Source organism: Hypanus sabinus, chromosome 6 (assembly GCF_030144855.1).
Source record: "Hypanus sabinus isolate sHypSab1 chromosome 6, sHypSab1.hap1, whole genome shotgun sequence".
Taxonomy (NCBI): Eukaryota; Metazoa; Chordata; class Chondrichthyes; order Myliobatiformes; family Dasyatidae; genus Hypanus; species Hypanus sabinus.
The window spans coordinates 168,029,903-168,081,721 of record NC_082711.1 but is presented as its reverse complement, the minus strand read 5'-3'; the positions used below and the strand labels follow the sequence as shown (position 1 = coordinate 168,081,721).

The window sequence follows — 51,819 nt, the reverse complement described above, 5'->3', positions numbered from 1 at the left end:
GGGGAAGGGGAGTGGAGGGGGGGATGAGAGGAGAGGGAGAGGGGGAGAGAGAGAGAGAGAGAGAGAGAGAGGGAGAGGAGAGGGGGGAAGGGGAGTGGAGAGGGGGGAGAGGAGAGGAGAGGGAGAGAGAGAGAGAGGGAGAGGAGAGGGGAGATGGGGGATGGGGAGAGGAGAGGGGAGGAGAGGGAGGACAGGGAGAGGAGAGAGAGGAGAGAGAGAGAGAGGGGGAGGAGAGGGGAGATGGGGGATGGGGAGAGGGGAGGAGAGGACAGAGAGAGAGAGAGAGAGAGGGGGAGAGGAGAGGGGGGAAGGGGAGCGGAGAGGGGGGAGAGGAGAGGAGAGGGAGAGGAGAGGGAGAGGAGGGGGGGAGAGAGAGAGAGAGAGAGAGGGAGAGGAGAGGGGAGATGGGGGATGGGGAGAGGGGAGGAGAGGACAGAGAGAGAGAGAGAGAGAGAGAGAGAGAGAGGGAGAGGAGAGGGGAGATGGGGGATGGGGAGAGGGGAGGAGAGGACAGAGAGAGAGAGAGAGAGAGAGAGAGAGGGGGAGAGGAGAGGGGGGAGAGGAGAGGAGAGGGAGAGGAGAGGGAGAGGGGAGATGGGGGATGGGGAGAGGGGAGGAGAGGACAGAGAGAGAGAGAGAGAGAGAGAGAGAGAGGGGGAGAGGAGAGGGGGGAGAGGAGAGGAGAGGACAGAGAGAGAGAGAGAGAGAGAGAGAGGGGGAGAGGAGAGGGGGGAGAGGAGAGGAGAGGACAGAGAGAGAGAGAGAGAGAGAGAGAGAGAGAGGGAGAGGAGAGGGGAGATGGGGGATGGGGAGAGGGGAGGAGAGGACAGAGAGAGAGAGAGAGAGAGAGAGAGAGGGGGAGAGGAGAGGGGGGAGAGGAGAGGAGAGGGAGAGGAGAGGGAGAGGGGAGATGGGGGATGGGGAGAGGGGAGGAGAGGGAGAGGAGAGAGAGAGAGAGAGAGAGAGAGAGGGGGAGAGGAGAGGGGGGAGAGGAGAGGAGAGGGAGAGGAGAGGGAGAGGGGAGATGGGGGATGGGGAGAGGGGAGGAGAGGACAGAGAGAGAGAGAGAGAGAGAGAGAGAGGGGGAGAGGAGAGGGGGGAGAGGAGAGAGGGAGAGGAGAGGGAGAGGGGAGATGGGGGATGGGGAGAGGGGAGGAGAGGGAGAGGAGAGAGAGAGAGAGAGAGAGAGAGAGGGGGAGAGGAGAGGGGGGAGAGGAGAGGAGAGCGAGAGGAGAGGGAGAGGGGAGATGGGGGATGGGGAGAGGGGAGGAGAGGGAGAGGAGAGAGAGAGAGAGAGAGAGAGAGAGAGGGGGAGAGGAGAGGGGGGAGAGGAGAGGAGAGGGAGAGGAGAGGGAGAGGGGAGATGGGGGATGGGGAGAGGAGAGGAGAGGGGAGGAGAGGAGAGGAGAGGGAGAGGAGAGGGAGAGGGGAGATGGGGGATGGGGAGAGGAGAGGAGAGGGGAGGAGAGGGAGAGGAGAGAGAGAGAGAGAGAGAGAGAGAGGGGGAGAGGAGAGGGGGGAGAGGAGAGGAGAGGGAGAGGAGAGGGAGAGGGGAGATGGGGGATGGGGAGAGGAGAGGAGAGGGAGAGGAGAGGGAGAGGGGAGATGGGGGATGGGGAGAGGGGAGGAGAGGGGAGGAGAGGGAGAGGAGAGGAGAGAGAGAGAGAGAGAGAGAGAGAGAGGGAGAGGAGAGGGGAGATGGGGGATGGGGAGAGGGGAGGAGAGGGAGAGGAGAGAGAGAGAGAGAGAGAGAGAGAGAGAGAGAGAGAGAGGGGGAGAGGAGAGGGGGGAGAGGAGAGGAGAGGGAGAGGAGAGGGAGAGGGGAGATGGGGGATGGGGAGAGGGGAGGAGAGGGAGAGGAGAGAGAGAGAGAGAGAGAGGGGGAGAGGAGAGGGGGGAGAGGAGAGGAGAGGGAGAGGAGAGGGAGAGGGGAGATGGGGGATGGGGAGAGGGGAGGAGAGGGAGAGGAGAGAGAGAGAGAGAGAGAATGAACAGTAACATAGTAGTTAACGTTAGTACATTTGGGCATTCCGGAGTTCGGAGTCCAATGTTGGTGCCGCCTGTGAGGGCCTTGTACGCTCTCCCCGTGACTGCATGGATTTCCTCCGGGTGCTCCGGTTTCCTCTCACAGTCCAAAGACGTAGCTGTTTGTAGGTTAATTGGTCGTAGTAAATTGTCCTGTGATTAGGCTAGGGTTAAATAGGTGAGGTGCTGGGCGGTGTGGCTCATTGGGCCAAAAGGGCCTGGCCTGGGCTGTATCTCCGAATAAAATAAAGAAAGTTCAAATTCTTTCTTTGACTGTTCACTTGGATGTTAAAGGAAGCCAGTGGGTTTGGAAGTTGTTTGTTTGTTTGGCTTGACCTGGTTTCAGACTCAAAGCCTGTTACGAATGAGGAACAACTCTGATGGGCAGAAGGGTACAGAATCGCCAATGCCCCCCCACCTTTTGGAGAATCGCAAATCGCTACTGTTCCGATGCTGTTATCAAAGGAAATGAGAGAGATAAACAACTCATACAAATTTATGAGAGAGAGGCACAGCACAGGTTGGAACGTCTCCTATTGACAAAGAGAGAGATTACTGCTATTTTCTCTTGGAGAAGGAATAGTGTATTGAGTACTGGTCTATTCATTGTAACCCCTCAGGGGGCAACCAGAGTGGTCTGGTTGAGGGATTGCATCATCCCAACCTGATTGACATCTGAGACCCTGTGAGTGGGGATAAAAGTAGGGTCTGGGGAACACCCCTCAGACACACCAGGAGAGACGCTACGAGACCGGTGGGGACTTGTGTGTGTGTCCACCTTTGCCTGGGTGACGAGTCCTCCATGGAACGGTCTAGCTCAAGGACGGAGGGGTCATACGTAAATGACCACAACAGTAATGCATCGAAGGATCAAGATCGTAAAAGGAAAGTCGGCAAGTTAATAGCTGTTACTGCTTTCTCTCTCTCTCTCTCTCTCCAACAATTGCAACACAGTGATCAACAACTATCGCAGCCTGCATGAACTGAACTGAACTTTATATATCCATCGGACAATTCATTATCCCCTAGACAACGACAGAGCTAATTTCTTATTGATTATTATTATACCCGCACTTTTAGGTTTAGTATTGATGATGTATATTATCTGTATATTTGCATTGATATTATTTTTGTGTATTTTTACTAATAAATACTGTTAAAAATAGTATCATCAGACTTCAACGGCTACTCCTATCTTTGCTGGTAAGATACCCAGTTACGGGGTTCGTAACAAGCCAAATTTGGAAGTTCTTAGTTTCAGCTATGTCCCCAGATCCTCGACTGCTGCCAAGGTGCAACAGCAGTGGGCAAGGGAGCTGTCTTTCCTTTGGAAATTCCAAGTTTATGTTTTGGGAGAATTGATAGATCACCTGGATTTTCATGACTCTAATTAGTGGCACTGACAGCATTCCTTCCACCTGTTATAACCAACGAAACAGATCATTTGCAATCTCCTTTTATTGCTGCAGCTTTCTGTGAAACACACGCTGCTCTCTTCAAGTTTAGGTTCATAGCTGGGAACAAGGCCATTGTATCCAACTTATTCAGATTTATTTGTACATCAAAACATCAAGTGAATTGCATCATTTGTGTTAACAACCTAAGGATGTGCCAGAGACTGTCTGTAAGTGTTGCTACCCATTCCTGTGCCAACATACATGCCCACAATGCTTGGCATAGCAACAGTAACACAACTACAGCAAAGCAAGCCCTTTTTCTCCCTCCCACACCAACTGCCCTACACGTGTGCACACACACACACACACACTCACTGTCCTCCAACCCTAGGGCAGGCCACCTCCAGGACCCCAGCCTTCACTGGACTTGTGGACTCACAGATTTCCCCAGTGGACGTCAAGACTCTCAGATCCAGGGTTTCAGACATCGGGACTCAATTTTTGGACTTCTGATTGAGCTTTGGGCTTCATTCTTTGGTGTCAACCCCAGGACTCCCTAGGGATGGGATCACAAATTCCGGACTCGTCGACTTGAGAACCAAGGGGGGATCATCGGCCTTTGTACCTCCTGCTTGCATCAACCTCCGATCCTGTTGATCTCACGGAGGACTCACTGATCTGCGGAGGAGCACCAACCCCATCCTCACTGATCTTTATACACAGCGCTTGCTGGCCCAACATCTATCCTTTGTCCTTGATATCACTGGCCTTTGAATGCCGAGCAGAGGCCTAGACTCCGGAGCCTAACCTTTAACTCCCCACATTCCTTTACACCCACTTGAACACGCTTACCACACAATATGGCTGCACCTTGATCATCTGCTGACTTACTTTCCTGTGACGCGTGCTGTGATCGGTTTCTTTGTTGAGACATCCATTCGCAAAAAATCAGAAGTAGGTCATAAGATCATAAGGCCATAAGATATAGGAGCAGAAGTAGGTCATATGGCCTATCGAATCTGCTCCACCATTCAATCGTGGGCTGATCCAATTCTTCCAGTCATCCTCACTCCCCTATAAAAGTAGTTTTACAATAATTTATTAGGCCAAGTAGAAAGCTAGGAGGCATGAGATGAATGTTAAAAGGTACTAGTGGCAGAAAAGCTCATCTTTTTGAAACACAATGAGGTATTAAAGAAGTCCATTTTATCCATTTAGTTGATTGCGTGAACCTCCAAACTGAGCCTGCAATAGGGAGACAATGTCTTGGCTAATCCTGTATCTGTTTGTTCACAGTGAGATCAGTTTCTCTAAACCCTACAAAGGGGAAAGATCAACGATGTTGACGTCAGAGGGAAAACGAGCTGAAAATGATTTGAGATGCTGGAACTCCCAGCATTGAAAAGGGACAACACCCAGAGGCATGGAATGTTTTATAGGATGTAGAAAATGAATTAAAAAATACAATTTCAGACCAGGTGATGCTCACGTCAGTAGGGTTAATTGTAAGTTTATAACAGGCTTCACAGACAGAAACATGGGCTTTTGAAGTCAAGGCTAGCTGAGGCCCATAAGTTAAACTTTTGATTAGAAGATGATAAATCTGACATTCTGACTGGAATCAAATGACCCAAGGAACTTTCATCTTTTGAATTAAATGGACAGATGGGCTGATTGGAGATGCTTAGAATCATCTTAAAATGAGAATTTAAAGATTTGCAACAAGTACATCAAATCAAATCGGCAAGGATTGTGCAAGTGTCACCATGTTTCCAGTTGCCGACATAGCATGCCACGACTCACTAACACTACTCTGTATGCCCTTGGAATTTGGAGCACCCAGAGGAACCTACACGGTCGCAGGAGGGATACCCAAACTCCTTACAGGCAGCCGCAGGAACTGAACCCCGATCTTACTGCTGGCACTGTGAAACTGAGTTCACATGCAAGTGGAATTCGGGTTCAGTCTATTTAAATTGAGTGTATGGGAGTAGATGATTGCATCAATTTTGCTACAGAATTAAGACACTTCCCACAGCTTGCAGGCTTGACAAACCAGTGAACGATTCACAAAACGTGGATATCTCTTACTGAATTTATGTATGGCAGCTGGTTACTTAAAGGTAACTGAGCAATTAGCGTTAGGTGTATTCCTCTTCCATCACCTCTGAGTCATGTTCATTTGCTTCATCTGGGCCAGTGATTCTCAACTGTTTTTTGGCCACGGCCCCCTTAGGAGCTCTTCTCAGGTTCCAGGGCCTCCCTTTCAAACAGGGATACAACACTAACAGATAGACAGAAAATTATTTGAATACCAAGGAAACTTGAACATTCTGACATACTTAAAAAAAGTGTCCAAACTTAAAAAAAAGACTGTATGAAGTTAAACATCTATCAGGCCTAATGCGATCCTTGAGCTTGGTGCTTTTCAGCAAGTTTCATGATATCAGGCTCCAAATTAGACAATGACAGTCGGAGGTCACCTCTTGTTGTGCTATCAATTCTGTTCCTGGATTTTGTCAAGGAACCTTGCAGAATCTGCTCTCAACCAAATATGTTGAGGGAAAGGCAATAAAAAATCTTTGGGCTTTTTCTCCACAGATCACTCTTGATCCAAAACACTTTTTGAAACTGACTGAACTGACGACGTGCAGCTATATTACTCTGAAGATCAATCAGACTCTCTTGAATTGCTGCCTCAACTTGGGTGGGTTGTACTTCAAATGGATTCAAAAGCAATGAATTTACCAGGTGTGCCAAATTTAAACGGTGTGTTGGAAAGATATTGTAAATAGGAGGGAAACGAATGACTCCAATGAAGGTTGCTGCTTGTGTGTTTCATCGGTTCAGTTACCAGGGCCCCCATAAACACTTGGGGCTCCCCGTCTCACAGTTTTCAGTCAGTGGCCCCCATCAAATGTACCAGGGCCCCCATTGAGAATGGCTGATCTAGGCCTATGATATTTGGAGGCTCTGGGGTCTGAATTCAAAGGCAAAATTATTCCAACCTAGCACATTTTCTTTTAAATCAAATAACTTACTTATTTTCCCCCAGCGATGTTGCTGAAAGGTTAATATGTTAAACAGTCAAATTCATTAAAAATTTTTGGGGATTTCAGATAAACTATTATTATGAACACAAGAGGTTCTATAGATGCTGGAAATCCAGAGCAATGCACACAAAATGTTGGAGGAGCTCCACATGTCAGGTAGCATCCATGGAAATGAATAAATAGCCGACATTTCAGCCTGAGGTTCTTTATCAGGATTGGAAAGGACGAGGGAACAAATCAGAATAAGAGGCTGGTGGGAAGGAGAGGAAGGAGTACAAGGTAAGAGGTGATAGGTGAGAGGGAAGATAGGTGAGGGGGGGTGAAGTGAGAAGCTGGGAGGTATAGGTTGGATAGGAAGCCGAAAGGAGGGGAGAGTGGACCATGTGAGAAAGGGAAGGAGGATGGGCGTCAGAGGGAGGTGATGGGCATGGGAAGAGAAGGAATAAGAATGGCAAAAGGAGAAAGAGAGCAGGGGGAAGGGAGGAGAAGATTAAATCTGTCCCTTTGTATTGCAGGATTTAACAAAATCATGGCAATACAGGAAGTATAACTATACACTCAGTGTCCACTTTATTAGGAGCACCTGCTCATTAAAGCAAATATCTAATCCACCAGTCCTGTGGTGGCAACTCAATGCAGACATGGTCAAGAGGTTCAGTTGTGGTACAGGCCCCAAACATCAGAATGGGGAAGAAATGTGATCTAAGTGACTTTGACTGTGGTATGATTGTTGGTGCCAGGCAGGGTGACTTGATGATCTCAGAAACTGCTGACCTTCTGGGATTTTCACTCAGAACAGTTTCTGGAGTTTTCAGACAACAGTGAGAAAAACAAAAAGCATCCAATGAGGAGCAGTTCTGTGGGCGAAAGCGCCTCGTTAATGAGAGGGAAGATGAGAAAGGCCGGACTGGTTCAAGCTGACAGGAAGGCATCAGCAACTCAAGTAACCATGCATTATAACAGTGATGCGCAGAAGAGCATCTCTGAATATACAGCACATTGAACCTTGAAGTATATGGGCTACAGCATGCTGTGTACTCAATGGCTATTTTATTAGGTAAAGAAAGTATCTAATAAAGTAGCCACTGAGTGCATTTCATTGATTAAAATAAAACAAAAACAAAGCAATAAAATTTAAGATAATCATTTTATTTCAGCTTTATTTTTAAACTTTAAAAATATACTTTAATACTGACCAGAGAAACGCATTGATGGTTCAAAACAAAATCTATCAAAAATGAAGAAATTGTTAAGCAAAAGAAATACTTCTGCCTACACAATATTATAATTGCTATTTTTCGGAAAGAAAGTAAACATTCAACATATGGATGTCACATACAGTATGCCTGGGAAGGCTCCCTGACAAGGTTAGGTTTTGTTTAATTAACCATGATACATACCACTAAACTTCAAAACCAAAAACACTATTAAAGTAGATCTAACTTTCTACAAATTCTACTGAATTTGTAGACATTTCTAATGATTAACATGCTTGAAATAAAGAGTAAAATTAGCAAATCGAGAAAAAAAATCAAACTTGGATAACAAGAAAAAATACCACTGAAAATTAGTCTGCAGTCAGCTAGAGAGTTTTATATTAATTTTTGCCCTGAGATTGGTTAAAATATGAATTTTATAATCCTCTCATTTATAAAATAAATATTGCATAACTGTGGCATTTTCTGAAATTATTACATCTGAAGAACCTATGAGTTAGAATTAAGTAAAGAGTTACTTGATAGTTTAGCTATTAGGTGGAGGAAAAACACATACCTTCAAAAATTAACTTAAAAAAATAATTATTTTTCAGGTTACGAATGGAAAACATTGTTAGATCAAAGTTCAGAACTGCAGTTTGACTGTAGAAGGGTTCTTTGCAGGTTATGAACATGTGACTTGCGTCCAGCTGTGCATAATAATAAGTGCTTGGGAATCCGGTGCCATGCTTTAGCTGGCTGCAGGTAACTCCTATCGTGTGAGAACCCGGTTCGTGGCTGCATTTCGAATGGGTCGGAGTTACGAACAGGTCAGAAGAATGGAATCCTGCCTGGGGAGGACCTGTAACCGGGTATTTCTCCTCTGCTCCAAGGATAAAACTTTGTGCTTCTATATTGATTGATCTCAATTCTCATTCCTAGTCTCAAGGACTGGTTATCCTTAGCTCAGACCAATATGACATTCTTATAACAGGAAGTTACTTCCCCCCCCAACATCTCCACTGAAATACAACTTTTAGTAGCATTGATGCTGAGCCACACACACGTCTGCAGCAGTCAGATGAAGCTAGAATGTAGGGATCTAATGAGAGGATGTAAATAACTTCATGATAACGAGACATCAGTTTCACAGCACACCATGGCCAGGATGTGGGCTTTCCTATTCTATCTCGACTAAAGTTTCTCAAGTCAAGTTTAAAGAGCTTTAGCAGATCACAGATTCATCTCTCATCCACAGGCTTCATCTACCTTCAAGAACAGGATTCATGAGAGATAAATTCAACAGGACAAGGTTTGTAATGATTTCATGAAGATTAATATAAACTATAAGACTGAGTGTAATGCATAGCTCAACCTCACTACTGGTTTCCTTTGGGGAAAAATAAAGACCTCGCTGAACAATACTTCGCTTTTGGACTTGTTGGAAATGAGAAAGCTACTATTGACGCACTAGAGACCTACCTCCTGGTCTCTACAGTAATTGTAGTAGCTTTCCCATTTCCACCCTGGTTTTCTGTGTCCAGTGATGTACTGGATATTTTAGCTAAGTTACACCTCACCTACCAGAGAAAATCTGCAGATGCTGGAAATCAAACAACACACAGAAAATGCTGGAGGAACTTAGCAGGCTAGGCAGCATCTCTGGAAAAAGAGCAAACAGTTGATGCTTTGGGCTGAAGAAGGGTCTCAACCTGTATTATCAACTGTCTGCTCTTTTCCACTGATGCTGCCTGGCCTGTTTGGTTTTGTGTGTGTTGCCTGCACCTCACCTCAGTTCCACACTCACTGGCATTGTCATGAAAGGCTTGTTATATGTTATGTTATATGTTATGTTATTTATGGACCTTCCAACATAGGAAACATCCTCTCCACATCCAAAGGCTTATCATAAGGGGGGCGTTTGATGGCTCTGTGCCTGTACTCACTGGAATTCAGAAGAATGAGGGGGAATCTCATTGAAGCCTATCAAATGTTGAAAGGCCTCGATGGAGTGGATGTAGAGAAGATGTTTCCTGTGGTTGGAGAGTCTAAGGGCTGAGGGTACAGCCTCAGAATAGAGAGATATCCATTTACAACAGAGATGAGGAGGAATTTCTTCAGTCAGAGAGTGGTGAACCTGTGGAATTCGTTGCCACAGGCAGCTGTGGAGGCAAAATCATTGGGTACATTTAAGGCAGAGGTTGACAGAATCTTGATTACTCAGGGCATGAAGGGATACAGGGAGAAGGCAAAAGTTTGGGACTGAGAAGGAAATGTATCAGCCATGATGAAATGGCAGAGCAGACTCGATGGGCCAAATGGCCTAATCCTGCTCCTCTACCTTATGATTCTTAACAAGGTGTCTTATTTGCAGTTTACAAAGAATTTTAACCTTTTTTTAAAAAAAAGATACTTTACCTTTCTGTAACTGTTTATCAGAGTGAAGCATCAGAGATCACAGCAACATGAAAACTTGTACTGTTGTAAATTTAAATTGCGATGTCCTAACAGTGTCTGAAATGAAGCTACATTTCAGCGCCCTGTGTATAAAGGGGAAATTAACTGAAATTTAATCAACGATAATTCCTCAATGAGTCAGCGCTCTTCCAATGCTGCTGGCCATGAGTCCAGGAAAGTTAGGGTTAACAGCTCAAAGTTCAAGATTTTCAAACTGTTTTCAGTTGAGTGGACATAGTACAACTCCGCTATGGACGGTGCCAAGCCTGGCTGTGGAAGAAAGAGAGTTGGGCATGGGGTTAGCATCCTGTAAAATCTCAGTGCTACAGAAATGCTCTCACCCCCAGGAGAGGAAGGATCTTTGAAGATGGGCTTCACCTGGGGGCAACTTGAAGGACTGGTCCAGGACAGAGGACTCGGGTGAGCTGCTGTTGACGGCCTATGCCCCTGCAGGTGTGATGGGCTACAGAAGAAGATGACAGACGTACTTAATATCCCACTTCAGCCAAGTTCTCCCTTTCCCACCAGGTTTGGGGAAAAGAAACCCAAACTTGCGTCACCTTGCAGCGCCTGCTTTTCCTCAGCCGACTGCTCAAAAGAGATTGGAAGCACCTTTACCCTCCTCTTTGTTTTTTTTTTAAAAAAAGAGAATAATCAAAAGCAGCAACACTTTTTTCCACTTATTGCGCACAGAATTGATGGCATTAGTCTTTGGTCTGGTTTACTGCTCTTAAGACCTCCAGAGGAATTGTTTGAGTTAATTTTTAGAAACCTTCACACTGTTTGCCTTTAGAGTAACTTTCTGAGTTAACAGAAAGGCCAGCTCCTTCTCATAATAAGCGGCTTCATTCACAAACACTGGATACGCAGCTCTGCTCCCATTGTAAGGAATGGTCTTTCCATCCAAGGTCAGGAATGAGGGGTCACCTGGATTCAGTGGATTCCAGTCATTATCCTGGAAAACAAAAGACCTTATTTATTCAACCATGCACAGAACACAGACGCCAAGTGGCAACGTTAACATTTATTGACCATCCTCACTTACCCCTGAGCAAAGGAAGCAATTCAGAATCACTAATAGCAGTAACCAGTAAAGAACATAGAAGTTAATCCCTCAACAACAAACTCCAGAACATAACAGCACAGTAGTGACCCTTCAGCCTACGACGTTGTGCCAATCTTTTAACCTCTCTTAAGATCAGTCTAACCCTTCCCTCCTAAGGGGGCCTCTTCCCCCTTCCTTTCTAGTCCTGATGAAGGTTCTCACCCAAAAGATTGACTCTTTATTCATTTCCACAGATGCTGCCTGGCCTGCTGAGTTCCTCCAGCATTTTGTGTGTGTTGCTACAGAACTGTGACAAATTGCCAGAAAAACTGAAACTTTCAAGATAAATACTTTGATTGGGGTTATTTTTCAGTCCTGTTAATATTTCTCAGTATTTGAATGGAAGAAGTAGGGCTAGTAATTGTCCTGTTGTTAAGCTTCAGTTTGATGAGGATAGACTGAACTGCCGAGGTCTTTTCTCCTTGAAGCAAAGAAGGAGAAGAGGTGATTGGATAAAAACAGGCATTGATAGAATGGGACAGCGACTGCCTGTTTCCCAAAGCAGAAATGGCTTATACAAGAGGGCAAATTTTAAGGTGATTGGAGGAAAGTATAGGGGGGGACATCAGAGATAGTTTTTCCCCACTAGAGAGTGGTGCATCCATGGGTGTTGGTAGAGGCAGATACATTAGGGACATTTAAGAGACTCTTAGTTAGGAACACTGATGAAAGAAAAAGTGGAGCATTGTGTGGGAGGGTTAGATTGATCTTGGAGCAGGTTAAAAATTCAGCAAACATTATGTACCAAAGGGCCTGTACTGTGTTATATTTCAAATTTTTCGCAACAATAGCTTTTTTATTTATTTAAAAGCTTTTACTGCTCTCTAGCTTCCTAAAATACAATGAATGCTTATTTATCTATTCACCGGCTGTGGACATCATTGGCACTGCCAGCCTTTATTATTCATCCCTAAGGAAACATAGATAATTCCATTGTCACACTTAGGCCAGACTGGGTAAGGAAGGCAGATTTTCTTCCTTGAGAGACAATGGTGAATGAGATGACTTCTTAAAAAAATTAACATGGTCATCATTAATGAGACAAACTTTCTATTCTTAAATATCCATGTTTTTTAAAGTTCAATTTAAATTCCCCAGATACCAGAGTGGGATTTAAACTTGAAACAATGGCCCCAAAAAATGTCTGCTAGTATAGGGATTTTACTGCGATGCTTCAGTACCCTTAAATAGATAACAAATGTGGCATAAATAGGGATGGAACACAGGACCTTTTGTACCCTCAGACGTATAATTGAACGGGCTATGATTGCCAAATTTATACATAAGTTGCTCCAACATGGCAATTTATTAACTGGTCTGGCTCAAATGCCATTCAATGAGTCACTGAAAAATTTGATATTCTTGTCTTGACGTAGTTATTCTGCAAGGTCACCCAAACAGCTGGGTTACTATATCAGCTATGAAGAGGCCCTGTACATTAATCAAACCCGACACTCAAAAGATCAGTCCTCCTTTACCCATCAGTGAGTTTATGCAACGAGTGGTAGAACCGCGAAAATTCAATAGTTGCTGAAAATGGTCAGCAAGTCAGGCAGCATCTGTGGGGAGAGAAACTATTTCTCTGAGAGTGTACTCTACCGAGTACTTTTGCAATGCTTTATTTCAGATTTTCAGCATCTGCACTGTTTTAAATGGGAATGAAAAAAACTCCTTTTATTTTCCAACCTATGGTTATTAATGAGTTGGTTGATTTCAGGCCGAGAATCAATACAGCTTCTGCATTTTCAGTTCAGTTCATTTTATTGTCATTCAATCATATGCATGTATACGACCAAATGAAACAAGGTATACAATATAGTACACACAACTCACACACTCACAACACTTAAGATAATATTATCACAAATAAATTAACAAATAATAAGGTGCATTTACAACACAAGTTAAAAATTAAATAGTATACACTACTGCTGCAGGCTGGCTGGTGGAGTAGTGGAGCAGTAAAAGGTCCCGAGTTCGAATCCAGCCGGCTCCCATGAATGCTTTCCATCCATGCTGGGTTGAGTGCCAAGCTAGCAACTTGACCTCGTTAAAAAAAAATTGCCTGCTACAGAAACAGCAACAGCAAAAAAGTTGATGGCCTATGCTCTTGCGAGAGTTAAAAGGCAAGTTCTCTCTTCTTTCTCACTACTAGTGATGAAACCCGGGTGGTGGGAAGAAGTTGTTTCCCACCCTAACAGTTCTTGTCCTAAGGTAGTTGTCCTCCTGCCTGTTGGTTGCTGGGCAAATGGGAGGAGTCCTTGACAATGGTATGGGGCCCGCGTACACAGCGCTCCTGATAAATATCTCTGATGGCTGGAAGACGGACCTCTCAGCAGGACTCACAATCCTTCGTAGGGACTTGTGGTCAGAATGGGTTAGAGAAGAAATATTGACCTGGTTACTGCCCCCAATGACCTCTCAGGAGACTCTGTTGGGTCATGTTGCATGTACGCAAAGAATGATGGACTCCGAAGGTAACTCAGATAACCGCACGTTACAACAGTGGTGTGCAGAAGAGCATCTCTGAACACATAACACATCCAACCACAAACATACAGCCAGTGGCCACTTTATTAGGTACAGGAGGCATCTAATAAAGTGGCCACTGAATGTATGTCGATGATAAAAAAACTGAATTCTAATCCTGATGTTTTCACAGCCTTTAATGGGTGATTGCAGCCCATAGCCCATAGAACCCATAGCCCTGAGATATCTCGGGAGGAAGGCAAAGATGGCAGTAAAGAAAAGGGCCATCTTCCATTATATAAAATCACACTTACCTGCAGCTGAGGATGAATGATGCCTATAATCTGTCCTTCTGAATCCCTTGGGTAGTTGACTTTCTCAAAAGCTTTGTAAACATCAATGGTACACGGGGGGAATTCCTTGCCTACATGGAAATAAAAATCATTCTAGTGAGCATGAAATGCATAAACAATCAGGAAGCCCATATCCAGCAGGGAAGTTAAATGTGTGGATAAAGGATACGGACTCCGACCTGCACGCTACTGTCTAATACATAGGAAATTATCACCCCTTCTGGATGAAAGGCAAACTGATATAGACCTTTGTCTGGAAGAATGAAGCCTATTATGAAGCCGTGGCCTACCAGACCACTGTTTTGAATGACTGAATGTGGAGTATATAGAGAGTGCCATAGAAAGTGTCATAGAGAGTACATTGAAGCCGTGGTACAGCAGACCACAGTTTAGAATGAATGAATGTAGAGTATATTGGGCATCTTTGCAGGCTCCTTTGATCTAAAGGAAAAACAAGTTTAAAAAGAGGAGAAGCATGCATTTGCAGTGTTGCATAGATAGAAACATACAAATATAGAAAATAGGTGCAGGAGTAGGCCATTCGGCCCTTCGAGCCTGCACCGCCATTCAGTATGATCATGGCTGATCATCCAACTCAGAACCCTGTACCTGCGGCCCTTCAAGGCTCTGAAATTCGGCACTCCGCGGTGGACAAAGAAGCCCAGGCCATAGTGGAAGCTATTAGGCACTGGAGGCACTATCTCGCCGGCAAAAGGTTCACCTTGCTGACCGACCAGTGCTCGGTTGCGTTCATGTTCAGCAACCAACAGCGGGGCAAAATCAAAAATGATAAAATTTTGCGGTGGAGAATAGAACTCTCCACCTACAACTTTGACATCCTGTATCGGCCTGGCAGACTCAATGAGCCCCCTGATGCCCTATCCCGGGGAGCGCTTGACCAGCTATATGCCCTTCATGCTCATCTTTGCCGGTCTCTCGATGGCAGGAGGTCCTCCCTGAGGCACTCCACTCTATCCGCTCCCTGTTATGTACGTCCACCAATGCCACCCCTCACAAGCGCCTATTCTCTTTTCCCAGGAAGTCTTACCAGTTTGGCTGACGTCCCCAGGGCCAGTGCTGCTCCGGAAACATGTGAGGAGTAATAAATACTCCTCGCTGGTCGAGAGGGTTCACCTTCTACATGCGAACCCCCAGTATGCCTACGTGGTCTTACCTGATGGGCGGGAGGACACGGTCTCCGTCCGCGACCTGGCGCCCGCAGGAGCAGCAGACCACTACCCCGAACACTCCACGGTAACTATGAACCCTGTACCCGAGGTGACACCGCGCACATCAAGCCCTACACAGACTCCTCACGACACTCATATACCGGGCGTCTCGTACGTGTATATACCAGGTGCCTCGCACATGCGTGAGGGATCACTGACGTCTAGCGGGCTGACACCTTCTGTTAGGCCGGAACCAGCACAACCTCCGTCTCCGGTGCAAGCACCACCGGCACCTGTACAATCACAGCCGGTGCTACGTAGATCGCAGCGACAGATTCGACCACCTGATAGACTTAACCTGTAAGAAACTTCGCCCCCTGGGGACTCTTTTTAAAACAAAGGGGGGGTGAATGTGGTGAACTACATATACTTGTCTGGACACGCCCCCTGCTGACTGCTCCTGTGGCTCCTCCCACAGACCCCTGTATAAAGGCGATTTGAGGACTGAGTCCAGCCTCTCAGTCTCCAGGATGTAGTATGGTGGTCAACCACTGCTTGTTCCTTCTTCCAGTCAATAAAAGCCGATATCTCGCCTTTACATCTCAGAGTGAGTTATTGATGGTGCATCACTCTCCATACCCCCTGATCCCTTTAGCCACAAGGGCCATATCTAAGTTCCTCTTAAATATAGCCAATGAACCGGCCTCAACTGTTTCCTGTGGCAGAGAATTCCACAGATTCATCACTCTCTGTGTGAAGAAGTTTTTCCTCAGATGTTAAGAGTCAGGAGATTCCCTAACATTTACAGCATGAAGGGCACGTTTAGTTTACAGATTAGTTCAGAGGCATGAATTGCAGATCAGGGTAAAAATTGATTATTGATGTCACAGCACTGGTTACACGGCAAAGAAATTCATTGGCTGCAAAGCTCTTTGGGATTTCTTGAGGCCATGAACTGCACTCCATGTGTGAGACTTTGCTATCTGAGCCAAGCCCTGCAGGAGAATTCCCAACTGCTATGCGTGCAAATCAGAAATCGATGAACTACATCTTGTAGTTTTATACTGGGGACCTGCAGCAGATCAGACACCCATCCATAGTGGCCCTCACGTACAGCAGAGAGGTGGTAACATGGAAGATGAAGGTACTCTGACAGTAGTTAGACACGGACAGTCATGTGCCTGCAAAGCAACTGCCTCATTGCTATGGCCTTGCATTCTTTCCCAACAATGACTTGTAGCACCTTCATAAATCAGTCTGCCCCTAGTATACAAAATCAAGCTCTACTTATTTAAATATCGAATATTTTAGAATGTGGGTATCATTGGAGAGAGGAGAGTATTTATCCCTAATTGTCTCTGAAGCTGGGATTCCCAACCTTTTTTGTGCCGCGTTCCCCTACCATTAACTGAAGGGTCCATGGGCCCCAGGGTGGGAGGCCTGCACCAAAGGGTGGCTTGCCGAGGCATTGCCGAGCGAACCACTTCACTGTCGGTTTGCAGTCAGATTTCCTCTCCTGAAGATTACCAGTGATTAAGATGGGGCACCTCCACCCAGGAACCCCATCATGACTAAATGCTTACCAGCCACTTCTCTCCACATACCCTTAGGACCCTTCACAAACCCCCTCCCACCACCTCATGCACTGCCACTTTATGCTTACACTCCACATCTTGTACAGTACGTGCACTGACAGTCACCATCCCCCTGTGCTCCTTGAAGCGTCACTTTACTAACAGTACCATCAGTGTATGAATATAAACAATTTTATGTATATATGGCCACACTGAAACAGTCACTGGTACTTTGTGTTTGGCTTTTATATATAGAGATAGAGATAGAGATAGAGATAGAGATAGAGATAGAGAGACTGTGTCTTATCCTGTGTCTGTGTCTGTGTCTAGGAACAGCTTCTTCCCCTCTGCCATCTGATTTCTGAATGGACATTGAACACATGAACACTACACTACCCCTCTACTTTTTTTATTTCCTATTTTTTGAACTATATATTTCAATTCAGTTTTCTTTTATCTCTCTATTACCCTATATTGCATCGTACTGTTGCCACAAAAGATAACAAATTTCACAATACATGCCAGAGATATTAAACCCAATTCCAATTTATTCTGCACTGGATCCGGAGTAACAATAATTTTGCTCTCCTTTACAGCCGTGTAAGGAAGAATGACCAGAAACTATCCTGAACCTCGAACAATCCAGTAATTTTGTGGTCATTACTGTTCCCTTTTTAAATTATTCCATGTGATGAACTAGATTCAAATTCCACAGGTTGACATGCTGTAAGAACTTTGGTCCAGGCTAAAAGAAAAGTTGGAACTTGACCCAGAGAGAGTGCAATGTTCAGGCTGGTGTTACAAAGAACCTGTTGGAGAGGTGGAGCAAAGTGTGCAAGATTTTCATGATGTTTGTAATCTTCATTTTATAACAAGTCATTAGCCTGAATTAACAGCTATTTAAAGCAGACAGTTAATCTAATCAACTTTGCAGTAAACCCTCATCCCCATCTATAACCTCAGCCACTGCACTGTAAAAAATTTTAAAACACTTTTTATAATGTTGTTTACATTGTAAATAAATGCTGGTCTTTATGTGTGTATGCACATTTTTTTCTGTATCTGTACTTCTACCTTTATTTTTAAAACATTTTTTATTCTGTATAATTGTTGAAGGTTGTTGTTTTTCTGTTGCATGTTGCACCCTGACCAGCACACCACAGCAAATTCCTAACACATGTAAATGTATATGGCGAATAAAGTTGATCCTTGATCCCTAACTACACCAAACCTGGACCACTGTGAGCTGTTCCAAGCACCATGACTCAGGAAGGGGAGACTGGATTTGGAGAGACTACACCATAGGTTCACCATACCAATCTTGGAGTTAGGAGGCAACTCGATCCTGCTTTACCAATTAACTAAATCACGGCTGATCTGATTGTAACCTCAACTCTGCACTTAATACTTTTAAAAGTCGATTTTAAAAGTCAACTTTTAAGTTAAAAATACTCAAACTCTCTACTTCTATTGTTCTGCAAGAATTGAGCTCAAAGACCTCAGCTTTGTCTTAAATAGGGCAACTTCTTATTTTTAAACAGCAGCTCCAGATCTCCATCCTCTCCACGTTCCCCTTTCAAGACCCTTCAGGATCTTGCATGCTTCAGTGAAAGCATAAGCTGTCTTTTGAACTCTAGCAAATGAGCTTCCCTTGTCCAATCCCTTCTTAGAAGGCAACCTACACAGCCTGTGCTTTAGCTCAACTGACTTTTCTTAATTGCTTCCAATGCATTTGCATCCTTTTTCTTAAAAAAAAGGAGACCAAGTACTGTATACATTACTCAAGATGTGGTCTTCTGTGCCTGATCTCCCTAATGACCTTCAACCAATTTTCCTAATTACTTGATATGCCTACAGAGTAGCGTTTTGAAAAATACCTACTAATATCTCTCTGCACCTCAGGACCATGGAATGTCCCAATATTTAAACACGCCTTTTTAAACAAAAATCTAGTTAATTTCACATTTTCCACTTTATATTTATTTTGTTCAATGCTGCCCATTCCCTATCAACCCCACAGCTCACATTCCTGCCTCTCTCTTTGTTGTTGCCAGCAAATTCAGCATCTCGGTCTTGTCTCTTCATTTAGGACTTGCATTGGTGCATACTCAAAACATCTTGCCATCCAGTTTATGTTTGCTCGCCGTTTCCTATTCGTCAGTCCACCTTCTGTCAGTGCCAATGTTTTATAAGAGTGATATCTGGATTCAAAGGGTTAAGAGGAGGGATTACTGAAACTAGGTTTGCATTTTTCTGGAGTTTAGAAGGGTAAAGGTTGATTTATTTGAGGTTTTCAAGATATGAAGGAGAACTGTTCAGGGAAATCAATGACTAAGGGACAGAGTCTAAAAATTCATGCCAAGCCTTTTGTGAGTGAAGTTACAAAACACTTTTCCAAGCAGACAGTGGAGAATAGATAATAAACTGCAATAGATAATAGGTTAATTATTAATTTTAAATCTGATGCTGATATCATACTGCTAAGCAAAATTATTAAAAAGGGAAAGAAGGAGAAGGTAAATTTTTGTCGTCAGTTCACAAATCAGCCATGACCTTATACTTGCTGTCATCATGCTACTAGTGTTTAGGGCAGCAATGGAGGCCCTCCATCTTGGTCTAGAAGGATTTTTCAGTGCTGTTTCTGGGACATTTGTTTTTCAACCAGTCAGGGTTGTTAGCCCGAGCCTAACCCCTGAACCTGGAGAACCAGTGGGCTACTCTCAGCCTGGCCTCTACCCTTTGACCGGTTTGGCATGGGTGACCCTACAAAGCCCTGACTCCAGCTCCCCGGGTTATTGAGGCACACAGGCTTCCAAACCCTACAACAAGGTTGTGGTCCTCTTGGAGGCCTTGATCCTATGGAATGACAAAACAGACTCAAGGATTTAAAGGGCCACCTCTTGTTCTGTGACTGGAAAATGAAAATGCTATGGAATTCAATAGTACAAGGGGCTCAGAGAATCTCACCTTCATTGTAGAAATGTGTGAAATCCAAAGCACTATTCACCAGCTTCCTCATGTTTTCCAAAATGTTTGCCCTGACCACTCCTTGAGGCTGAGGGCCTACTTCGAGACCTGTGGAAGGGAGAGGAAAAAGAAGTTAGGCCAAGGACCTTTTTTAGGCCTGTTGGCTGGAGCCTTGGGTCAGCAAGTCTCTGTGAATCCACAGGGGTAGTTGAAGTCCCAGTGTCTGTGTGTCAGTGTCCACTGTTGGTAGGAGGCCGAAGGCAACGGCCTGACTTGAGTTTAGAGGACTGTTTATGTGCATAGGATGGGGCTTGTTTTGCTGTTGTCAGTTTGTTGCTTGTTGTGCTCTGTGTTGTTCTGCTTAGCATGAGAGCATGGTAACGTTGGCACCAGATTGCATGGTGACTCTTGCCGCCTATCAGCAGCACGACCTGGGTGTGTTCGCTGCTAATGCAAATGCACATTTCACTGTATGCCTTGTTGAACACATGATAAATAATTTGAATCTTGAATCTTGAGATCTGCAGAACTTCCAAAGTGGAAAAGCTGTATTTTATTTTGATGGTTTAAGGCAGGTCCTGGAGAAACGAGAGTAATGAATGTGGTAGGCATTGTTCTAGGTTTTCAAATCTTGCTGCTGTATTAGGGCTCCTGACTGGAAGTGACAGCAGACATTAAGTGTGAAACTGTTTGGGGACACAGACTCAAATTCCACCATTTTCAGGGTGGAAATCAATTTCATTTGGCAAAGTAGAATTTGGAAAATTGGCAATTAGCTTAAATAATGATAATCATGAAATGTTCTCCAGTGGAAGACAACAGTAATCCTTGCCAAGCCTGGCCTGTGTGTGACTCTAGACTTCACCCCACAGAGTTCATTCTGAAATGGCCTCAGGTGCACAATTACCACTCCATAAGATCATCAGGCATCGGAGTAGAATTAAGACATTCAGACCATCAAAGTCTGCTCCACTATTCCATCATAGCTGATTTATTTTTCCTTTCAACCTCATTCTCCCACCTTCTCCCCATAATCTTTGACACCCTTACTAATCAGGAGCTTATCAACCTCTTCTTTAAATATACCCAGTGACTCGGCCTCCACAGCTGTCTGCGGCAATGAATTCCACAGATTCACCACGCACATCTCTGTTCCAAATGGAAGTCCTTGTATTCTGAGGCTATGCTCTCTGGTTCTAGACACCCCCATAATAGGAAACTGTGGTAAACTATGTATACCTGTCTGGACACGCCCCCTGCTGACTGCTCCTGTGGCTCCTCCCACAGACCCCTCTATAAAGGCGATTGGAGGCACTGCTCCCCACCTCAGTCTCCGAGATGCCGTGCTCTGTTTTGCTGCTAAAAAAAAAAGCCTATCGTTCACCACCCGTCTCTGAGAGTTATTGATGGTGCATCAGAAACATCCTCTCCAAGTGCACTCTAGCAAGGCCTTTCAACATTTGATAGTTTTCATATCGAATTCTTATAAGATCCAGTGAGTACAGACCCGGAGCTATCAACCACTCTTCATACCCTTTCATCCTTGGGATGATTCTAGTGAACCTCCTCTGGACCTGTTTGCAGAGGGCAAGGACAGAAACAACAGGAGTAGGCAAAGCCTAGGGTGTGAGAAACTTTAAAAATTCAGCTACCCAATTTATCATAAAGTCTACTGATGTGGAGTTTTCACAAAGGAGCGTGTCAGATCACAGAGCTGGCCTGGCAAAGTGCGTCTAACATACAACTGCACAGAAACCCATGTAGCAAAGAACCGAGTTCCAAGTGCCAGTGCAACTGCAATGAACTTTGTTCTGACATCAACCAAGGACATTACTCTGCTCCAGCTAAACCTCCATTCTTACTATTTCTGCTCCTACGGACTTCAACCCTCAATACTGCAAGGAGGCATACTGGAAAAAAAAGGGAAACACATTTCAATCCTGAAAGGGAAGAACCTCTTTTCTGGTTCATTGTTTGATCTGCTTTCATCTCCTCTTTGCAGAGCAATCTGCACAGTGCTTTAATCGGCATGTGTTGTGTATTATTGAGAGGAGCCCTGTCTGGTTTTCCCATTGATCCATTACAAGCTTCATCTGTTTTGGCTCCAATACACAGTGCTTCTCTTTGAGCTGGCACGCATCTTGCCCCATTTCTACTGTGTCTGTGCAGCTCAATTTCCACTCCTTCCTAATATCGTGAAAGAGTCCACTTTTGACCCAAAGCAGAGTTTCCACATATCTTCTTCCTCCTCTCTCCCACCTTCTTACTCTGACATCTCATCTTTTTTTTCCAGTCCTGATGAAGGGTCTTGACGCGAAACACCAACTCTCTATCTCTTCCCATAGATGCTGCCGAGCCTGCCAAGTTCCAGCAACATTTTGTGTCTGTTCCAATGGATTTCCAGAGTTTCTCATGTTTATGATTCCTCACATTTTAACTGGATAGCCCAGCTATCCTGCACTGTTCATCTTTTGCTTAATCCCTTATGTGATAGCTGGTGTATGTCTGAGGTGGTTTGATTTGAAGCAGATGCAACCACAGCAGGACTACGCCTTGGCAAATCTCCCAACCCATTAAAGCTGATGTGATTCTCCTGCAAAATGAGTGTGTGTGTGAGAGGGCAAGAATGCGCGGGGGGGGGCAGAGAGAGAGAGGGAGGAAAGGGGCAGAGAGAGAGAGGGAGGAAAGGGGCAGAGAGAGAGAGGGAGGAAAGGGGCAGAGAGAGAGAGGGAGGAAAGGGGCAGAGAGAAAGAGAGGGAGAGAGAAAGGGGGAGGGGAGAGAGAGAGAAAGGGGGAGGGGAGAGAGAGAGAAAGGGGGAGGGGAGAGAGAGAGAAAGGGGAGGGGAGAGAGAGAAAGGGGGAGGGGAGAGAGAGAAAGGGGAGGGGAGAGAGAGAAAGGGGGAGGGGAGAGAGAGAAAGGGGGAGGGGAGAGAGAGAAAGGGGGAGGGGAGAGAGAAAGGGGAGAGAGAGAGAAAGGGGAGAGAGAGAGAAAGGGGAGAGAGAGAGAAAGGAGAGGGGAGAGAGAAAGGAGGGGGAGAAAGAAAGGGGGAGGGGAGAGAGGGAGAGAGAAAGGGGGAGGGGAGAGAGGGAGAGAGAAAGGGGGAGAGGAGAGAGGGAGAGAGAAAGGGGGAGGGGAGAGAGGGAGAGAGAAAGGGGGAGGGGAGAGAGGGAGAGAGAAAGGGGGAGGGGAGAGAGGGAGAGAGAAAGGGGGAGGGGAGAGAGAGAAAGGGGGAGGGGAGAGAGAGAGAAAGGGGGAGGGGAGAGAGAAAGGGGAGAGAGAGAGAGAAAGGAGAGGGGAGAAAGAAAGGGGAGGGGAGAGAGGGAGAGAGAAAGGGGGAGGGGAGAGAGGGAGAGAGAAAGGGGGAGGGGAGAGAGGGAGAGAGAAAGGGGGAGGAGGAGACTGAGAGCGAACACACGCAAGAGGGAGGGGTCAGACAGACTGCGTAACAGCTTCTTCCCTCAGGCTGTGAGACCGATGGATACTCTGCCACCACCGAGATCTTGTCACTAGGACAGAGAGCCACACTACAGGCAGTATGAATTATATTTTATTAACTTAGTTGTGATAATATTTTATTTTCTGTTCTGTGTGTGATAAGTGTTTTGTGGGTACAACATGGTGTGGAGGAATATTGTTTTGTTTGGTGTGTGTGTGTGTATATGTACGTATATGTGTATGTATATATATATATATATACACACACACACGTACAGTCAAATGACAATAAACTTGAACTTGATGACCAATGAAATGATTAGTATAGAAATTCATCTCCTGTAAGTAGCACTAAGTGCATTACAATTTTTATTAGTGCTTCAATGGAATTAATTTGGAAGGTAGGGTGCGGTGTACAGAAGTTTCTAATTTGTCAAAGTGCTTTTGGAGTATGTTCACAGTTGTCACCTTGGACAAATATAGTTAGCAAGGATGCTAACTCCTGCATTGTACAGCACCACCCAGCACTCCCCCACCAGCCCCAGACAAGAGATGAACTTCTAGGTGATTTAATTTCCATTCTTAGACGAAAACAGTTTTCCCCACCAGTAATCATTATCTTTCTTGCCGAGATGTTCACACACTTTGGAATTCAGAGCTTACCTACAGAGTGCTTTGCAACCATTCGTATTGCACCATATTGAACGGCAGGGTTATCGAGCAGAAGCACATGACAGTTACTAAATGCCAGCGTATTCTAGACAGGAGAGATCATATTGTTTAGATGTTAAATTTGCTCCACGTGCCCATGGAAAAGTATATCTGGAAGTAAATGGTCTTATTGTATAGTTTAACTTAGTTCCATTTTCAAAGAATGTCTGTTTTATGTGCAAGTCCTTTCTGAGAGGATTGTCCTACAATTCAAGGAGCTTTCCAGTTTTTGTATTCTCCTGACTTATTTCCTTTCATCGGACAAACTTGGACTGATTTCTCAGCAGCACTGGAGACTGAGGGGAGATCTGATAGAAGGTTATTGAATTATGAGAGGCAGAGATGCGCTCATGTAAAGGGCATACAAATTTCTTATAGACAGAGTCAGAATTGAACTCTGAACTCTGAAGGTCTGAGCTGTAGTAGCACTGCACTAACCACTATGCTCCTGTGGCTCCCCAGTGCAGACATCCCACCTCTCCCAGAAGTTCCGGGAGTCTCCCACATATTAATAGCGGCTCCCTGATGCTCACAGATTATATACAACATACCAGAAATCGATTTTTTTTTGAGAGCGAGAGAGAGCATCCTGATTGGTCTCTCTTCGTGCTAAGTAGACCTATCAGTTTTCTCTGTGGGCGGGCTTTACAGTCGACATCGCTCTCTCTTTCATTGTCCATCAGTTCAGTTTAGTGTCCTGCAGCGCCATGGCGGAGTGTTCCAAAAAAAATATAAAATGCCCTTCACCCCAGACCCCTGTCTAATAGGGGTCAAAATTAATGACAGTGTGCTCGCTGCACTGTTTGCAACAGTGACTTTTCTACTGCCCATGGTGGGTTAAATGTTGAGGTGAGTTTAACAGGTGTCATTCGTTCATTAGCATAGCTAACGTTATTTAAATTAGCTGGCTAGCCGCTAAGGAGCTACTCTACTGATGTCCTATGTGATGAGGCCAAACTCCCTGTAGACTTGCTTAAAGTTGCAATAGAATAAAAAAGCAACTCCATGATAATATAAGTACATAATTTAATGTCACATTAATATTACATACACCTTTGGAGGTCGACCGGTGGGGGGGGGGGGGGTGGTAATATGGGGTTGTGGGGGGCAGGGGTGCTACCTCCCTGAAATGAGTTTTTGCAGAGTGGGATGGCTGCCAATGAACCTGACCTGACACTGTTAAGTCAAGTGGAGTTCATTATCACATGCAGAGATATGGCAAGGTAGAGATACAAAGCAAATCTTATCTACAGCAGCATCAGGGTTTTCATTGTTCCAGCCCCTCACCATACTTTTACCATTTACTTATTTAACCTATCGGCACTTCTGACTGAAGAAATGAAAAGCAAAGGTGCACAGCACAAGCATCGGGAGCATGGAGCGGTTAACATAATGTCCAGGCAATGACTGATTGCAGAGAGCCCAGGCAAGAAAGGTTTATGAAGAGCAAAGCTTCCCTTTACATAGCAGGCTGCTGGAGACACGATAAGAATGTAACAGAAGCAAAATGCAACAGCAGGTCAGGCAGCATCAATGGGAAAAAGTAAACAGTTGACGTTTTGGGCCGATACCTTTCGTCAGGACTGGAAAGGAGGAAGAGGAGTCGGAATAAGAGGGTGGGGGGAAGGAGGAAGTAGTACAAGGTGGCAGGTGGTAGATAGACAGCGGGAGGGGGGAAGGGGTGAATTAAAGAGCTGGGAAGTTGATTGGTGGGAGAGATGAAGGGCTGGAGAAGGGGCAATCTGATAGGAGAGGACAGAAGGCCATGGAAGGAAGGGAAGGGAGACGAGCACCAGAGAGAAGTGATGGCAGGTAAGGAGAAAAGGTGTGGGAGGGAAACAAGAATGGGGAATGGTGAAGGAGGGGTGGGAAAATTTCTGGAAGTTACAGAAGAATGAAAAACACACGCCAACTAAGAGACAATTACTTTAACTTATCATCAGTTTCTATTTTGTAATTTCTATTGACTTTTAACACTGGTATTGTGAATGACAATTGATCTTGCAAGTAAGGAATTCAAACGTACACTGTTTACCGAATGGTCAATATCTGCAACTGCTCGTCAACTCTGTATAAAGCTGGCATTTCTCTGTTCAGCATTCAGAACAGGGAGGGTGACAGGGCCACACTGTTCTCCTCGTGCACAAGTAAATAAAGTGTGGTTGAGGTGAGTATGAGTCCAGTTAAACAGTGACAACAGGAGCACCTACCTTGATGTAATTAATCAGCTGAATGGTAAAATCATCATTGGAGGTCTTCAGGATCAGACAGTTCCCCATGTTGGCTGTTGTGTTGTGAAGATCTAAAGCAAGGTCATAGGCGTTTTCACTTCCTTTTGGTCCAAACGTCTGATTTATTTGCTGTGCTAACTTAACTTCATGAGGCATGGAGTCACACGGCAGCATGCTGTTGAGTACAAAGACTTTTCACTTATCAGCAAAGAATATTTTTGCTAAAACTGTAATGATCAAAATTACCTGGCTGGTTTTTGTCAAGGCCAGTAGACTTATCTTCTGTCTTGCAATGAAAAGAAATCCACACAAAGTATACAAATTAGGCCCCTGCTATTTCCTGCGCTCTATCCAAAGTTCAAAGTCAGAGTAAATTTTATTATCAAAGTACATATATGTTGCCATATACAAACCTGATGTTCATTTTCTTGCGGGCATACTCAACAAATCCATAGAATTGTAATCTTAACAGAATCAGTGAAAGACCACCCAACTAAAGCGATCTAATGGAGTGCAGAAGACAACAAATTGTACGTGCAGATTTATGAGGGGTGATTAATAAGTTTGTGGACTAAGGTAGAAGGAGATGAGTTATTAACTTCAAACTTTCTGCATAATCACTCAAAGAGTTGACCTGCATGTGCATGTGCATGTGCTGTATAACTCATCTCCTTCTACCTTAGGCCACGGACGTATCAATCACCCATCTGTGGACACTTTCTGGAGGTCCAAGATCCCTATGCTCCACGACCACTGGACTAAGTGTGTAAATGTAGGAGGGGACTATGTTGAAAAATAAATGTGCTAGGTTTTCTAACATTGATAAGTTTGTGGCCTAAGGTAGAAGGAGTCAATCACCCCTCATAAATAGATTGCAATAATCATCGAGAACGTGAGATGAAGAGTCCTTGAAATGAGTCCTTTGGTTGTGGGAACATTTCAATGATGGGGCAAGTGAAGCTGAATGAAGTTATCCCCTTCGGTTCAAGAGCCTGATGATTGACGGGTGGTAACTAAGCTCAAGTAGAGATAGGTACATCATTGTGCCCTATTGCATAATACAGTCTTCTCAGAACTCTTTCTTCTTATTGCTTGCACTGTTTGAACAACGATAGAGAATAAGAAATCATTCGATGCATTTTCTGTTTTTTTTTAATTTTACAATAATCTGGTAGGTTCATATTGATACCAGCATTTTATTTCCATTTGTGTTTAATTTCTTGAACTTCATTTTGCCAGCAACCATGCTGGGATTCAGAATGAAGTCTCCAGTTCATTTGCAGGGTCTCTGGATAATTGTTGCAGTAAGCTCACCACAGTGCTAATGCAGTGACATGGATGGACAGGAAAATCTTCTTTGTATCAGCAATGCCAAAATTATAACTGACTAAAGAAAAAGCACGACGTTCTCGTGTGACCATGTCACATCTAATAAAACAAGAATTGTTGGAAATATTGATTTGATGTTTTTGTTTGTGTGTGTCATCTTTCATCGATTCTACTGTGTTTTGTATCTACCATGAATGCCCGCAAGAAAAATAACCCCTGGGTAATACATGGTGACATACACTTAGTTAGCACTTTATCAGTCACATGCAGTACCTAAGTAACGTGGCCACTGAGTGAATGTTCATGGTCTTCTGCTGCTGTAGCCCATCCTCTTCAAGGTTCGACGTATTGTGCATTCAGAGATGCTCTTCTGCACACTACTACTGTAACGTGTGGTTATTTGAGTTGCTGTCACCTTCCTGTCAGCTTGAACCAGTCCGGCCATTCTCCTCTGACCTCTCTCATTGTCAAAGCAGTTACACCTACAGAACTGCTGCTCACTGGATGCTTTTTGTTGTTAAGACCATTCACTGTAAACTCTGTGCATGAAAATCTTAGCAGATCAGCAGATTCTCAAACCACTCCGTCCGGCACCAACAATCATTCCACAGTAAAGGTCACTTAGATCACATCTCTTTCCCATTCTGATGCTTGGTCTAAACAACACCTGAACCTCTTGACCCTTGCTTTTATGCATGGAATTGCTGCCACATGGTTGGTTGATTAGATATTTGTATTAGCGGGCAAATATACCTAATAAAATGGCCATTGAGTGTATATGCACTTTAATAATAAATTTACTTTGAACTTCTGAATATCTGTGGAGATTGGAGTCTGTTATGGGGTGGGGGGGCTACTGCACAGGACCGAAAGAAGCTGCAGAGGGTTGTAAATTTAGTTGGCTCCATCTTGGGTACTAGCCTACAAAGTATCAAAGACCTCTTCAGGGAGTGGTGTCTCAGAAAGGCAGCGTCCATTATTAAGGACCTTCAGCACCCAGGGCATGTCCTTTTCTCACTGTTACCAACAGGTAGGAGGTACAGAAGCCTGAAGGCACACACTCAGCGATTCAGGAACAGCTTCTTCCCCTCTGCCATCCGATTCCTAAATGGACATTGAACCCTTGAACATTGTCTCACTTTTTTAATATACATATTATTTCTGTGAATTTGCACTATTTTAAATCTATTCACTATATATATACTGTAATTGACTTACTTTTGTTCCTCCTTCTTCTATATTATATATTGCGCTGAACTGCTGCTGCTAAGTTAACAAATTTCATGACACATGCCAGTGATAATAAACCTGATTCTGATTCAGAGCTTTCATGTTTCAATTCAATGACTTTTAATAATTGCGATTCGGTATCCGGAGATGCCATCTGGCTCCGTTCCTGGATCACTGGCATCCCTCTCAGTTGCTGCTGGTGTTTTCTGTGCACATAATCTTAAACCCCAGCATGTTCTGCAGCAGACCCTGCGATCCAAGGTAATTCCATCCCTGGACCAGAGCAACGAATTGCGGGGAACTAGGGGAAGTGTACTGAACAAAAGCAATATTTACAAAGGTAAAATACTTAGAGACAATTTATTTTCTTTAAAAAATTTATTAATTGAATTTTCATATGGTTATAGAAAGAAAAAAAATTATCAACCCTTCCCCCCTCCCCCGAACATATCCCCATAGAAAAAAAAGAGAAGAAAAAAGAAAGAAAGAATGCCTGGATATTGGAAGATCCCCACATGCTCCATGGAGTTCATAATAGCTTTAATATGTATATTTATTTCTTTCCCCAGATAACCAATAATTTTATCTTCGGAGCACCTATATATTTAATCCTATTTTTTGTAAATAAGGGTGCCAAATTTTCAGAAATATTTCATATTTATCTCTTAAATTATAAGTAATTTTTTCAAGTGGAATGCATTCTTCCAACGATCTATACTTAAATATGAATCCGATTTCCAAGTAACTGCCAAGGCAATTTTTATGAATTCTTTCTGATATTTATTCAATTTGGATTTCGATTTTATCCCTTCAATATCACCTAGTAAAAATAATGTTGGATTATGTGGAAGTTGTATTCCAATAATTTGTTCCAGTAAAACTCTTAAATTTGTTGAATTTTAAAACAAGATCACGTAGAGTGTAAAAAAGTACCAATTTCTTGATTACATCGAAAACATTGATCAGATAAATTTGAGTTTAATCTATTTATTTTTTGTGGTGTAATATATATTTGACGTAAAAAGTTATATCATACTAATCTTAGTTGAACATTTATTGTATTTGTCATACTGTCAAGACATTAATCTTGACCAACTTTTCATCAATTTTAATATTCAAATCAGTTTCCCATTTTTGTCTTGACTTATGAATTCCTTATTTAATTGCCTGTTTTTGAATCAAATTATACATACCAGAAATAAATGTTTTAATTTTTCCTTTATGAATTAAAGTTTCTATTTCATTAGGTTTTGGCAATAGCATTGTTTGACCCAATTTATCTCTTAAATAAGCCCTTAATTGGAAATAACAGAAAAGAGTGTTGTTTGATATTTTATATTTATTCTTCAATTGGTCAAATGACATTAATATACCTCCTTCAAAACAGTCTCCTATATATCTAATCCCTTTGTGAAACCAGTTATATAAAAGCTGATTGTCCATTGTAAAAGGGATAAGTTTATTTTGAATTAAAGGTCTCTTTGCTAATAAAGATTTCTTTATCTCATCATCAACACTTATCTTACTCCATAAATCAATCAAATGTTTTCGTATAGGAGATTCTTTCTTTTTCCATATCCATTTAGATTCCCATTTATATATAACATCTTCTGGTATATTTTCTCCTATTTTGTCTAATTCTATTCTAATCCATGCCGGTTTATCTTCATCAAAAAAAGATGCAATAAATCTAAGTTGATTTGCTTCGTAATAATTCTTAAAATTTGGTAATCGTAACCTCCTAGGTCAAATTTCCATGTCAATTTTTCCAACGATATTCTTGACATCTTACCTTTCCAAAGGAATTTCCTCACTCATTTATTTAACTCTTGAAAAAATTCTGTGGTAATTGTATTGGTAGTGTTTGGAATAAATATTGTAATCTAGGGAATATATTCAGTTTTACAGCATTGACTCTACCCATTAATGTTATTGGTAACATCATCCATTTATCAAGATCCTCTTGAATTTTTTTCAATAATGGCAAATAATTTAATTTATATAAATTCTTTATATCATTATCAACTCTCATACCTAAATACTTTATACCATTTATTGGCCATCTAAATTGAGTTATTAATCGACATTGACTATAATCTCCTTTAGTAAGGGGTAGAATTTCACTTTTATCCCAATTTATTTTGTACCCTGATATTTTCCCATATTCTTCCAATCTAGAAGATAATTTACGCAGCGAATGCAATGGATTAGTTAGATAAATCAGAACACCATCAGCAAATAAGTTAATCTTATATTCCTCCTGATCAACTCTGAAACCCATAATATCCGAGTCAGTTCTAATTAATTCAGCTAATGGTTCTATTGCCAACACAAATAAAGCAAGTGATAATGGACAACCTTGTCTAGTTGACCTTGTTAACTTAAATGATGTTGAAAGACAATTTATTTTCATGATGTAAACATGTAGCTTTCCCATTCCAGAACTAATATGCCAACTAACATTTGCAAATAGTAAATAGTTTTTGACAATTTATTCTGAAGACAGTCCTAAAATTTTAGGTATAATTATTGATTCTTCAACAAACCCAACACTGCAGAATGGATGCAGAATGCAGAGCAAGGGTGCCTAAGACTTTTGCACAGTACTGTATTTGTCAACATGGAGCAGAGGGCGGGTTTGTAAATCTGGTGGGAGCAAAGGATGTTGGGAATGGCGAGGGTGGAGTGCCGCGGGAGGGGTGTGGGTCAGGTGGCAGAGGAGCAGTGCCAGGGGTGGGGGGAGGTGGGTGGGTGCAGATACTCCTAGCCCTGAGACACCAGGCAAGAACATTTGATGCCAAGCAATTGGTCTATTGAACATTGCAGGATGTCTCTCTGTTGCTTCCCACTCCCTCCCCTCTTCCCTTCCCCTTTTCCCAACCATAATTCCCCTCTCCCTGTCCCCTTCCCACTCTCAGTCCACAATAGAGACCCATAGCAGAATCAGGTTTATCATCACTCAGGTCATGAAATTTGTTTCTTTTTTGTGGCAGCAGTACAGTGCAATACTTAAAATTACTACAACACTGTGCAAAAGCTTTAGGCACCCTAGCGCGCGTGCTCTCTCTCTCTCTCTCTCTCTCTCTCTATTTTACATATATATATCTCTCTAAGACTTTTATACAGTACAGTTAATTTCTATTCTGGTCAAATATACACTCAACTACTTTGCAGCAATTTGACCTCCAAGCTAGGTATCGGAACTCCCGGGTTCCCCAGGGCCATCCTGATCATTTACACCAGCTTGCAAGAAATGGCTGAGCTGCCACGTTAAGTTAATATCAGCAGCTGTGTTCGAAACCTCACTGCATGCTCCGTGTCTGCGACTCGAAGAGCAGTAATAAGCTGATACGTTTGCGTTGTGCTTTGCTTGGGAGTGGAGATGTTAGGGACTGCAGCGGCAGGAACAACGTGCTGTAGACACAAGAGATTCTGCCGGGAATCCAGAGCAACCCACACAAAATGCTGGAGGAATTCAGCAGGCCAGGCAAGGAAAGGAAGTTGTGAGGATGGGTCTTAGCCTGAAATATTGACCCTTTAATCTTTTCCACAGCAACGTGCTATAGATTGACTCAAATACTTTTTGCCATAAAGCTTGAATTCCTCAAATATATGTAACTCAGCTTTAATTACACTCAAACTTTTGAGAGAAGAAATTCATCCCCCTTCCCAGTCTTAAATAGGCTTCTTCCGATTCTAAGACCAAACTCACTGGCCCAGGGAACATATTGTTACAGCATTTACCCTCTCCATGTTTCAATGCAATTTCTTTCTTCTAACCTCCAGCGAGTTGAGTCCCAATCTTAAAAGAGCATGGGAGGTGGGATTATTATGGAAGAGCGCTCACTGGCAAGTGGGGCCGAATGGCCTGTTTCCCTATGGTACGATTTATGGTTCTTTAATCTGATTGATCTTTCCATAGCTGGGGTCACCCTAGTATTAGTTCTCAGAACTGCCCCTACCAGTCTGTGAACTGCTTCCTTGGACATTTAGTCTTGCTAGTTGCAGGAGAACTTCTGCCGGAAAGAGCCTGGCCTTCAGGGAATGCGTTGTGGGGGGAGGTTGAGCAGAGATTGTGGGGCAGCAGGGTAGAGTAGCAGTTAGCAATACCCTATTATGGTGCCGGCAACATGAGTTCAATTCCGCCGTAATCTGTAGGCAGTTTGCATGTTCTCCCCTTGACCACGTGCTCCAGTTTCCTCCGACATTCCAGAGGCATTGGGTTAGTAGGTTAATCGGTCAAATGAGTGTAATTGGACAGCATGGCTCTTTGGGTTAAAAGGGTCTGTGACCATGTCGTATCTCCAAATGGAATAAAAATCTCACAATACTCTCCTTCAGTGCCAATACAAATATACTAATTGACAATCTAATATTAACATTAAACAGAATATGCAGATGCTTCATGGCCCCACTGTTCGGTGGGAGAGTCGATATACAGAGCACAAAGATTCAGTAATTTCTCCTGAGGTTTAATCTTAGAATTGTAATGGAACAGAAGAAGGTCTTTTGGCATAAAGTGCACTACTTCCCCTACAACAGTCTGATTAATCTTTTTTCCCTGATCTTTGCCCTCTCCACTGCAAATTATACTAAGTGCCTTTCCTGACTGATGTGACCCCCTTTGAAGGCCCTGACTGATCCATCATTCCAGGAGGTGAATTTCAACTCCAATTGTTCTCTGAGTAAAAGGGTTTTCCCCTCACATTCTGCTTGGTATTTCCAGCCCAAGATTTCATATTAGAGCTCCTTGGTCCTTGAGCTATCTGGTAATGAGACACTGTAAACTCTGCCCTTACAATACCTCTATTTAGCCAATTAAAAGTTGAGGTCCTGTACATCACAAGAGCTTTAGGAACAGAACAATCAACTTCCTAGCTCTTTATTTCACCCCTCCCTCTCTCCCGAAATCACCCATCATCTGCCACCTTCCTCCCCTCCCTCCCCCAAACCTTCCTATTCTGACTTCTCCCCTTTCTTTCCAGTCCTGGAGAAGCAATTCGGGCTGAAATGTCGACTGTTTACTCTTTTCCATCAATGCTGCCTGGTCTGCTGCGTCCCTCCAGCATTTTGTGTGTGTTGTTCGGATCTCCAGCATCTGCAGATTTTCTTGTGTCAGAAGTAAGTCAGTGGGCTTTTGTGCCTAATCTCAAAGTTCAAAGTAAACTCATTATTGAAGTATGTTTGTCACTGTATACTACTCTGAGATTTATATTCTTGCATTCACAGTAAAACAAATACAATAGAATCAATGAAAAACTATAGACAAAGACTGACAAACAATTAATGTGCAAATACAAGTACATAAATAATACTGAGAACTTGATCTGCAGAGTCCTTGGAAGTGAGTCCGTAGGTTGTGGAATCAGTTTATTGTTGACCTGAGCAAAGTTCACTCACCTCAACAATGAACTCTCTTTCAACAAGATCACAGTTGATGCTTTATTTCAACAACCCCTTCCTGCTGTAAGCCCTATCCACTGATTTTCTGTGTCCAAAAAGCGAATGGCCTCCATCTTGAATATACTCACACGCTGAGACTTCACGATACTCCTGAGTAGTGAGTTCCATACATCCACTCCCTTCCGAGCAAAGAAGCTTCTTTTCATTGCTGACCTGAGTAGCTAGTCCCTTATTTCAGAAAATAATTCTTAAAAGTGCCACTTAAACTTCCTCTCTGATCCAAGTTCAAAGTACATTTATTATCAAAATATGTATACAATCTTGAGAGTTGTATCCTTACAGGCAGCCACAAAACAAAGAAACCCAATACCACCCATTAAAACAAAGGAGGACCATCAAACACCCAACAAATCACAGCTAGAATACCAAAGGCCCTCAGGATGGCGAAGGCAAGCACTCCCTCTGCTGATTAGCAGATGTGGAGAGTGAGTGAATGAAGGATCTGACCTTGGACACTGGTTTCAGCTCAGGGACCCTTTGTCAGAAGGAATCAAGTTTGTTTTAAGTTGTTTAATGGGTGGGAAACGGAATACTTCTCATGGAGGGGGGCAAAGCCGAGGTTGTGTATGAAGACGTTGGCTGATAGGGAAATTAGAGGGAGAACACAAGAAATGTAAAAGCTAGGGGCTGCTGTACCCTCCAAAATACTCTGCAGTTCATGTTAGAGGGGGAGGGGGAGGGGGAGAGGGAGGGGGAGAGGGAGGGGGAGAGGGAGGGGGAGAGGGAGGGGGAGAGGGAGGGGGAGAGGGAGGGGGAGAGGGAGGGGGAGAGGGAGGGGGAGAGGGAGGGGGAGAGGGAGGGGGAGAGGGAGGGGGAGAGGGAGGGGGAGAGACAGTCAATATTTCAGGTGGATAATGGCAACAGAACTGACCTGTTTCAATACAAGCAAGAAAGATGTTAACGCGAAGCTGCTGAATTCCTGAAGCTGGTGAATGAAAGATGTATCAGAAAAGAGGGTCCTTGCGCTGGAGAGAATGAGGAAATCCACCAGAGGAGGTTTGAGGAGAGAGTCCCCAGACAAAGGAGCAATGTTGCAAGATGTATCAAGGTGAGATCCAGAGAACTAAGAATACTGCTTTCTTATGCAAACTCATTTACCCACACGTACATTAACATTTAAAAGGCATTTGGATAGAAAGGTGGTTAGGAAAGGTTTAGAGGAATATGGGACAAATATGAACAAATGGGACGATCTTAGACAGAAACCTTGGTCAGATTTGATTTAAAATAGATTGGCCTTATTTATCACATATACATAAAAACATCGAAACGTGCTGTGAAACACACCCCCCCTCCCCAACACTGGGGGTTCTCAGCAGGCCAGGCAGTATTCGTGGAAATGAACAAGCAGTTGATGTTTTGAACCGAGACCCTTCTTCAGGACTGAAAAGGAAGGGTGAAGATGCCAGAATAAAACAGCGGGAGAGTATGCATGTTTCTGTGTCAACGACCAACACACAGACTGACAATTGCGCTGTGGGTAGTCCTTAAGTGTTACCACACCTTCTATGTCAATATAGCATGCCCACAAATTACTGACCATAACCATAAGCCGCTGGAATACAGGAGGAAACCGGAGCATCAAGGGGAAACCTTTGCAATCAGAGAGAATGTCCTTACAGACAGTGGCAGGAATCAAACCCCGATCAGTGACTGCTGATGTCCTAAAGCGAATGCGCTAATCGCTATTCTGTCACGTCACCCTTGTCAGGATGGACAAATTGGGCTGAAAGGCTCACTTCTGCATGGAATGTCTACAGTCATGTCCCTATGCTTACTCAGTCACACAAACACATGTGACTACAAGACAGAGGAGGCCTGCTCCCCCATTCCATCATGGCTAATTTATTATCCCTCTCAACACTATTCTCCTGCCTTCTCCCTGTAACCTTTGACACACTTGCTAATCAAGAACTGATCAACCTCTGGCTTAAATAAACCCAGTGACTTAGCTTCCACATCTTTCTGTGGCAATGAATTCCACAGATTCACCACACCCTGGCTAAAGAAATTCCTCCTCATCTCTGTCCTAGATGGACACCTCTGTTCTGAGGTTGTGCTCTCTGGTCCTAGACTTCCCTACTATAGGAAACATCCTTTCCATATCCACTCTATCTAGGCTTTTTCCATCTGTATGAACCAGATACAACGCCCTGCCTTAGACCATTTTTCACTCTCACCCCAGAACTGATCTTTTAACCCCTCCACTTCCCCCTTAAGGGCCAAGTGTGGAATAGTGGGCTGATGAAGAGCATCCTCAATGCCTTTCATTCAGCTACAACAAGAAGCCACACACAATGGAGGGGCCCCTTTGCACAGAGTGCCTGATCAGGAATGAGGCCGTGGTCCTTCTCCTCCTTGTGAGTGGGGGTGGGTGCAGAGGGAAAATGTGCCAGGGTAATGCTTACTGAACTACAACACCGAGGCACTGGGAGGACCACAACAGGGGTGTTTTCAGGACACAGCCGACACAGGTGCACGGCGAGATGCTGAATGACCAACCAGGCAGAAGACGAGAAGGAGAATGAAGAGGTCCATCCTGTGCTCTCAGAGGAAGTTGAGTGGTGCCAGGAGATCAAAATCCTCACTCTGAGGGTGAAAGCACACAACTTTGCAAGAGATTGGACACAATCCTGTGACACGGCGTTAACTGGTTCTGCTGAAGGACGCCTGAGGCACAGGTGCAGTTCACTCAAAGTCCTTCTGCCTCCATACTGACTCACCCTTACACTGAGGACGAGAAGAGGCTTTTTCCCTCCACTACTATCTTGATCACTGCACGGCTCTTGATGCACATGTCTGGGAAGTGCAGTTGGAGTGCAGACTGGAAGAAAGCCATGGAACCAGCCCTCAGGGTAGTGTTGGCAGCTGGAAGTGTCTGCTAGTGCAAGCACCCTCACGCCGGGTTACGCAATCAGACATACCACCAGGTTTAGGAACTGCTGTTACCCTTCAACCATCAGGCTCCTGAACCATAGTGGATAACTTCACTCAACACTGAACTGATTCCACAACCTATGGACTCACTTCTCAGTATTATCTATTATCCATTTATTTACTTGTACATTTTGTCTTTATTATTATAAATTTACTTACTTATTGAGATACAGCACAGAATAGGCCCTTCGAGCTGTGCTGCTAGCGACCCCTATTTAACCCTGGCCTAATCGCTCTTTTACACATTGATTGTTTGTCAGTCAGTCCTCGTTTGTGTATGGTTTTTTCATTAATTTCTTTGTCCACCCTTGAATGCCTGCAAGAAAATAACTCTCAAGGTAGTATATGAAATAAACGTACTTTGATAATCCATTTACTATGAACTTTGAACCTGGCATTCACCATCACTACATGCGTATGAACCATGAGCAGATTGGGAAGTAGAAACTGATTAAAAACATTGAAAATGAATAACCTGCAGGCCTCTGAGGAAAGACTCGGGTCAAATTACTTCTAACTTTGCTCTATGCTTGTAACAAATATTTCGCTGCCAACTTAATTGTTTGACCTCATTTATTGAACACTACATTATATAGTAGCCACTTCATTTAGTACACCTGCTCATTAATGCAAATATCTAATCAGCTAATCACGTAGCAGCATCTCAATGCATAAAAGCACGTAGACATGGTCAAGAGGTTCAGTTGTTGTTCAGATTGAACATCAGAATGGAGTAGAAATGTGATCTAAGTGACTTTGACCGTGGGATGATTGTTGGTGCCAGATGGGGTTGTTTGAGTATCTCAGAAACTGCTGATCCACCGGGATTTTCATGCACAGCAGTCCCTAGAGTTTACAGAGAATGGTGTGAGAAATAAAAAGACATACAGGGTGCGGCAGTTCTGTGGGTGAAAACACCTCGTTAATGAGAGAGTTTAGAGGAGAATGGCCAGACTGGATCAAGCTGACAGGTAAATGACAGAAACTCAAATAACCACATGTATTGCAACAGTGGGGTGCAGAAGAGCATCTCTGAATGCACAACACGTTGAACCTTGAAGTGGATGGGCTACAGCAGCAGAAGACCATGAGCGTACACTCAGAAGTGACTTTATCAGTTACAGGAGGTATCTAATAAAGTGGTCGCTAAGGGTATTTTACTTTGAACACTGGCTCAGGATTGTGCAGTAAGAAATAAAAGTGAGCCTCAATGTGCTCATTGTTGAAAAGAAAACTAGGGAGATTGCAAACCTGGCTGAGCGGTGCCACATGAACAGCCTCTCACTCAACATCAGCAAAACTAAAGGGTTGATCATTGACTACAGAGGGAAAAAAATGGAGGTCCATGTGCTAATCCTCATCAGGGGATCAGAGGTGGGGAATGTTAGCAACTTTAAATTCCTTAGCATTATCATTTCAGAAGACCTGTTCTGGGTCCAGTGCATAAGGCACACCAGCACCTTTAGTTTTTTAGTTTACAAAGATTTGGCTGTCAGTTAGAACTTTGGCATGATTCTATAAATGTATGATGGAGAGTATACTGTCTGGTTGCATCACAGCCTGATATGGAAACACTAATGCCAACACTAACCCTACAGAGTGTAGTGGATACAGCCCAGTCCATCAAGGATAAAGTCCTCCCCATAATTCAGCACATCTACACAGACAAGAGAAAATCTGCAAATGCTGGAAATCCAAGCAACACACACACACACAATGCTGGAGGAACTCAGCAGGCCAAGAAACATCTTTGGAAAAGAGTATAGTTGACGTTTTGGGCTGAGGCCCTTCAGCAGGGCTGGAGAAAAAAAAAGATGAGGATTAGAGTTAAAAAGTCGACTGTACTCTTTCCCCTAGATGCTGCATGGCCTGCTGAGTCCCTCCAGCATTTTGTGTGTGTGGCATCTATACAGATCTCTGTTGCAGGGAAACAGCATCGACCATTAAGGACCCCCACCATCCAGGCCATGCTCTCTTCTCGCTGCTGCCATCAGGAAGGAGGAGCAGGAGCCTCCAGTCCCATATCACCATATTCAGGAACAGTTACTTCCCCTCAACCAACAGGCTCTAGAATCAGAGGGGATACCTTCACTCAGTTTTACTCACCCCAACACTTGAACTGCTCCCACATACCGTGGACTCGCTTTTAAGGATTCTACAACTCATTTTCTCAATGTTTATTGCTTACTTTATTTATTTCTCTTTTATATTTGCAGTTTGTTATCTTTAGCACATTGGTCTTTCATCCGTCTTTGTGATGTGAAATTTTCACTGTCTCTACTCTGTTTCTTTGTATTTACTATGAATGCCCACAAGAAAATGAATCTCAGGGTTGTATATGGTGACATATATGTACTTTGATATTAAATTTACTTTGAACCTCTAGCGGAATCTGTGGAGCACCCTCGATTGGCTGAATTCCTCCAGCATTTTTCCATTCCTCCAGATCCAGCACCTGCTGTTGTGCAGATCGCTGTTTACCTCAGTTAATTACTTCAACATTCTGACTTTTATAAAGAAAACATTTAAAATTAAATTTCAATATTAAGCTTCCAAATAATCGCATGTACATTTAACTTTTATTTCTTTATTATTCCCTCAAGTCATTTTCATTTTGTGTTAAATATTAATTGAAAATTGTTTGGTTTTTTTTACTTTCTAGCTTGCTGTCTGTGAAAATAGTCCAATCTGATTGGTTGCTAGGCTGGCTTAATGACATCACTGTTGCTGGGCCTTGGATATCACCCAGATCTAACATCTTACAGCAATTGATAACAGGAGATGGAAAAAGTGAAAAATGCTGCAGATGATGGAAATCAGAAATAAAAACAGAAAATACTCTAACTGTAAGGGAGCATATTTGAAAAAAGAAACTTAAGATCAATGAATTTTGTTTTAATTTCAGAAAATCAGCTATAAGCACCCTCATTTTATCATGAAATTAGGCCATTAAATTTAATTGGTTAATTCCTTACTCAAAGGCATTATAGATCAAAATCCTGCAATGAGTCTTTCATCGTATTCTCTGTCTCTACTATTCTTTCTATTGTGGTAATGAAAAGCAACAGCATTCAACAACATCCCCCCAAAGGACTCCATTTAACACCTCCACCAACTGACACCAATTCTCCTCATGAGCACTTTCTCAATTACTTTTAAAGCTATCTTCTTACCCAACCTATCTCCGATGACTTGTGGTGGAATTAAAAACTTGGCCTTTTTTCAAACAAATTGCCAGATTGTCAGAGATCCCTGCTACCTACTTTATCTAGTGGGCCTTGGCAGTGATCCAGGACAGGGTCACTGAAAGCCTTAATTCAAGCTATTCAAACAGAAAATTCCTGCTACTCATTTGTAGCTTTCAGATGCTAAACTATCTGTGTTATCCTTTATAATATATTTCACTGAATGTTACCCTATTTTCCAGTCAGTGCCTTATAGTCAGCATTCTATGGATTTTATCCCAAAAAGATTTATCCATTTTAACCATATAACAATTACAGCACGGAAACAGGCCATCTCGGCCCTTCCAGTCCATGCTGAACACCTACTCTCACCTAGTCCCACTGACCTGCACTCAGCCCATAACCCTCCATTCCTTTTCTGTCCATATACCTATCCAATTTTACTTTAAATGACAATACAGAACCTGCCTCTACCACTTCTACTGGAAGCTCATTCCACACAGCTACCACTCTCTGAGTAAAGAAATTCCCCCTCGTGTTACCCTTAAACTTTTGCCCCCTAATTCTCAAATCCTCTCCTCTTGTTTTAATCTCCCCCTATTCTCAATGGAAAAAGCCTATCCACATCAACTCAATCTATCTCCCTCATTATTTTAAATACCTCTATCAAGTCCCCCCTCAATCTTCTACGCTCCAAAGAATAAAGACCTAACTTTCCCTGTAACCTAGGTGCTGAAACCCAGGTAACTTTCCAGTAAATCTTCTCTGTACTCTCTCCATTTTGTTGATATCTTTCCTATAATTCAGTGACCAGAACTGTACATAATACTCCAAATTTGGCCTTACCAATGCCCTGTACAATTTTAACATTGCATCCCAACTCTTATACTCAATGCTCTGATTTACAAAGGTCAGCATACCAAAAGCTCTTCACCACCTTTTCCACATGAGATTCCACCTTCAGGGAACTATGCACCATTATTCCTAGATCACTCTGTTCTACTGCATTCTTCAATGCCCTACCATTTACCATGTATGTCCTATTTGGATTATTCCTACCAAAATGTAGCACCTCACACTTATCAGCATTAAACTCCATCTGCCATCGTACAGCCCACTCTTCTAACTGACCTAAATCTCTCTGCAAATATAAAAACCTACTTCATTATCCAGAACGCCACCTACCTTAGTATCATCAGCATACTTACTAATCCAATTTACCATCCAGTACATTAATCATCCATATCATTAATGTATATCACAAACAATATTGGACTCAATACAGATCCCTGGGGCACACCACTAGTCACCGGCCTCCAACCTGACAAACAGTTATCCACCACTACTATCTGGCATCTCCCATCTAGCCACTGTTTAATCTAATTTATTACTTTAATATTAATACCTAACGAGTGAACCTTCGTAACTAACCTTCCGTGCAGAACCATTTTGCTCACTTATTTATTTCAGCCCCTTCTAGGACAATGGTTGTTTGCAAAAACCAACTTGATCAGAAAGTTTAATAGTCAATAATTTAATCTTCATATTCTGAATCTCAACTACTCTTACAGCAACGGCTTCAATCCCTCAATCTCTGACCGCAGCCGCTTCAGTCACTTTATACCCTTGTATTGTGTCACAGTATTTGTTGTTCACTGGAAGACTTGAATTACACCATGGACAGTCCCAAGCCTGGTTGTGAGAGGAGGAGGGTTGGGCATGGGGCTAACAAACCCAGAGCTACAGAAATACCATCAGAAGCTCCAAAGACCCATCCCCGGGAGAGGAAGGATCTTTGCTTAGAAGACCTACGAAGTTGTGTGGTAAAAGTGGAAACCACAAGGCCAATCACCCTTCAGCACAAGACAATAATGCTGTCGGTGGCCTCTGCCCCAGGGGTGATGGGCTTAGGGAGAAGAAGACTTAACTGCTCAGCCTTGACAAAAAACAACAATAAAGTCAAATAAAACTTCCTTTCCTGATTTTCCCCTCTCCTTATATTCAAAGACACACAGAGCTGCCTGACAAATACCAGAGTAACCGCTCGTTGTAGAATCCATCCCCTTTGCAGCCCACATATGCCAGTTGGCAGGCCTTGTATGGGGCAGTACAATAGTGTCGTGGTTAGCACAATGCTTTACGGTACCAGCAACCCAGGTTCAATTCCCATTGCTGCCTGTAGGGATTTCATATGTCCTCCTCGTGACCATTTGGGCGTCCTCTGGGTGCTCCAGTTTACTCCCATAGTCCAAAGACTTAATAGTTGCTAGGTTAATTGATCATTGTAAATTGTCCTATGATTAGGCTAGGGTTAAATCATGGGATTGCTGGGCGGCGCAGGTTAAAGGAGCCTATTCCATGCTGTATCTCAATAAATAAGTATAACAGGAAGCAGATGCTTTCTTTTCTCTCATCAATTATGTAATAGTGCTGAAAGATAAATGGATTTAAAGAACATTGCAGTTGAGAAATAGGCCTCTTGTCTAATCAATGGTGTGAATTTTACATGATGTGAACTGCTTTGGTAGCTGCTCTCTCACCTTCGACCTCTCCCCTATTCAATGTTCCCTCTAATTTCTCATGACCAGTCTGCACAAAAATCTTGTGCGCACTGAATTATTTCTTCAATAAGAACAGTATAAGTAAGCCAGTTCTAAAATCTGCAGACAAATCATTGCAAACTCCACGTCGTCAACACTGTCCGGATCAGAGACCGCAAAAGGAAATGAGATTGCGTATGATTGTGAAATATAATTAACGTGCCAACGAGCTAGAAGGTGACAACCTTTTGTGCGCAGTTTAAATTCCTTTTGTGCACTAGTAGTGGAAGGTGTGCGTGTGCGGACACCTTAGAGGGAACATTCTGATAAAAATATTGTCACAAGAACCTATGAGAGAGAAGCAAGTGTTACCCAACTTTTGAATTCATTAAAGTGGAACTCTCTCCAAGATAGACGTGAAGCACACCGTCTGACCTGTTTTTACAAAATGTTAAATGGTCAGCTTGACATAAACTACTAATCCTATACCAAACCCAAACCTATTAAGAGCAGATGAGGGCACTCACTTCAATTTGAAATACAGTACTAACTACCAAGTCGGATTCTTCCCCTGCATAACTAAAGCATGGAATAATCTTCATCCTACCATAGTCACACAATCAAACCCAATTAAATTTAAGACTGCTCTTCTTCAAAAATCTTCTTAAGTCCACCCTCCGCCACCTCCAGTTTAAATTCCATGTGGAATATTTTGGAGGACCAGGAACCAAGAACGGAGCCAGTCTCAGTGTCAAGGGTAGTCAGCTTCAACCTGAATTGGGGAGAGTTCTATTTGTTGTTTTTACCTCTCCCGGCCAAACATATGCATCCACCAGTCCAACACTCAAACCTAATTATAAGGTCCAAGGGGGACACACCCCCAAAAACCCAAGGCATATCCCGATTAACCCTTGCCAAACCCCCACAAACCTGATGTCCTGTGTCGGGGGGGGGGCAATTTCCAACAAAGGCAAGTGTTGGACCTAGTTAATGAAGGCATGGGCCTGATCAAAGTGGAAGGGTTGCGTGAAACTGAATCTCAATTGACGAGACCAAAAAGCACAAGACGGCTGATTTGCCCACTGCCTGAATACTCTCAACCTAACCCTAACCCAAAGTTTTAATGTTCTCTAGCCTTGAGAGCCGTGGGTGGTGGCTCATTCATTATATCCAACACTGAGATAGATTTTGTACTATTACAGTTTAAGGAGAGATTGTGGGCAAAGTGGAGTTGAGACAATGATCCTCTTTAGTGGTGGCAGAGGCTCGGAAGACTATATGGTCTTATTTTGTTTGGCCCTGGCTTTCAAGTAACTGTTGGATATGCCCCCAAAGATGGTTTATGAAGCTGATGTCAATGATGTGGCCCATTGCAGAGGATCCATATTCTACATTTGAAGAGCTTTACATTCTCACTAACCATTGGAAACAGAACATCTTTACTGCACAGAAAACAGGTGGGCACAAAGATAGACAACTCGAACTAAAAACTGCAGCTGCTGGAATTCCAGAACAAAAACAGAAAGTGCTGTTACTGTACAGCACAGGAACAGGCCCTTCAGTCCACATTGAAATGCTGGAGGAACTCAGCAGGTCAGGCAGCATCAATGGAAAATGAATAAACAGTTAACATTTCAGGGCGAGACCCTTTGTCAGGACTGGAAAGGAAAGGGGAAGACACCAGAATAAGGAGGGAGAGGGGAAGGCATACAAGCTAGAAGGTGATAGGTTCTAGGTGGGGGGGGGAAGTAGGTGGTTGGTGGAGGGGAGGATAAAGTGTAAAGCTGGGAGCTGATAGGTGGAAAGGGTAAAGTGCTGAAGAAGATGGAATCTGATAGGAGGGGAGGGTGGACCATGGGAGAAGAGGAAGGAGGAGGTAATAGGCAGGTGAGGTAAGGGGGAAGGCCAGAGTGGGGAATTGAAGAAGAGTGAAGCAGGAGGGTGAAAAGTTACTGAAAGTTGTTTATGATATATGGTTCAAGCAGTATCAGTGGAGAGAGAACCACAGTCAATGTTTTAGGTCATGGATTTGAAAAGTGAGAAAATATTTATGTGATACTAAGTTCCAGAGAAGATGAAGCTATTCAAGATCATAAACTTTCCCTCCTTTTCTTTTGCATATTACAAATTGAAATTAATGAATAAATGAATAATATTGAAAGCATGAGTTGCAGAGTCCATAACTTTGATTCAAATCACTTTCAAGGGCTCTACAACTCATGTTTTCAATATTATTTATTAATTATTATTATTTGTTTTTTTTATTTATGTATTTACACAATTTGTTGTCTTTTGGTTGTTTGTGTTCAGTTTTTCATTGATTCTATTGTGTGACCAAAGGTGACGTCCTTGAGACACTTCACGAAACTACATCTTTTACTTCTTCTTCATATATGATTCTGCTACCATTGAAACCTGTGGTTTATATCTTGATACCGTTTTTATGGACTGATTGAGCGATCTGGCACTTTGCTGTCTCTGAGGGAAACTGCTGAGGTTTTGAGCAAAGTGTGTGGCCTAGAGGCCCAAGAAGCCCGGAGCCCATGATCAACTCCATTTCTAGTCAATTAAAGCATCAAGGAAGATTGAAGTCAATGAGGACGAGAGCAGATGCTCAGCGCCGTTGGCCTGCGTTTGACAGGTCTCTTTCACTCGCTGCTGCTGGAGGAAGATGCCAGCGTATGACCAGTCCCTATCGCACCCTCGCCCTCTCCTGCCAGAGGAAGCTGTGCGAGTTTGAACGGTCTCTCTCTCTCTCTCTCCCTCCCCCTGTTGTTGACGCTGCTGGAGGCTGGTGCTGAAACCTTGGGTCTTGGGCAAGGTTTAACCAATTTGGGTTTGTGGATTGGACAAGGCAGCTCATGTTACGATACGTTTCTATTTGCTCCTTTTTTCAATTACTACTTTGTTCAGGGCGGACTGGCTCTGCAGCCTGCAGGCAATGAATAACACCGTGCTAAATTGAACTGAACATTCCCAAACACTGGGCATTGATGCTTTCTTTGAACGGGTTACCTGGTTTTCCTTCTTTCGTAGCTGTCTGTGGGATGAAAAACCTCAGGATTGTATACTGCAGACATACTTTGATAATAAATGTACTGTGACCCTTTGGTGACATGTATGTACTTCCATAATAAATTTACTTTGAACTCGCACATGGACCTCATAATTTTCATCAATGTACCTAAGAGTCTCCAAAATGTCTCAAATGAACCTGCCTCTACCATCAGCCTTGGCAGTGCATTCCATGCACTGACTACTCTCTGTGTAAACAGCCTACCACTATGCTTCCCACAATCATCTTAAAATTATGCTCTTTCGTATTAGCCATTGTTGCCCTGGGGAAAAGTCTCTAGTTGTCCACTTTATCGTCTTGTACACCTTTATCAAGTCACTTCTCACCCTCCTTTGCTTCCTTGTGATAGGTTGCAGACCAAAGTTGTCAAGGTAACAATTACTTTGAAACTGGAAGAATCACACTGAAGCACAAAGTTACAGCCATATTTGTTGGGAGCAGAGAAAGTGGAGACATGAAGTAGTTACAATCAATCATAATCTTGAGGGCTACATCATACCAGAAGGAAAACAGGATTCTGCTCTTTAAGCTTACGTTGGCTATTGTTTGGGTTAACAGACAGAATATTTGGAGTGGCATTGGGACGTAGAATTAGATGATTGCTGGTGGATGGAATACAGATGCTCCACAAAGCAGTTGCCCAATCTCTATGGTGCAGGAGTGACCACATCACCAAACGCAAGATACCAAATTAGAAGCGCTAATGAATTGCTCCTTTATCTAGAATGACTTTTTGGGTCCCTGTCTGGTGAGAAAGGAAGAGGTTACAGGGGAGGTGCTGCATTTTCCACAGCTGCCAGGAAAGGTGCCACAAAGGGGGAAGTGACTGGTGGAGAGGAACATCTGGACTACAGAATTACAGGGGGAATGTTCCATGTAGTTTCCCACATTTTTGATATAGCATCCATCCTCAAGGGCCTCCACCATCCAAGTCATGTTTTCTTCTCACTGCTGCCATCAGGAAGGAGATACAGGAGCCTCAGGTCCTACAATACCAGATTTAGGGACAGCTATTACCCCTCAACCATCAGGCTCCTGAAACAGTGTGGATAATTTTACTCACCTCAACTCTGATGTGTTTCCGCAACCTATGGACTCACTTTCAAGGACTCTACAATTCATCTTCTCAATAACTTATCTATCTACAAGTTTGTTTGTTTATTTATTTGCATAGTTTGTCTTCCTTCGCACATTAGTTGGCAGTCTTTGTATGTAGTTTTTCCATTTGTTTCTATTGTATTTCTTTGTTATTGATAACAAGGTATTTGAAGATGTGAAAATAAGCCTGTGGTCTCCTGTTTGTTTCTTCCAACCAAGAGCCAGAAATTTACTAGTAATTGCCAATCAGCAAGCTCCCCTCACTATCCCAGGCAGGTTACAACAAGAAGGTTAGTATCCCTAAAAGGAAACACCTCCTAGGGGACCACAACCTTGTTGTGGTTTGGAGGCATGCGTGCCTCAATGACCTAGTGAGCTATGCTGACTGGAGTCAGGGCTTCATGCTTTGGCTCTTGGTAGGGTCAACTAAGCCAAACAGGTCAAAGGGTAGAGGCCAGACTAAGAGTGGTTAGGTATTTGATAATGTTCCCCATGCAAGGCTCATTCAGAAAGTAATGAGACAAAGGATCCAAGGTCACCTTGCTTTGCCTTGAATTGGCTTGCCCACAGAAGGCAAAGGGTGGTTGTAGATGGTTCGTATTCTGCAGGGAGGATGGTGACCAGTGGTGTTCTGCAGGGATCTGTTCTGGGACCCCTTCTCTTTGTGCTTTTTACAAATGACTTGGATAAAGAAGTAGAAGGGTAGGTTAGTAAGTTTGCTGATGACACAAAAGTTGGAGGTATTGTGGATAGTCTGGAGGTCTTGTCAGAGGTTACAGCGGGACATTGTTAGAATGACAGTGTTGTTAAGAAGGTTTATGGTGTGATGGCCTTCATCAACCATGGGATTGAGTTCAAGAGCTGTGAGGTAACGTTAAAGCTATACAAGACCTTAGTTAGACCCCACTTGGAGTACTGTGTTTAGTTCTGGTCACCTCATTACAGGAAGGATGTGGAACCCACAAAAAGGGTGCAGAGGAGATTTACAAGGATGTTGCCTGGATTGGGAAGCATGCCTTATGAGAATAGGTTGAATGAACTTGGCCTTTTCTCCTTGGAGTGACAGAGGATGAGAGGTGACCTGATAGAGGTGTACAAGATGATGAGAGGCATTCATCATGTGGATAGCCAGAAGTTTCTTCCCAGGGCTGAAATGGCTAAGATGATGGGGCACAGTTTTAAGGTGCTTGGAAGTAAGTACAAGGGGGATGTCAGAGAGTGGTGGGTGCATGGAATGCCCTCCCAGAGACAGTGGGAGAGATGGATACAATACGGGTATTTTAAGAGACCCTTAGGTACATGGAGCTTAGAAAAATAGAGGGCTATGCAGTAGGGAAATTCTAGGCAGTTTCTAGAGTAGGTTACATGGTCGGTGCAACATTGTGGGCCGAAGGCCCTGTAATGTGCTGTAGATTTCTATGTGCTATGTCCTGGTGCAGGTCGATGAGACGAGGCAGTTTAAATGGTATAGCATGTGCTAGATGGGCCAAAGGGCCTGTTTCTGTGCTGCGGTTTTCTAGGATTCTATGGTCCACAGGTATTCCAGGTTTGGGGGTTCAGCTCAAGGTCAACAACCTTGACTGGTCAAAAAAAAATGTTATGGAAATTACATATGAAGAATCCTTCTATCTTTGTGTGTGATGGTATTCCTGAGTCTCCACACGGGACTTGCATGGCTGACAGTAGTGAAAACTGAGTCCTGTACCATACAGGCAGAAATGAGGACCCTGAGCCACACCTGGGACACACTAGAGAAGATGACCAAGGACAGAGGGAGATGCTGCCCCAAACACCAGCAGCATAATGGGCAGCAAATAATTGAAAGGAAACAGTTCGTTCAAATTCAACACCATTTTTGGAAGCACATGGTTAGATCACAGTAAACAATGGGCCCCATCTATACCCTGTACGAAACATACAAAAACAGGAGTGGTAGTAAGCCATTCAGCCCCTCAGACGTGTGCTGTCATTCAATGAGATCATTGCTGATCAGATCTTTGGCCTCCACTTTCCTGTCCGTCCATCGCAATCCATAACTATCACCAAAAATCTACCAATCAGCCTCACTTCAGCCTTTTTAAGTCCCTGGGATAGAGAATGCCAAGGATTTATAACCACCAGAGAGAAGCAACTCCCCCTCAGCTTCGTTTTATATAGACAACCCCTTACCCTGAGACTATGTGGCAGTTGTACAATGAAAAATAAAGTTGAGCAAAATGGACCTTTCATTTCTGAAATTTTGGTCATTTCATGTAACATCTAAATCTAAATACCCATCAGGTTCCCAAAGAGATTACCTAAATTTCAGAAATAAAGGGCTATTTTGCCTAATTTCATTGTCACATTCCAAGAATCAACTTAATGAATCCAGGAATAAAACCATAGCCTGTACAGGCGTATCGCCTGGGCGATATACTTTGCAAGCGAACAGGTAACACCTGCTGGGATTGGCCAGCAGGTTAGACAGCCTCTGAAGAGAGAGAGAGAGAGAGAGAGAGAGAGAGAGAGAGAGAGTAACAGTTAAAAGTTTCAGCTCGATAACTTTTCTTGCCAGACTTAAAAGACACTTCCGGTATTTCTGACTTCCAATATCTGGAGTTGTTTTGAACTAATGTTGAAAGCAAATAGTCTGGCTTGCGAAGGCACTCCCTGGCCATTCAGTTCTCCCGGGAGTTCCCTAACTCCCTGTGACAGAGCTTTTATTCACTAAACCGACCTACCTCAGGTTTTCCGCAGTAAAGGCTCGGTTCAAATCACAGTCCACGTAGCGGGTACACCTCATTACAGCCGCCGGGTTGGTCAGGAAGGGTTGAACCTCGCATGTACCACGCTGGATCTCAGATTTGTCCCTCAGCCAATGTCTGACCAAAAATACCCCGGACAGTTCATTGCCGTGAGTTCCTCCGAAGACAGCGATCCTGCGTACAGCAGGCAGACAGGCAGCTCCTGCGGAGGCCATAGTTTGTGTCCAAAATAACTTCAGCAGTAAGAAAACTTTTGAAAAATAAAGTTTGACCGAAAATGAAACTTCAGTCGTTCTAGTGAGGCTTGTCGATTGGGCTTAACTTCCGAAGGATAGCATGCTTCTCGGTTTTGAAGAGATACCGAATAACGCTGAGTGGACGCTAGGACAGTGAGGCGTTCAGTACTGACATAGCGATCTTATTAAACATATGGGCGTTTCTGACCCGCCCTGGTAATGAATATGAATAGATCCTCTGTTTATATTCGGATTGTCAAGGCTGTTACTCGTGTAATAAAGTCTGATTGAGTTCATTTGTTCTAATTTGCTTTTGGATAAACTTACCTCATGTCCCAAAGGTAGAATCAGGAAGGAGAGGGAAATGGGAACGGGGTCGTTTGGGAACCCCTGGGAGGAGGGGTTTATCAGAATCAGATTTAAAACCGCTGACATGTGAAATTTGTTGTTTTGTGGCAGTATTACAATGCAATATATAAAAACAAATTATAAATTACAATAAGGAATATGTGTATATACAATTAAATAAGAACAAAAAGCGAGCAAAAGTAGGTAGGTACCGTTCATTGCCCATTCTGAAATCTGATGTCAGAGAAGACCATAAGATCAAAAGATATAGGAACAGCAGTCGGCCATTCGGCCCATTGAGTCTGCTCCACCATCAATCCTGGGCTGATCCAATTCTTCCAGTCATCCCCACTCTCCTGCTTTCACCCCATACCCTTTGATGCCCCAGCTAATCAAGAACCTATCCATCTCTGCCTTAAATACACCCAATGACTTGGCCTCCACAGCTGCTCATGGCAATAAATTCCACAGGTTTACCACCATCTGACTAAAGTAATTTCTCTGCATCTCAATTCTAGATGGACGTCCTTCAATCCTGAAGTCGTGCCCTCTTGTCCTAGAATCCCCTACCATGGGAAATAACTTTGCCAGATCTAATCTGTTCAGGCCTTTTAACATTCGGAATGTTTCTATGAGATTCCCCCCCCCCCCATTCTCTTGAACTCCAAGGAAAACAGCCCAAGAGCTGCCAGAGCTTCCTCATATGGTAACTCTTTCATTCCTGGAATCATTCTCGTGCATCTTCTCTGAACCCTCTCCAATGTCAGTATATCCTTTCTAACTAGGGAACCCAAAACTGCACACAATACTCCACGTGTGGTCTCACAAGTGCCTTATAGAGCCTCAACATCACATCCCTGCTCTTATATTCTGTACCTCTAGAAATAAATGCCAACATTACATTCACCTTCCTCACAACCAACTCAACCTGAAGGTTAACCTTTAGGGTATCTTGCACAAGGACTCCCAAGTCCCTTTGCATCTCTGCATTTCACATTCTCTCCCTATCTAAATAATAGTCTGTCTGTTTATTTTTTCCATCAAAGTGCATGACCATATACTTTCCAACATTGTATTTCACTTGCCACTTCTTTGCCCATTCCCCTAAACTATCTAAGTCTCTCTGCAGGCTCTCTGTTTCCTCAACACTACCCACTCCTCCATCTATCTTTGTATCACTGGCAAATTTAGCCACAAATCCATTAATCCCATAGCCCAAAACATCGATATACACTTTAAAAAGCAACAGTCCCTGTAGAACTCCACTGGTAACCGGTAGCTAGCCAGAATAGGATCACTTTATTCTCACTCTCTGTTTTCTGCCAACCAGCCAATGCTCCACCCATGCTAGTAACTCCTCTGTAATTCTATAGGCTCTTATCTTGCCTAGCAGCCTCATGTGCAGCACTGTGTCAAAGGAATTCTGAAAATCCAAGTACACCACATCTACTACATTTCCTTTGTCTACCCTGCTTGTAATTTCCTCAAAG

The 51,819-nt window shown here is 43.4% G+C and overlaps 1 protein-coding gene across 1 annotated transcript; it reads right to left on the bottom strand.

The window, feature by feature from the left end:
• Positions 1 to 7,603: 7,603 nt before the first annotated feature.
• Positions 7,604 to 50,150, bottom strand: aspa (aspartoacylase). The gene is made up of 6 exons (XM_059973450.1): positions 49,722 to 50,150; positions 26,123 to 26,318; positions 23,865 to 23,958; positions 19,766 to 19,873; positions 14,017 to 14,126; positions 7,604 to 11,083 (listed from the first exon to the last, which is right to left on the bottom strand). The coding sequence occupies exons 1-6, from the start codon at positions 49,958 to 49,960 to the stop codon at positions 10,886 to 10,888; spliced, it is 945 nt and encodes a 314-aa protein (XP_059829433.1). The 5' UTR covers positions 49,961 to 50,150; the 3' UTR covers positions 7,604 to 10,885.
• Between the last annotated feature and the right edge of the window lie 1,669 nt (positions 50,151 to 51,819).

Bases quoted from the DNA above. Each gene is read 5' to 3' on its own strand.
- aspa (XM_059973450.1), bottom strand. From the start codon at position 49,960: ATGGCCTCCGCAGGAGCTGCCTGTCTGCCTGCTGTACGCAGGATCGCT. The intron at 19,874-23,864 runs GTAAGCTCTGAA...TCCCTTCCACAG, and splicing joins GGTTGCAAAGCACTCTGTAG to GTCTCGAAGTAGGCCCTCAG. The intron at 11,084-14,016 runs GTAAGTGTGATT...TTTGTTTTCCAG, and splicing joins TCATTCATCCTCAGCTGCAG to GATAATGACTGGAATCCACT.